The sequence below is a fragment of the Sinohyriopsis cumingii genome, chromosome 9, assembly GCF_028554795.1.
Source record: "Sinohyriopsis cumingii isolate HCF-2022 chromosome 9, ASM2855479v2, whole genome shotgun sequence".
In the NCBI taxonomy this organism is placed as follows: Eukaryota; Metazoa; Mollusca; class Bivalvia; order Unionida; family Unionidae; genus Sinohyriopsis; species Sinohyriopsis cumingii.
In genome coordinates, this window is record NC_142969.1 from 17,685,909 (window position 1) to 17,757,997 (window position 72,089).

Genomic DNA, 72,089 nt, shown 5'->3' on the forward strand with positions numbered 1-72,089 from the left:
CAATTGTGGACCATTTTATTGAGCAGTTGCATCGGTTACCTGCTTCCTAATCCCTCCCTGAAATTCTCCTCGAACGAGAACCCCGGGAACCTTGTGTCCAGTGTCAGTGCCAGTCACCACTTCAACCACAATCAGAACCCCATTTTAGACGGAGACACGCCTCTGACGTCCACTAACCCCTCGGACAGCCACAGAACTCTGGAATTATGAGTCATCAAAGCCAATTTTACTTAACTTTACCCAGTGACAGTTCCATGGAGGTGTTTCCCAAGAACACGTTGTGCTGTTACACGGCCAAATTACCTCAGGCCATCCAGTTAGATCACGAAGCCCATTGGGAAGTGGCTTTAGTAGAAATGATTCACCCGACCCAAGTCCTCAATGTCCTTCCCAATCAAAATTTTTTTGATGTGGAAGTTCATGACGAGCAAATGCAACAGTGGATGGATAGCAATGTCAAATATGACAAGAAAACCCGTACACAAAATCAAAAGTACACCACCTATCACTTGTTCATTCCCCCAGGCTATTATTTTAGTGGTCAACATTTGGTCAGCACCATAGCCTCCAGGTTTAATGTCGTGTTTCTGAAAGCTTTGGAGCATGTCAACAAAAGTGTCACCATGGAGTACCACAAAGCAGCTCGTCGCTTCTTGACGAAATTTGAACGAAGTAAAATCATGTCCATTTTATTTTGTCCTGAATTGTTTGACATGTTGGGCGGAGACATGGACATGAGAAAGACCATGCTCAAGAAAAACGAATTACCCATCGTTTACGACAACGAGTCTTTTAACAAGTTATTTCGTGCCCCGGTAGAACTGAACCAAGGACTGAATTTGATGTTCGTGTACTCCGATGTGGTGGAGTACAACGTGGTGGGACACACCTCCGTACCGTTACTGCGTGTCATTCCTTTCAAAGTGGATTCTGCCACGAACACTGACGAGGAAGGTGGAAACACTTACCACGTCCACCGCGAATTTGTCCATCCTCACTATTTGCCTGTCAGTAAGTCGTATTTGGACACGGTCAACATTGCTATAAAAGGAGATTTGGGACAAAATATTCCATTCACCAAAGGAAAAGTCACGGTGAAACTCCATTTTCGAAAACGGTTCTCTCACGACTCGTAAGTAAGTCATGTATCCAGTGTACCGAGGGGTTGCTCGACAGCGAGGACACGGCTTAGGAGATATGTTAAAATCGGCCTTTCGTTCGGTGGCCCCGGTGTTGAAACCGATGGTGACACGCGGATTGCACGCTTGAAAGATGCGGCACTGACGCAAGGCAAAGAATTTCTCCAAAATGTCATCATCGACAAACAAAACCCTAAAGAAGCCTTCATGAGGGCAGGCAAAAATGTCTTGCTGCAAACGGGCAAAGGCCAACGGGAAACACCTATAAATGCCCTACACGCTACCGAGTCAGGCATTCAGCAAGGACAAGGCAGAAAGAGACGACGAAGAAAACACCCTTTCACCAGACTTCAAGCGAGAAAGGCCAAGAAAAGAAGAACCGTTCGAGACTTAGACGTTTTCGATTATTGAGAAAAGAGACAAAAAAATGATGCACCGAGAATCTTGCGCTTGTTCCAAGACGGAACTGGATCTGTTTGCCATGCCCCCCACGATGATGACGATGCAAGAATCCCAGTGGGTGGAATTTCACCCCGTCTCCTCACTGACCGATTCCGCTCCCATCGAGTTTGAAATCAAAGGACAGCCCGAAGATTACATCGATCTGAATAGCAGTTACTTGTACCTGAAAGTCAAAATTCTAGATAAGACTGGAGGTGCTATAGACGATGAAGCAGTAGCTCCCGTCAACAATTTCATGCATTCCTTGTTCAGTGGAGTGGACTTGTACTTGAATAACAAACTGGTCAGTAGCAGCATGGATACTTACCCTTATCGTGCCTACCTGGATGCCAAGAACACTCATCTCAATGCCTGTGTGGTATGGGAAGCTGACGAACCTACCAAGTTTGAAATATTGGAAACTGATGAAAAGAAAGACAACAATGATGGATTTGTAGAACGAAGAAAGAGAATCACGGGAGCCGACACAAGTTTAGAACTGATGGATCTTTTGCATTTGGACATGTGGTTGCAAGAAAAGTATTTGCTGAACGGGGTGGATGTCCGCCTGAGACTGAATCGTAGCAGTGCCGCTTTCCATTTGATGGCTGATAGTGACGGTTACAAAACCAAAATCCTAGAAGCCAGACTCTACGTACGCCGTGTGGAAGTGTTACCTAAAGTGGGAAACGACATCAGTCAGACGTTGAGCAGAACGACCGCCAAGTATCCCATACGACGCGTGGAAGTGAAAACCTTCACCATTCCCAAGGGACAGCGATCCATGATCGAAGATCATCTGTTCCAAGGACAGTTACCCAAACGTTTGATCGTTGGTATCGTCGAGAATACAGCCTTCAACGGAGCTGCCGAAAAAAATCCTTTCTACTTTCAACACTTTGGCGTGTCCAAAATCGAAGTCAGTCGCGATGGCAAAACCTTGTGTACCCGACCTTTCGAACCTGACTTTACCAAGAAGAATTACTTGAGATCGTACTTGTCCCTGTACGAAGCCACCGGACAGTTAGGAACCAATACCAGTCAAGGTATTACGTACGAGGATTATTCAGGAGGCTACGCTTTGTGGGCTTTCGATTTCACTCCAGACCAAGGCAGCGACGAGGGACATTTCCACCCTATAAAATCCAGCCAGATTCGTGTGGAAATTCAGTTTAAAGACCGAGAACCTGATGAAACGGTGAACGTCATCCTGTATGCAGAATTCGATAATACCATAGAAATCAACAGTTTGAGAGAAATCATCCTAGATTACTAGAAACCATGGAAGACTGTTATCCCTCTTTACCTAGTGGAGAAACTTTTAGTGTTGGATTATTGTTAAAAAATGTTAGAGTTGTTGTTGTTTAGTGTTAAGTGATTTTTGAATAAAAAATGTTGTGTTTTGAAAAAATTGTTTGATGTTATATTGTTGGATTATTGTTAAAAATGTTAGAGTTGTTGTTTAGTGTTAAGTGATTTTTGAATAAAAAATGTTGTGTTTTGAAAAAAATGCCTTTGTCTTTTGTTTAGCTATAAGAATGTTGGATTGATGCTCTTTCATTTCTTACTATCCCTCTCATGACACTCATTGAACGTTGCGACTCGAAAACCGTGGGGATGTTTTCCTTCACGTCCGCGCTTTGACTTTAAGAACTGGAGTTGTTTCCAGTCTAACCATCCATTGTCGACTCATCCTCCTACGAAGATGTGCTCCAAACTAGCTAAGCTCAACGAAGCCTACGTGAATTTGCATAGGGTCAGACACAGTCTGATACCGAAGCCAGAAGAAATAGAGAATGTGAGAATGTTAAAAATCACTGAAGACCTGATAGAAGAACTCTTCAGAGAAGAAATGAACAGGGAAAAAGAAGAATGGACAGAGAAGTACAGACTTCAGAGACAGCAGCAACAACAACAACAAGAGCAGCAGCAGCAACCTGAAGCTGACAGAGGCTTTGTCGATTGTCGTATCGACACCAAAGAGTTCTTCTTCTCTTTCCGAAGAAGCAGACCTATCGCCAGAAAGTCTATCCTCAGAGGACATCGCATTCTTAGAAACTAAAAAGAATGCCATAGCAAACAAAAAAAAACCAGCCCTTTTCAGGGCTACCCAATACTCTAGAAAAGAAATAACAATCGATTTGCCAATGTGTGTAGGTAGAGTAGTGTGAAAATAAACACTAACTCTTTTTTAAAAAATGTGAGGGTATGTGTTTGTGTGTTTGTGTTTGTAAGTGGTTAAGTAAGTTGGTATGGATAGTAGATTAAAATGATGTCTTTTTTGGTGTTTGAGGTGTAAATTTGGGGTTAGATTGGATTGCTTTGCGTATGTGGATAGTCTATTGAAGTGATTTATAAAAAAAAATTTAAAATAGTGATGGGTAGCATAAAAAGTGAGTGAGTGTTTCTTTTAGGTCCGCGCGTTGTTGTTTTTTGGTCATGATGTAGGTAAGATCAATTTTATGTTTTTAGGGGATGTTTTCGTTCACGTCCGCGCTTTCACTATAAATTGAAACTCGTTCGGCAGTCCAGCTACCCTTGTTGATTGATCAACACCAAAAATGAACACGAGACTGGAGAAACTGTTGGAACTTCATGTGCATCTGGAATATGCCAGGCGCATATTAAATGAACTGGCCGCGGAAGCCATTGTGGAGGAGGGAAGGATAAGAGAGGAGGAGGAAAGAAGAAACAAAGAAGAGGAGGAGAGAAGATATAAAGAAGAAGAGGAAAGAAGATACAAAGAGGAGGAGAGAAGATACAAAGAAGAGGAGGAGGAGGAAAAGGAGAGAAGAAGAAGAAATTTCAGAATCCCAGAGAGCGAAAATTGGGATTCTGAAGCGACATATCCTGCCTCTGCTCTCTCCCCCAAAAAGGTAAAAAGTAACTGGGGGACAAGATGTGTATGTGGCGCCAGGCCTGGAAGGTGCCACCATTAACCAGGTGTCCATGAAGTTCCAAAAAAAACAGCCCTTTTCAGGGCTACCCAATGCTCTAGAAAAGAAATAACGATCGATTTGCCAATGTGTGTAAGTAGAGTAGTGTGATTATAAACACTAACTCTTTTTTAAGGTAGTGTGAGGGTATGTGTTTGTGTGTTGGTGCTTGTAAGAGCTAAGGTATGTTTGTGGGAATAGTAGATTATGGGTTTCTTTATTGTTTCTTAGCGTAGGTGAAGACTATAGTTAGAGTTCTGTAAGCGCTCACGTACGATTGTGTGGATAGTAGATTATGGATTTTGTTAATTGTTTCTTAGCGTATGTGGAGAGTATAGTTTGGGTTTTTATTATATGAAATGAGAAAGTATAGTTTGGGTTTTATTATATGAAATGAAAAAGTAGGGGGATGTTTTCCTTCACGTCCGCGCTTTTTCTTATGAGAACCCACAGTATTCGTCGTTCAAACCATTCTGCAAAGAATAAAAAAAGAAGATGGCTTCTAACCAAATGGACAAAATGGAAAAATTGCAAAACGTCCTCGACAATTTAGGAATGATAGAGCAAATGTTGGTTAACCTAAACGAGGATCACTATTCTTATAGTCCCCATCGAGTGAAGATGGAGATAAACAATTTACGAAAAATGAAGGTAATCATCAGTGATCTGTTGAAAGAAATAAAGGAGGAGAAGGAGGATGAAGAGGAAAGGATAAGGATGAGAGCATGGAATGAAAAAATTGAAAAAGAAGAAGAAAATGAAAAGAGGAAGAAAGAAGAGGAGGAAGAGAAGAAGAAAGAAGAGCAGGAGAAAAAAAGAAAGAAAAGAAGAGAAAGAGTGTTGGAGATAAAATAAGAACTTGGTGGAGAAAAAGAAGAAACTAGAAGCAGAAGAAGAAGAAGAAAACCCAAAGGCCCTTTTCAGGGCCAGCCATATTTCTCGAAAAGAGATAGCCTTTCCATTGCCTACCCCTTTTTTTAAATTTAAATTTAAATTTAAATTTAAAAAAATTTAAAAAAAAAAAAAATCCCAAAAGCCCAAACTCTATTCCCCATGTTAATTTCCCTTGTCCCTAGACAGACCCAAACTCTATGTTAAATTCCCATTGTCCCTAAAGTGACCCACGATTTCTCTCCATGTTAAATTTCCATTGTCCCTAATCTGACCCAGGGGTCTTTTTAATGCTAAGTCCCATTGTCCCTAATGTGCCCCACTTTACTACTAACAACTTTAGTTGAAAACGTGACATTGCAAATATTCTTGCTGACAGTTTCTCGAAAAATTCCTCATCATCTAATTATTCAGAAGCCTTCCGAAAACTTAAAACTCAAAAAGAAAAGTCACGTTTAAAATTCACATCCAATAATTCGGAAAGTTATAATCAATTGTTCTCACTATCGGAGCTTAGGGAGGCTTTAGATAAGGCCCATGATACTTCCGCTGGGCCTGACGAAATACATTACCAGTTTTTGAAACACCTTCCAGAATCATCTTTAACATATCTTTTGAAACTCTTCAATGATTTATGGATTACTAGTAATGTACCAAAAATCTGGAAAGAAGCAACTGTAATACCAGTCCCCAAACCCGGTAAAGATAGCCAAGACCCCAACAGCTATCGACCAATTGCACTCACAAGCTGTGTGTGCAAAACAATGGAACGAATGATCAATTCTCGGCTTATCTGGTATTTGGAAACTAACAATTTAATATCTCCTTTCCAAAGTGGCTTTCGATATGGCCGGAGCACCAATGATCATCTGGTTAGACTGGAAACATTTATTCGCGATGCATTTATTAAGAAAGAACATTTAGTAGCGGTTTTCTTTGATTTAGAAAAGGCCTATGACACGACATGGAAGTACGGGATACTAAATGACCTGAACGATCTAGGTCTAAAAGGCCGTCTGCCCTCTTTCGTATCCAGTTTACTCTCCGACAGAGAATTCAAAGTACGAGTGGGCTCTACCCTCTCAGATCTGTACGAGCAAGAGATGGGTGTGCCCCAGGGCAGTATTTTATCTGTGACGCTCTTTAACATCAAAATTAATAGCATCACCAAGTGTTTGACTCCTGGTGTGGATTGTTCGTTATACGTTGATGATTTTCTAATATGTTATCGGTCAAAGCACATGCATACATTTGAAAGACAACTGCAGCAAAATATAAACAAAATTCAAAATTGGGCCAATGCAAACGGTTTCAAATTCTCGAAATCATAAACGGTATGCATGCATTTCTGTCAGCTACGAAAACATCACGATGAACCGAACCTCACGCTGGATGGAACACCTATTCCAGTTGTTGAGGAAACCAAATTTTTAGGTATAATCTTTTACAGAAAACTGACCTTTATTCCACACCTAAAGAACTTAAAAGCTAAATGCTTAAAAGCACTTAACCTACTTAAAGTAGTAGCGCACACTGACTGGGGTGCTGATAGAAAAGTCATCCTAAATTTATACAGAACGTTTATTCGCTCCAAACTGGACTATGGTTGCGTTGTGTATGGTTCAGCCAGAAAATCGTATCTTAAAATGCTTGATCCAATTCATCATCAGGGAATAAGACTGGCTCTGGGAGCATTTAAAACATCCCCGTGTGAAAGCCTTCTAGCTGAGGCGAATGAACCACCGTTATCGCATCGTAGAGAAATGCTTTCCGCACAGTATGCTCTCAAATTAAAATCAAACCCTCTGAATCCTGCTTTTTCGGCTGTTTTTCAACCCAAATACAAAACTTTATACGAAAATAAACCAAACGCCATACCTTCCTTTGGCATTAGAATATCATCCAGCCTTGACCCTACAAATATAGATCTTTCTAAAATTCAGAAAACATCCATCTCCGAAACACCACCCTGGCTAATTAAACAACTAAAAGTACGTTTTACGCTACACGATGGAAAAAAATCCGAAACAAACCCTTCTATCTTCCACAACTCTTACCATGAACTCCTCACCGAATTTAAAAACTACACCAGAATTTACACTGATGGATCAAAGGATGAGGAAAAGGCTGTTGCAGCCTTTGTTTGTGGAAATCACACAACGCAAGTTCGCTTACCAAATGGAGCATCAATTTTTACAGCCGAAATCAGAGCAATAGACCTTGCTCTGCAACATATAGAAAAGAACCGTATTTTAAACTGTATCATCTTCTCCGACTCGCTATCAGTACTCCAGTCACTACACAATAGAAAACTGGAGAACCCATTATTGAAAAATATACTCGTAAAAGATACCGAGCTGAGTGTCTCCCACAATATAATATACTGTTGGTTACCTAGCCACATTGGTATTAAAGGTAACGAAAAAGCAGATCGCGCTGCTAAAATGGCCCTTTCTCAAGAACCATCTGCTTTTAAAATACCATATACTGATTTTAAACCTTGTATCAGAAAGTTCTTACGTCAGAAGTGGCAGGCATCATGGAATGATGCTGTAAATAACAAACTTCATGCAATCAAACCAACTCTAGGAGAATGGACTCCTTCCTACAGAACCATTCGTAGGGAGGAGGTAGTCATTGCAAGAATCCGAATTGGTCATACTTATATCGCCCACACCCACATACTAAAAGGTGAAGACCCACCAGAGTGCGTTTCTTGCAATGAACCATTCACTGTCAAGCACTTTATGATAGAGTGCTTTGACCTACAACCTACGCGCGATCGTTATTACATTGTGCATGACATGAAAGAACTTTTTGATAATATAAACATCACTCGTATTATAGAGTTCTTGAAAGCTGTAAATATTTACTCTAAACTCTGACTTTTATGCTATCACCTTGTGCAGTTTTATGCAATATATATACCGTCCCATTTTAATACCTATTCATCTTTTTTACATCTCCCGTTGATCGGGAAGCTTTATTTTGCACCGTTACCATCTTACCGTTTTTAATTTCAACCATTTGTTCTTTTATATCGCTGGTCGATATAGGACCTTTTATAAGTTTTAAAAGATTATACAAATAACACTTTGATTGGCGCTAAATAGCCTAAAAGTGCTGATGCGCCGTTAAAAAAACAATCAATCAATCAATCAATCAAGTGAAAACCTCTTGACAATAACAAGACGGTCGTGATGGCCACTATAGGTGGTGTCAGATCGGAACTAATTTTATTTAGGACAAACTTGACCTTAAATGCCTTTATCAAAAGCCCGTTGGATTTATGACCTGATATAAATGTTCTCTCGCACACACAACAAAGAATCTTATACTTCTATTTAACGATGATATAAACAGATAAGAATGATGAAGGTTTTTTCTAAGAATTATTTCACGTAATTCTAAAATCAATATGAACCCCATTCAAAATTACTTTCTCCAAGTTCTATTTTAGTCAAACAATGCACAACTGAGGGATCGCATACTGCAAATTTAAAGCCTTGTGACTTTCAAAAGTAGGTGTATGTGTATTTGTGGGGTTTCATCGCATAGAACTGCTGTGTTAATGGCGCACACTCCCATTTCTTTGTACCCTTTTTCCAGACTTTAAAACAAAATGAATCAAGGATCTCAAAAGGCACAAAACTTAGCTGTTTCATTTATCAATTCATAATTTTGAACGTGAATGTCGCCAGGTCGTTCAAAACGGTCTACTTAAAGGTGTTTCAAATTAAACGGAGGCTGTCGATATGAACAAGCAGACGGACTGTTCACTATTCTTTTATAATTTTTATAACAGTCTATTGCAGTCTGTGTCCAATATTTGCAATATCTGGCTGCTATATTTGTAAATAAACTGATTAGATAATTTTTTTAACCTCTTTTGGAACACTTACATCCGTCCGACTCTAACCCACATGACTGGGCTTCTTGTGTGAAAAATTAAAATTGCTATCATGCACAGGTCACATATGGGATATGTCATGAGTGGTAGAGGCGAGGAAGAATGCCAAGGGCACAAATGGAATGAAATAAAGCAAAACCTCTAGTTTCGTACTTCCGCAAATGTTTAGAAGAACCACAAATTCATCAGAAATACAAACGAAGACTATAATTTTGTTAGGATCCATTCTTTTTCACAAAGACACATCATATAAAAGGTATAAAGGCTTTCTTGAACATGTTGTCACGTAACTACGTAACGGGACTCAGAAGCTGAAGAAGTAGAGCTTCGAATTTCCGAAAACATGGAATTTGGCACTGGCGAGGAGAAAGTGATCACAAGAGCTTGGAGCATAGAGTGTGCATTGCCCTTGCTCAAACACGTCTTTCCAAGGACAACGCGCTATCTAAGCAACCAAAATATAATATCACGTATAACTTGCAAAACAAAGTTGTGGTGGCAAAAGAAAGAACTTGAGTGTATTATGAAAACACTATTTAGCACTAGCAGCATTACATATGCAGAAACAACAATTTATTTTGAAAGTTCTGCAGTTAACGTGGATACCAGTGTAAAGGAAAAGTATTCTGTCTTTGCTGAGTATTTGCAGAATAATCTAAAACAGTGACTCAAAATATATGCATTTCACTAAAAATAAGTGTAAAGAGGTCACGTCGTAGACTACATTAGGTGGGGGTGTGTGTGCTTCCGGTATTATCTTTAATTATTACAGAAGACCCACCCTGGCTTGTATTTTGTTAGAAATTGAAATAGTGATAGAGATACAAAGCTCCGAGCCGCAGTCAGCGATGTCGACAGTTAAATTACTGAATACACAAATTCAAATAAACAACAAATTTAATGCCATTCAATTACAGATAGTCCTTCCTCAAATAAAATTCAATATTTAAAACCCTATTACTCGTCTTTCACTCGACCAAGTTACGGCATATTTCATCATCTGACAGTGTGATAGATTTCCCTCCTGTCCTGTGTTTCTACTCATCTGTAGTATTTCTTGACTGGTACCCAGTACCCATTCAGTACAACAACCACGTCCTTCACCTTTCCACCTCCCCGAATTCCGTTCTCTCCTTTTCTTGTCTCCTAGAGACTTGGGACCAACTGTACCAGGGTATTTCCCTTGTCTTGTCTCCTACAGCTCCTCCGGTCCCTAAAACGTCCTGTCCGAACACACACAAGGACATTAATATATTCCTCTAGCTATCTAGTCTCACACTAACCAACAATCTATTATCACATAAGCCATTACCTTCTTTGGTCACGCATTTGTGCACATCGAAATACCCATACTTTCTGGTATGGTATACACAGTATCAACTGCTTATCATGCATATATCAATAGATTTCATCACATTGGTATATAAAGATTCTCAATCTTATTATACAGAACAATATCACATAATCAGACGCATTTCTGTACATTGCACTTCTACAAGGTGTACACAGATAGTCAAATACCCCTATTAACTAATGTTGCACACTGCAACCATTATACAAAGTTATAATTCAGTTCAACATTTGCAGAGCTAGAATATCACATGAATAAATGCACGAGGTTACTACGAATTAACCAAATAGAGAATTACAATATTAATTCTTTACATAAACATTGCTTATATATCAAAATATGCATGTAGATCAAACACTACAAAAGAATCAAACCCTACAAATGGCAATTCTACGTACTAACGATACTAGTAATGAAGTATACATACTGCACATAATTAAAGTACAATTATCTTGCCATAATAGATTGCTTCAATCGAGCAAATAAGTCACTGACATTTCCGAAGCTCCTTTGTAATTCCCAGAATAACAATGTTTCCTGCCAATTTCGAATGACGTCGGAGTAGCTTATAACTTCCTTATGTAATTCCCGCAGGATGGTTTAGCGACTACAGACGTTTAGTTTCAAGACACTAGATTTAAACTTGCGATTCCAATGGTGGTCACACCTTGCTCAATTCGGAGTGGATGTCGATTCACCCGTGGTCTACATAATTAGCAGACATTGCCCCCTTCCCGGCAGTCTGTCAAGGGTGGATTTACGACTCCCACTTGGTATTCCTTTGAGCAAACACCGGCAATTCATGCCACTTATCTGTGAATCGCACGCAGCAGAATAAGGCGCCAATAACAAGTTCATATGGCCATGTTTTATACAGCTGGCTTCCCACCCGTCTTTTTGATGTCGGCTTACACTCGCGACATTTATGAAGCGAATAATTAGCCTCGGGGTCTAGCATATACATGTTGCAATCTGGCTATTGTTCCTTACTTATAACATGACAATAACTAATAATTCGAATAAACTCTAGACCAATAATAACACAGATTCAGTGAATAATATACTTAAACCTTCCATTAATTGACAGCCAAAACTCACACTTGAGCTTATTCAGAAATTGCACAGCGTAACTAAACCACACTTTATTGACTTGTGTAATGCTCTACACGAAATTGTAAATTATTCGCTGGTCACACATGAACAAAAGATTTAGTTACGGATGTAGTGTAGACGTGCAAGTCAGAGGAAGACTAGATCAAGTCATTTAAAACTTTTGTCAAATAATGATGAGAAGCTCTGGATTCCACGTATTTACAAACCTAGCTCTCTTTCTGCATGTCAGAGCAGAGAGATACGTGTCTTCTTAGATGCCTTTGTGAAAGCCATAGCACATGTGGCTTACTTTAAAGCTGCACCACCATCTGAACAAACAAGTTAGATGAAATGGATTTAAAACCCAATTACATCATTTTTTTTTTGCACAGCAAGGTACTTTTGAGGTACGTACACAACAAAACCAAAATATTTAACATTTACGTCAGCAACAGGGTGGAACGTATCAGGACCATGATATTAGATCGGTTCCTGCAGCTTATTTGATGTACATGATATCAGGACCAACATTCCTTCTGTATGACAACAATTTTCCACCAGCTGAGGCAGAGACTTGAAAACATGTAGGCCCTGGATCAGACATAAATTCCACTTGCTACTAGTTATATATCTCAAAACCAACTTGGCTCACACAGTTTCAACTACCTTTCAAACATCTCATATAAGCTGTAGCACGCTTTATCCACAGTAAGCATTCTTATGTTCGGGCATCTAATGATGGATCATGCAGTTGCCGTAGTTGGTACCACTGTGCAAGACCAGGCACCATTGATGAACTCTTCCGGGCGGAGGAAATCATTTATACAGTGTACAAAAAATGAATCATATGTAGAGGTGATTATGTGAATCAAAAAGAAAGAAGATATTCCTAAGGTATCCTTATAGTTACTGGCGGTTGTCTAAACAAGGACATGACTGATCGAAATCCTCTCATTACTCCAGGTAGTCATCGTATCGCCATTCTAGAGGTGGATCACTATCATGAACAGGTAACAAATCAATGTCCTCCCTTTACAGAGGGAGCAGTAAGAATGGAAGGCATTTGGATCATTTTTAGAAAGCGATGCATTACCAGTGTAATTCACGTGTGGATGAAATGATGTAGACTACGAGGCAGAACAAACGAGCTAACAATTTCAGACCATGCAGGCGACCGCCTTTAGCAAAAAGTCTCTTTAACCTATGTTGGACGTTGGATGATAACCTTACTTTCAACAGTGGGCGGTGGTGTTCACATTCATAAGTATATAATCAAACCCTAAAGTTGATGGACCCTTCAAGCTTCATAAATTCCCTTTGGATGTTCTTCTCTATTAGATGACCAGCTAAACTACTGCGTCATTTTCTTTGAAGGTTGTAAGGAACTAAAGATCATTATGACTGACGTTTATCGCAGCAGTGTTGAGAAATACTTACGTGACTCAGGCTGCGTACGAATTACCAACCCACTGCACTCTTCACACATGGGTGGAACCTGGGAATGTATCATCGGGGTAACTAGTCACAGCTAACTGTCAAATAAAGGGCCCATCCTGACTAGGTTCTCACACGAAGTTTTCAAAACTCTAACAGCCAAATTTCCTGATCATTAACGAACGACCTTTTGTTCCCATGTCTACTGACCAGAGTCGGCACGCATCCATATTGCAGCTACGTTGCTAAGCTTCCCTCTTATACAGTTTAGAAGGTTGGCACGCCTTTGATGCCACCTGGGAAGTTTGACAATATAGATCTGTACAAGTGCCAATGGAGAGAGATGCAAGGCCTTGCAAACACCTTTTGGGACTGAGGGAGTTGCGCGCATCTAACAACACATCTGAGTCATCGCAGTAAATGGCAGCCTAACAGACTGGACATCCAATTAGGCGATCTTGTGTTGCTGATAAATTAACAAGTTGGGAGGAACATGTGGCCAATAGTACTTATCGTCATAAAAAGTCCTTAACCAGACCCATTTCCAAGATAGTGTTTATTTCTCAAGGATATATAAACAAATGAATAAAGTTAACATTTATTCGCGTGTGAATTGTTGCAGTGCATGTTGTGATGGAACTGTGTTTATCTGTTTAGTCGCACAGTGTCACACATATGAGGTTAATAGATGGTATCCTTACTAGTACACAACATCCAGGTAAACATTTGAAAAGATCGTGATGCCAGCAAAATAATGACAGAAGGCGCAGATATTCATTATGAAGACTATGAGCATGCTAACAGCATCTGGAATGAGTTCAGTATAAAATATTTAGGTGAGTACATGTATCATGCTCTGGTTTTAAAATCAGACGTACTGCCGCATGACGTGTTTGGTATTCTTGTCATGGGATGCCGCACTCAAGATTACAAAAATTCGGCTAGAGTTCCTCAATGATTGTGACGTGTACTTGTGTCATTAAAGGAGTCTTAAGGCGGACTTTTTGTCATAATAAAGCAACATGTTGTAACCAAGAACAAACATCAGCCAGGATATAACAAAAATCCAAGAAACCATTATCATTAATATTAAGATCTATCAAAGGACATACCGTGGGCAATATTCTTTAAGGCCACCTAAGATGTGAAGAGAATATTTTTATACAGTAATGATGATACAGGTTACTTTCTTGAAGTGACTCGCGTGTCTTATTGAGCTACATAAAGTGCACAATGGCTACCCTCTGGCACCAGAAAGGATGATGGTTGATGATATGCTAACTCCGTATTCTGCAGCGCATAAGAAAGAAACTAATTGTGGGCAATATTACGATGCTTCAGATATCAAAGCAAATCTTTCTTGCTTCTTTTCTTTCCAAATGTATTGCTTCCAATGACCTAGTTGTCTTCTAATGCTTGTCTGTGCCACCTTCTTCACAATTTTCGTTTTGCGTGACAGCTTTGAGGTTTTCCAAAACTAATTCACTAGTTCAAAGTTACCTATTTTTTATATGAATTTAGTAATAGTTATCATGTTTTATGGTAGATCTGTTTCATCAAAATTGAAAGATTTCATTCCAGGATGCTTTATATCAAATTTAGTTAAATTTATTGAGAGGTTTCCGAGAACTTTATTAAAGGATGTCTATTTTCAACAAAGCCACGTTTGAAGGAGAATATGCCTAATCTGAACAAGGCTGAAGAACTTTTGGGCAAAAATGCATTCTTGCAATGTAGTCAAACTGCATTCAGCGATTTCTGAGAGTAGGTACTTTGAAGTTTTTTCTATTCAACAGTGGCCAAAACTGATAGTGGATTAATAAAACAAATTTGAAAACGGCTTCATGTTATGACGATTTTGTCAAACTTAATCAATTATTGAGCATTTTTTGAAGGCTGTACACAGCAATTGTGAACAGACAATAAACAAGTAACGAATAACCTTACTATGAGCTCAAATATTCTTACAGGCAGGTTGCCGAAAAAAAAAAACAAACGCAAATAGCATAATCATATATCCTGATGTACCTTTATTAAATGAAACATCAATATATGCCATTTATAAGCCAACAGTGAATGTAAAGTTTACTAAGTGTATACAATGAGTAGTATTTTTAGTCCCATGAAAAGCATAATGTTCACTATGTGTATTGTTTAATTTAGGTGCAATTATATTGGCAAAGAGAATTATATTAACATTTACTTGGAAATTGTTTCAAAGAAAATAGCAAGTATATTCACAGACACGTCATTCATGATTAGTACAGTCTTGCGATTAATAAATTGCTGCATCAAGAGTGCTGTAGTTTTAGAGAAGATATCACAATGATTTAAAAATCTGCTGTCACATTATATCATTGATTATTCTTGCTGTGTGTATTTCTCATCTTCAGATGAAACTGCATTAACATGCAACACATTGTGTAAACTCTTCTTTGTCACAGAATGCACATGGATGTAACTGATTTAAACAAATATTCCATCTTCAGTCTCTTTTATAAGGCAAGTGTCTTCATGATGTAGATTAATCTTACTTATCTGTTGTTTATATTTGAGTTAATGTACCAACACTCAGGTTTAACAAATATGTATATTTTCATATGATGTACAATTGTATATTGTCAGCTATAATACAATATTCATACAAATATTTTATAAATCTGTGCAAAAAATAAACATTTGTTGGTAAGGTAAACTAAAAGAAAACAAAATAATTATAAAGTATACAAACACTGGTTGAACATGAAAAGTTGTTGTTGTTTTGGAGTTAATGCCATTTTTCAGCACATGATAGGCTATACATGGCGGCCAGTATTAATGGTGGCGGAAAACCCCGGAAAGAACCACCGACCCACGAGAAGCTACTGTCAAGCTTTCTCACATACCCACATTGGCTGAACATGAAAAGTAAATCCACACATAAATATACAAAAGGAATTTTACAATACGTATATACATATGCATCAACACTAAAGCTTAACCCATGTTCACAAGACCTGAAATTATAGCAGTTCACTTATTGTACACTATTTCTTGAACAAACTGGAGTACGTTACAATTTTTACTTCTCTAACTGGTGCACATAGTATACATTGTGTATCTGGTGTAAACTAAATGGCTAAGGAACCATCCCATAATAAGAAATATAGGATATGGAAGGCTTTAAGTCTTAAAAAATCAGTTATCATAATGAAGGATCTGTTCATTTTCTTGTGCTTATATCACATATAATAATACACCCCCCTGCAATGAACTACATAGAAACGGTACAAATGAGTGTACTTAATATTATTCCTGTTTTTTATGTGTTTAACTGTTTTAATGGAAACAATGCACCATCGTTTTTGGATGACAATATTTTATGTTACCAGGCTCTTCAGACAGTTCCGATATTGATTCCATACTTTTAGCTGCAATTAACTTCTGTACATCATACATGTGAGCTTCCTGGAATGGAGGGTTTTCCTCCTGATATGTGGGGTGTCTCCCGTCCCGCACTAAAATCTCTTTAGGCAAAATTATTATTGAAAAATATGTATTGCTTACATTTTATTTCAAATCTTACTTCTAATATAGTGGTTAGAGCGTCTGCCTCGGATGCGGGAGGTTGTGGGTTCGATCCCCGGCCGAGTCATACCAAAGACTTACAAAAACGGTACTAACAGCTGACTCGCTTGGCGCTCAGCATTAAGAGGTTAGTGTTACGACTGGTCGGCCTGGTGTCAGGATAATGTGAATGGGTGGGACATCATGCTTCATGTCTGCGGCATGATGCCCCAGTGCAAGACATGTCTATAAACTGTCACAATGCAGAGATCATAGCCATATGACTGAAAAATTGTTAAAGCTACGTTAAAAATCCAAATCACACACACACTTCTAATATAGTACATTTACATAGTCACACGATGTGAAATGGCTTAAGCTGGTAAGGTGATTAAGTTTTTAATTTCAAGCAACATAAAACAATTAACCCCCTCTGTGTTATGTTGGTTGGACTCGGTGGTAGAGTTTGTCAGCATAAGATTATACTTTGTATATTCAGAAGTAATTCCAAAAGGATTATAGTGATTAACTGATTATGATTGGATTACTAAAGAGCTCAATCGTCATAAAACAGGTTCATTTAGCTTCAGTTTTAAAGTTTGTAAAGATATCTAAGTGTTATGACAGTTTTTGATAGTTTCTTAGAAAATTACACTTAATAAAGAAACGTCTGTATTTAATTGTTACAGCATGAGCGACATATCTGCTTTGCAGAGAACTATTTAGACCATATTCTCAATCATACTCGTCATCTTAAACCTAACAGATTTTAAATCACATTTGAAACATTCACATCTTGAAATGTACAATGTAAACATATACATGTATATATAGTGCATTAACACTAAACATGTACTACATACCTAAATTATATCTGATGCAGGTACTGTCTGTAATAATGCACAAATGCAATAAAATTGCTGCCAAATTTAGACTTGTAGATAGATGATATATACTCTTACAAATAGCTATTTCTTTTTCAACTACAGTACAGCATGTCACACCCTCATTTTGTTAAAGATACACCTTTATTAACTCCTGAATAGGCCATATTTATCTGAACACTTGGATATTACAACCAAGCAATATTAAAATGACTTCAGACTAGGATTTGTTAATCAGAAGGTTATACTAGCCGTCTTATCCATTAAAGAGCGAGACATATATTTGCATAGACCTTTTTGATTATCAAATATACAACGTTAACATGGGTTTATTATCCTGATCATATATTGCCTGTCTTTCAGAAATATTTATATATAGCAAAAACGTTCACATCAGATGTGGTTTTAGATTTTACTATGCCGAATTATCTTAAATATATGTATATTCATAGTGCAGTTTTCTCGAACAATTTTTCACACCTCATAAACAAGGTTCTATTGAAAAATACAAACCTTTTATTGAAAAAAAAAACATTATATGAGCAAACAACCTGGCTCATGACATACCAGTGTTAGATAATTCCTTGCATCTGCTTAATAGTCTATGCAAGATCCGTTGGGAAAGAACTCTCCGTTAGTGGCATGTTCTATGCTTAATTTCTTTCAGTATTGCTGATTGCATACATTATGAAAATCAAAATTGTTTCAAGGTTTCTCTAATGCTTGTATCTTCAAACTTACTGTATGGCCCACAAGCATCACTGGTATCATACTGAAAGGCCCCAATGACTGGATTCTTTGTGTAAATGTTGTTTTACCTTTGGTAACATCAGCTATATTTAATGTCGGAACATAAGTATTTATATATCTGAAAGGCAATCAAGCTACGACATTTTCTGCCAAATTTTATCAAAGTCCAATTATTAGAAGAAGTTTTTAAAGTGTTTTCTTTATTGAGGTACAACAGCCATAATTTATGGCTGATTGGCATCATTTATATTTACACAGCAGAAGTCTTTGCTGATGGAATACTTCCTGAATAGTTTGGCTAATTTGTGCATAGTTACTTTAGCAGACAGTCTTTGAAGTAGTTTTAACTTTTATTATTGGTGGCCTTATTTTTATATCATTGGTAAAGCCCTGAAAATCAGATTTTCTGTTAATTATAGTGACCTTGAGTTAAACACATCTTACGGAAATGACTTAACATTTGTGCTGTCTTTAGTAATGGTGGCCATAATTGAATCTGTGTGAATTTGAAAGGCTTTTATGTCATTATTGCTTCTGTAATGCTGGGACACATTCTGTTTAAAAACAGTTCTTTTACAAGACATTTAGATATATGTTTTGTCTATTTGAGCAGAGATGCATATATTTTATATCAGATTACCATTATGCGTTTTAAAAGAAGTTACTGAAATTCTGCTGATTGTTTTGACAAGGCTATATATTCTTGTCACTTTTAGTATCCATTTCATAGTGTATCAGCAATAGCGCTACAAAGGTCAAAGCTGATTTATCTAATAATTTTAATTGTGCTGAACAGTGTTTTAGAAGAAGTCCTTCAAATACCTTGTTTTAGCAATGGTGACCATATTAGAGGGCTTATTATCAAGGGGAATAACCTTGAAAATATAAACCCATCACCAACTGGAAATCCTTTAGTTGCAACCTATATTCCACAGAATACAAATATATCGATGCTACAATTATGTGAACAATTACACAAATATATTGATAAAATGAAAAAGGTCCTGAAAAATAAAAGGAAAATTACTAGTATTAAGAGATAACACAAGAATTTGAAACAAATTCTTACCAGATCTAAATTTGACTTCATTGAAAGAAAGACCCTAGTGACCAAATATGGCATGAGTAGGTGCAAAACTTGTTTAAATATAACAGAAAGAAACTCAATAAAATGTTAAAATGGTAAGCTATTTAAAGTTAAACTTGACTTGAATTCAAGATATGTGACTTATGCATTGATATGTGTGAGACGTAAAGCCTTGTATATAGTTCAGCAAAAAAATGAACTAAGAAAGAGAATGATTACATAGACAGCAAACAAAAACAGAGGAACTCGGGTTATGAAAAGCCAATAAACATTACATAACTGTTCAGGAGGAAACTTCACAGTTTTTCCCTTATATAAAGTATTAGCTAATAAATCAATCTTTAAATGGAGAAAAGGAACTGTATTTCACAAGTACTCTTCATCCAGGCCTTAATAACTCAATCAAATTCTTTATAAAAAATAAAACATGATTATTGGTACGTTGTATCAACACAGTAATACATTTTCAAATCATGATGCCGATACAATGTTTTAATTACTCTAATTTGTATGGATCAAATTTTACACTATCACTTCATATATGTACCTTTATGACATTGCAACACTATAAATTTAATTTTGTGTACAGTTGTGTTATAAAGATATAAGGAAGTTGTTAACATCTCACTGGAAAAATAATGACATAATTAACATAACAAAGATGTCAAATTGGTTATTTACAAAATACTGAAAAAGAATTATGTATTTACCTGAAGAGCATTCATAAAGATGATACAAAATCATGGATATTTTCCTGATCTTCTGTTAAACTAATTTTTATATTTATGTATTATACAGCACATGGACAAATTCATGTTTACACACACACACATGTATATATATATATATATATATATATATATATATATATATATATATATATATATATATATATATAAAGAAAATCTTTTTAAGTTTACAAACATTTTGGTTTATTTCCTTTATCAGGATTATCTTTATAATGCTTTGTTGATTTATATACAAAGTTCTGTATCAAGTTTTACAAAATAAGAATGTTTGGTAAAGTTTTCAACATTTAAAACTCTTGCCATAATAAGTGTATTACGTTCACATCCAGTTTTACATATCTGTACTTACTGAGTTTTAATAAACAAAATCTTTTTAAGTTTCTAATAATCTTGACTACTTTGCTTTCACAAATACACACACATTTAACGCAAATGTATATATACACATGTACGGTAGAATCAATATTGACATCGTAATATGATTACTTATTTTCCATAAACTTTGAATGCATTTCGGTCAGCATTTTAATCACACTTTCCATTCCTTGCTTCAATTCAGTGGTCTCTGTGATTGTTTTGTCCATTTTTTTCTCCAGGTTTACTAAAGTTTCAGTTTTTATTGCTTCTAAATTGTCATTTAGATTTGTAAGTGCATTCTTTTGTTTCTGTACTTGTTTTTCAAGTTTATTGTGTGACTCTTTCAAAAGACTGATTTCAAGACTTTGCCTTGAATGGACAATCTGATCTGTATGAACCATGTCTGGAAAACACTTAAAATTCCTAGTTGTTCCAAGTTGTTCAAAGACAGCCTTAATTGGTGTAACTACATTTATGCATCCTAAATCCTTGTGAGTACTTCCACCAACAATTAGTCCTATAGCCTCCAAATCTCCAATTTTTCCATGATTACAGTGGAATACCAATGCTCCTGAATCTCCGTATGTCGAGAATGGTATTCTTTCATCACATGATTTTATGACCAACTGTTTGAAATATGTTGGATAGTTCGTGTAACAATTTACTTTCCATCTCCTCCACGATGTACATTTATCATTTAACATCCGAACGGATGCTCCGTTCCACATCAGAGAACCAACCGTAATGCCTGTAGAACTTCCATACTTCACCACATTGCATGCACTATCCATAGGATTCAAATCCTCTCGAATCTTCCCACTAGTATACATCATTGGCCGTTCTTTTGTAAAACCTGTAAGAAAAACAAACAAAAATTGGATCTCAATCTAAATTTTAGATGAGACAGTATTATGTATCAACATATGAATACTGTAATTAACATCAGATTCCTCAGAAAATGCAGAATTTTTGCAAATGTAAGAAAGAACAAAAGAAATATCTCACTTTAGGTTTAAGCACAGGTGAACATGAACATCCTTTTGTAACTTTTCATTCTTCAGAAGCAAATTAGGATAAAATGCATTTTGAATTTGTCAGGCCTGGCTTATCAATTTCATGAAAAGTAGATTTTTAAAATGAAACACAATGACAGAAAGTCCACACTTCTAAGAGTGCTCATTCTATGACATGTTACCAATACCACATCCTTCGTATAATGTTTTTTGTATTCCTTTGGCATGACACGGAACTAAATAGCTGAGATTTCCTAAAAGCAAAATCTATACATAATTTTAGCATTTTACATATATATTTTGTTGTATCAGTTCATACATTTATCAGTAAGAGGTTCTAGTGGGCCTAATAGATCTTTCACCCTTTTGACACCGGTTAAATAGCAAAATTCAAGGGATATTGGTAACATTATATTACTGCATCTCTATGGGAAAATATGAATGAATTTTTTTCCGAGCAATACTTCATGACCTTGAGAGTGCAGTATTAGTCCCAAAAACCAAGTTCATATTTTCCCATACAAGAAGCAGTAACCTTTTTATTATATGCTCATTTCACTTTCCTACCTAAGGCCTAATAATAAATGAATATATAATAAGAAACAAAGTAATTAAAGCTGTATTTGAAAATAAATCACAACCATAGATTTATCAATACACAGTAACAATATTAATGCGCACATATCACTGCCCAGTAACCTTTGAACTTATTCACCTGCTGGTCATTAGGTTAAGAAAAGTTCTCAATTTGGTCTACTTAAAATTGAAATGTAGAACCAAATTTGGAACTAATACACATTGAAAACACTTTGTTTGTTTGGAATGGATGGATTTTATTTTTTTGTTTATCCAACTCATTTCTGCATTTCTGTTTAAGATGGACTGGATTTATTGGGCCAGTTCAGTTCATTAAAGAAAATGTGGTTTCAGTTGGAAATGTAGTCAAAGTTACAGTGCAATTTCGGTGTGAATCATGTTTTCCATGACATGGGTCTTATCAATCAGATTTGCACAACTAAAAAGGACATTTTGAGGAAATTCAAGATGTATAAATGTAAGTATATTTATTAAAATTCTTTTTATCACTTTAATAAATTAGTCATATGTGCATGCCATGTCACTTGCATGCTTGCTGTTCAAGGAACCAAACTATGACCTGCATCATACAGTTTATCTCTTCTTTCGCTAGCCTAACACTGTATCAAAATATTTTAATGTGGAAAACTGCAAAGCAGCTGTTGCATGAAATTACATTTGGCCAACGGAAATAATACTTTTTCCAGTTGCCTTATTCTCTCTGAAGCTCTTAGTTTCCTTCCAAAACCTTCAGATGCATTTTTTTCTCGAATTTAGTGTTTTGACTGACTTATAAAATGGTACGTCTCTGACAGTTACTTTATAGCCCATGGCCTCCATATACTTTTCTGTGCTATTTTTACAGACCCAAGAGTGTACTGGTCATAGTCTGAACTATTCTGTTCTGAAAAAGTCAAACATTTCTTCTAAATAACTGTTTAAATGACCAGAACAGTATTTTCAATTATCGTGTCTCTCATGTTTGACAGTGACATTTTGCAAATATCTTCATTTGGTTGCTTGTTTCAGTGTTTCGTTTTTGACTGAGTGAACATGTCCACATCATTAACTTTATCAGCTCTACTTTCAAATGGACAAAACTGCTTGTTTAGTTCATCTAACACATTAACCCCTAGCGACGACTTTATGGGGCAGGAGGCAGTAGCCTACTACCGAGCTCTGTAGCGTCATGGTCATGCATGATACATTAAAGTGGGTAGTATTATAGAAAGGTAGACATATGTAGCTCTACAATGATACCAAATAATCTGGAATATCTAGTTGCACTACAAAATACAAATAGAAAAACTTCATTTTTTGGACCCGACTTTTTTAAACCCAAAATTGCACTTTTTGGTCTCAGATCTAAGGCAAACCGGTATGAACTGCAAATAGACAGATGCGCCTTTGCAAAAAGTAGGATAAGATGGGCATTTGGAATAAAGAGTGGTCTCCATGCAAAAATAATGGCTCCGTTTAGCAAAAAAAAAAACAACAAAAGAAACCAAACAACTTTTACCCATCTGCTCATGCGCAAGTCAAATAACCAATGAAAAACGATGTTTCTAACACAACTAGGCAGTATGTTATTGAAAGATGACTGGGGATTTGGTGTTTTCGAGTCTATTCAGAAATAGCTTTCAGATTGTGTTTCCTTCTCGATTTTCAGGCAAAAATGAAAGACACTCCAGGGGTTAATGTGTTACAAACAGATCTAATCAACCAAAAGCTAAAGCATCTATGACATGAGTGCACATTATTTGTTTACGACGTTGCTCCTAATACAATATACTATTTTTAGACACATATGTTGCAGTATCAAGCTGTGTAGTATCAAATATTATTGTATGATTCTGACCATGTAAAGTTATCCATGAAAAAATGAGCACATAATAATGAAATCTAGGTCATTATGATGGTTTTCATATAATTTTTTTCAAAGCTTTATTTGACAATACATCAGCAGAATTTGTTCAATACTGAAATGCCTCTTTACCAGCATGTCAAAGTTGTTAGAATATTATTTCTACATTTAGTAATGAGGCTCTTTTTTTTGGTAATGGACCTGTATCACAAGTACGATTAAAATGGCCTTCAAGCTTGGACACTTTCTGTCAAATTTAGTAAGTAGTCTTTGAGAAAGCAAGTTTGATTTTTAGTAACAACATTCAAATCAGCATCATTTGTATAAACTTAAAAGCCCTTTATGGCATAATGCTTTCTTTCAACTACTGCCAGTGATTTTTGAGAAAATGTGTAACGTATTTATTATTTAGTACGTGCAAAGTTTTGATGCGTACTTGGCATAAGTTCCACAAATGTGAAACTGGGTAATGCAAAAACGTTTTTCAAAAATTTTACTCGGCTATTTTCTGAAAAGAAGCCATTTACAGATTATTTATTTTAGTAATGGCAGTCATTTATGTGTTATATTAGCATCATTTTAACCAATCTGAAAGGGCCTTTATGTGACTAAGCTGTCAAATACATTTTTGACAAGAAATGCCATTAAAGGCTTATCAATTTGAAGTAATATTGGTCGTATTTATGGTAAATAAACATTATTTATATAAATCTGAACATCAATCATCATGGGGCTTTCTGTCAAATTCAATCAAATTATGTTGAATAATATTAGAAGAGTCATTTAATTTTTTTTACTTTTGGTAAAGGTGGCCATATTGTATGTAGATTGGCATCATCTCTTTGCATAGGTATGACATATTTATATGCCTTACTGCTTTCTGTCATATAAGTAAAATTATGTTCATTGGTTCTTGAGAATAAATAGGTTAAGTTTTCATATTTTTTGGAACAGTGGTTATAATTTATGGCAGATTGGCATCACTTACATAACATTTAAATTCCTCTAAACCAAAATGTCTATAATTAAATTTTGTAAAATTCTATTGACTGGTTGCAATGATGGAGCCATTTTAAAGTTGTTTTTTTCATATTTTTTTAAAAACAGTAACCATACTTGATGGCTAATGTACATGATTTATAAAAGCTTGTAAATCATTCATGGCAGTATGTTTTCTGCTTAATTTGTTTGAAAACTATATTGCTTTTACTTTTCAAATGTTAAATTAGCTAATTCTTACATGATATATATGGTACATGCTGGACACGAGACCATATGGCCCTGTCAGCTCAAAAAAGTTATCCAGAAAATTATTGCCTTGCGAAGTATTTATCAGAGATAACATTTCTTTTGTATTTTCTAAGTAAATACTCCAGTATGTGTTTTACATTACTGGTAAAGCACAGCCTCAAGGAAAACAAGGATTGCAAACGTCTGGTCCTGAATTTTCTCACTTCCACACCAGCACTGTTTTCTCTAATTTTATGACCGCTCCGGTGGTTTAGCGGTCTGAGCGCCCACCTCAGATGTGGGAGGTCGCAGGTTCGAAACCTATCTGAGTCTTACCAAAGACTTATAAAATTAGTACTAACAGCTACCTCACTAGGTGCTCAGCATTAAGAGGTTAGTATTAGGATTGGTCAGCCTGGTGTCAGAATAATGTGACTTGGTGAGACATGATGCCACATGTCTGTGGCATCATGCCCCAGTGCTATACATCACTATAAACTGCCACACTGCGGACATAGTAGCGATATGACTGAAATATTGTTAAAACTACGCTAAAAATTCAAAAATCATACCCACACACGTTCTCCAATTATGTTTAAACAGATGTTTTGAGATTCAATCTCGCATGAGACACATCAGACACATCGGTTTTAATTCAGTGATGATAGCTTAATTAACATATATATGCAATGAAGACGATATCAGTAGCTTTCATTAGATACCCATACACTGGTAAATAGCTTAAACAAATTATTAGATCTTGTAACATGTATCAGGAATTTATTAATATTTAATTTTTAAGTAAGTCATGCAGCACAAAGTAAATTATGTTAGCACTAAACTGAGAACACTGTTGGGATAAAGACTACAGAAATTAACAGTTTTCCTGTACACTGCAAATTCTGTTTTCCCATACCAATATTTGGAGAGTTATCAGATGGAAAATTCCCTGCATCTGGTCTTCTAACATCATCAGTGATTTCAATGAGAGCCACATCAACAGTGGGTGTAGAATCATTGCCCTCCTCATACACTATCTCACAGACCTTTCCAAATGCATCCGAGTCAGGTGAAGGCTGGAATATTTTTTTCAAAATCCGTCCTTTTGCAAGTTGATCATTAAATCTCTTTTGTTCATTCTTAGATTTGCCAAAATTCTGTTTCTCCTTCTCATTCAAGACCACATGAGCAGCTGTGATACAACCAATTTTGTCACCAGGCAGATCAATAAATCCACCAAGAGTCCCAGCATTGTTGTGGTCTGATGAAATACGGCAGCCCATTCGTAAGTTAGGATGCCTCTCTCCTGCTGTGCTTCCTCCATAAAACACAAACTCACCCTCTCTTACATCCGTGGCAATTCCATCAATATCTTTTTGAAACTCCTTCTCACCTACTGGGATGATTCCCTTTACTGGGACATATAGAACTATACATAGAGTTTCTGCCAGTGACAGACTATTGTAACAACCATTAAAGCGACTTGCTTTGACAGAAGATGCAGTGATAATACTAAGATTGCTATGTCCATGCATAAGTCTCTCTGTATTTTTTGCGATAACACCATGAACATATTCAATATCTTCAAAATTTAATATGGTAGTTCCAGTTCCAGCATACCGCTCTGAAATAAACGTTTCCTCGTCATTGGGGGTGTATTCGTACCGATATACAAATTCATAGTCATGAAATGTTTTTGGGAGATTTGACTTCACTGATTTTTGTGTGTGTTTGCGAAGATTAACCACAAACAAGGGAGTATATGGTTTATGCGGTCTATATCCACACCATACGCTTGTTGCATTGGGAATTTTTTTCCTGAGCAAATTAGACATTCCTCCAAGAAGACATTGAACAACCTTGTTGTATCCACATTTTTCTATAGCACACATCATGATATTGATTGCTGGATACCTTCTCTCTCGAAATATCATTCCAATTCTCCAAAGTTTGTCTTCTCTAATGATGTCTATCAATTGTATGACCATATGTTGATCCATGTCTGAAATAGTGAATTATATATATATACAGAAAACCGACTTTTCTTCCACACCTAAAGAACTTGACAGCTAAATGCTTGAAATCCTAGATATACTTAAAGCTGTAGCGCACAATGACTGGGGTGCTGATAGAAAAGTCGTCCTTAATTTATATTGAACGTTAATTAGCTGCAAACTGGACTTTGGTTGCGTTGTTTATGGTTCAGCTAGGAAGTCATATCTGATGATGCTTGACCCAATTCATCATCAAGGAATATGATTCGCTCTAGGAGCATTTAAGACATCAGATGTGAAAGCCTTCTCAGTGAATCAAATCAACCACCTTTATCACATGGGAGAGAAATTCTTTCCGCACAGTATGCTCTCAAATTAAGATCAAAGCTTCTGAACCCTGCTTTTTCGGCTGTTTTTCAACCCAAATACAAAACTTTATGCAAAAATAAACCAAATGCCATACCTTCTTTTGGCATTAGAATATCATCCAGCCTTGGCAGTTTCTAACATTCAGAAAACGTCCATCTCCGAAACACCTACCTGGCTACTTAATCAACCAAAAGTACGATGGAAACAAATCTGAGACAAACCATTTCATCTTCCACAACTCTTATCATGAACTCCTCACCGAATTTAAAAACTACAAAAGAACTTATACTGATGGATGAAAGGATGAGGAAAAGGCTGCCGCAGCCTTCATTAGTTGAAAACACAATACATGTTTGCTTACCAAACAGTACATCATTTTTTTCAGCCGAAATCAGAACATTAGACCTTGCTCTATATCGAAAAAAATGTATTTTAAACAGCATTATCTTCTCTGACTCCCTATCAGTACTTCAATCACTACACAACAGAAAACTTGAAACCCCATTACTAACCAATATTCTCATCAAAAATACTAAACTGAGTACCTCCCCCAATATAGTATACTGTTGGTTATCCAGTCATATTGGTATTAAAGGTTATGCAAAAGCACATCACACTGCTAAAATGGCCTTATTTCTCAAACCATCTGATTTTCAAATACCGTATACTGATTTTAAACCCAGTATCAAAATTTATTTATGTCAGAAGTGGCAGACATCATGGAATGGTGCAGTGAATAATAAACTTCATGCCACCAAGCCAACCCTAGGAGACTGGACTCCTTCCTGCAGAACCATCTGTAAGAAGGAGGTAGTCATTGCAAGAATTAGAATTGGTTATACTTATATAACTCACTACCACATATTAAAAGGCAAAGACCCACCAGAGTGCGTTTCTTGCAATGAACTATTCACTGTTAAGCACTTTATGATCGAGTGTTATGACCTGCAACCTACGTGAATCAGTACTATAATGTGCATGACATGAAGGAACTTTCTGATACAATAAACATTACTTGTATTATAGAATTCATGAGAGAAGTAAACATTTATTCTAAGCTATATCTTTTATGTCATCACCTTGAACATTTGTCATCACCTTGAACCTTTGAGATATTTTGAAACTGATCTTGACTTCTCAAACAACAAAATTAGCTCAACTATAACACAATATTGGTTCAATTTTTCAGACCAGAGGCAAGGTACCTAATGTGATAACAACACAACACAACTGGTGGAATAAAGAATATAATAAGGCAACACATAATAAAAACTAAAATTTATGATGCTTTATATCCTCAAGTGCTAAAGCTGACCTCAAGCCATATACAAAGTGTAAATCAGCGTTTAAATCAATTATTGCAAACAGGAACAGATATACTAGAGAAACCCAAAATGAATACATTAACTCAAATGAAGAAAGTTACTCGACAATTCTAGCATATTTTGAAATAGAAAACACATCATCATCAACATCAGTTGGATCGTACATATCCCCTCAAAAATATAAACTGGCATGAATATTTTCAATTTTCATTCAAGACGCCACTGTAAGAATTTGATGACTATGACAACAGAGGTATCTCCCTTACTGATATCTTGTGCAAGATCTTTGCTGATATATTGAATATGCACATATATACCCATGGGCATAAGATATCTGTATGTGAAGCACAGGCAGAAACAATGGGGCCTCTGAAGAGTGATTCTCCTCCAGAAAAGCAACCTTTCAAACGATTGTATTGTGGTCTAAGCCCAAATTGCTGCATCTGACAAAGCAGTGTTCAAGGACATGACATGCCTCGAAGTCTTGTGACTTGCTCTAGGAGGCACATTATGCTGCACCAGTGTCCAGGAGATGGAGGTGAAAGGGCCAAGCAAGAGAGTGACGAAAACTAAAAATGAATTCTAGCATGCAACCAAATATCCATTTTAAATGAGGAAACGATCATATATTTTCATCTGATTATGTATATCAAAGCTAAAACATTTATTAAACGATGCAGTGGGGATAGAGACTGGATGGGTGATGCAAACAATAGAGAGAGAGAAAGAGATTGAATAATGGTGTACTGCATACTCATTCCTTGAGCATGTAAATCTGACATTTCCTGGACAACGTTTTTTGATTCAGTCTGCTCATGGACGGAAATTCTAGATAAAGCTTCATGTCTCTGAAAAAGTAAAAGAATAGATAAATTCCATTCTACATTTAACGTTGACAAGTTAAATGCAATCGAGGGATGGAAGAGACCAGTTATGAGAAAAACATCATTCCATATATTTTAGACGGAATAAACTGTGCTAAGTGTATATTGTCAACTATTAGATAAAACGCATCAAAGTTATTGGATAAATCTGCATATTTGCATCCTGGGATATATTTTATATATTTGGGTGTTTTAATGCATTTTCTCATGGCAACAAAAATTATAAATGGTCGAAGTTGATCGTATATGTCTTTATCAAATACAGTAACTGATACGCATATCAGTGCCTAAACAGTAGAGCCATCCAATGGAAAATCTAAAGAATCTAAGAGCAATAAATGAAAAACAACATATGATGAAGCACATGATTAGATCACGAACATAACAGCGATAGTCATTACTGATATAGCATGTCTTTATTTATAAGATAACACTAAGCATTATATCAGAAATATACGTGTCCTCGTAAATTTATTTACCCCTTTCTTCATTGGGAATTTATTCTTGTCCTGGCCTTTTCCTGTTGGTACTGGTTTTGTGTTTGACGAGTCCAAAGTTGGATCACATCTTTCAATTTCCGACATGTGATGCTCAATTTGATTATCACGTGACTTACTGGAAAACACAAAATAATTTGTTAACAACATGCACATAATCGGTACGAATATTAATTATTAGACCATTTATTGCAACCATCTATTTCTACAGGGCCAATCAATGTAAATAGATGCAATACTAAAGGTGTTAATTTGACTGTAATGGAAAGTAAAGTAGTGATGTTACAACATGCTTTTGATGGATCACAAAAATATATTCAAAAATGTTTTTGTATAAATTCTTTATAACACCCAGTTAATGTCTGTTAAAAATATAAGATATTTGCACATTATATTTTCTTTGAAAATATTACACAACTTAGACAACCTCACATGACCTATCTCATCAAATGGGAACCAAGTTAGTTATTTCAACCACCCATATGACCTGCCTATTAAGAGGGAAACAAATCCACACTTATAAACTGGTATTAATATTATTAGTATTATATTATTGTTATTGTTGTTATTATTATTATTATTACTATTTCTACTACTACTATCACAAGTAAGTACAAGCTACAATGTTGGAATAGTGGCATTAAAATGATATAAACTAAATGAAACTTACAGTATCTATTAGTGTGAAAATTATATATATATATATATATATATATATATATATATATATATATATATATATATATATATATATATATATATATATATATATATATATACATATATACACACTGTATCAATGATATACGTCGAGATGTTTACATTTTTCATTAAAAGGAAACGAGGCTTGTCGATCATCATACATACTATACGTCAATTTTATTTTTATAACATACTAATACACATATTGCCTTTTGAACAGAGTTAAGACCAACTAAGAACTTTGTATTGACCGAAAAAATGAACTCACATCCCTGCCGAGTGTGTCCTACACAAAAATGTAGTTTTTGTACCAATTCACAATCACTTTTGCACATTGATAAGTTGTTTGTTTTCATTCACCTTCATTAAATCGGTATAATTCACGCTTAGTATATATACATGAAATATAGTTTTAATGAAGAAAGTAGAGCAACACAAATACATAGTTAAGTTCTTGAATACTGAACATTCAGCCATTCATGTACAGGTGCATGGAAATTAGTGTGGAACAGAATCTAAGCGAAATGACAAGCCAACAAGAAGTAACAAAAATATTTCCATGTATTTACAATTGATCTAAGTCATTATTATTTTTAAAGTAACATTACTACTTACCATAACATTCTCTCTATATATGTCTTTCTTGCTTTCTCTGTCTCTCTTCCTTTGGTCAGTTTGACTTAACATTTATTATCATTCTCTTTGGATATTTTAATTTTTAATTAATAATAATCGATTCTTAGTACCTTATAATAGGTTTAAGAAACTAAAACATCAACAACAACAATAAATGAAATACAGTGCATTATATGTGTCGTGAAACCAAGACCTTTCCTTTAGAGTGTCAACCGGCTATTGCGACTTTGCATCATTCATTAATATAAACCCTGTGGATAGATCATAATGGAAGTGTGCACATACAATTGCAACAAACCATATCATTGCAGGTTGCTTGGTGCAAGTTCAGTTTCAATATTTTCATCCAACCCAAATTCCTGTTTTCTCTCATTCAAGATTTTTTACGTACTTTGTCTGTTACATGAGAAGGGAAGGGGAAACGGAAGAAAGAAAGAACTGCGATGAAATTGTGTACCGTGTTAAATTCATTTAGACAATGGATTATTATTACGTTAAATTTTAGCTTTATTTTAATACATCAGTAAGGATTAATGAGTGCAAATTCATCATTGATCTATAGTAATAGAACTGATAGCACACGTATCCAATAATGTTTACATGTGCATATTATTGTGCCATGGACGTATCAGAATTTGATGTATCAATAATATGTCTTTATACATGTACCAACGATTCTAAATAAAGTCCAATTATTAAATTATTATAAACAAATTGAAACTAACTGGGATAAAACTGTATCTCTGTATTCATTCGGCTTCTTCATATGTAACCTATGGTCAATCTAATCGTATACCTTTTCCAAATTTAGTAAGATGCAATTTATCTATCAATATCGTTACTGTCTTCTTGAAATCATTTCCTGTAGACAGAGCACTTTTAATGTTAGTTTCAATTAACAACAAAGACTCAATCGGGTAAGACATGCTGACTTTCTGAACTGGCCGTTTCAACAGTACATTCGACCTCCACAACCGAAATTGATTGGTTGTTTTTTTTTTCTATTTTTGTTTTTTAGCACAGTGCAAATAACCTACAACGTATCATTTCAATAACTCTGTCCAAAGGCCACGAAATGAGATGAACAGCTAAAGCGTATTGTAAAGAGAGTAATTACCAATTTTTAAATGAGGCACACAGATGCATTATCATTATACCGCAGTGGTTAATTACTTGATTATATAGACTCAGATTCATTTAAGTACTTACATTTATTCAAACATGCATCATGGTTACAAACCCAAATCTAACCAAATCTTCAGATGATTGTAACAACTTATATCGATAAAAAAATGTATACTCTCTGCATCTAACGAGAATTGTTAAATAGGGCTTTTCTGAAATAAGGATCAAAGATATGGGGTATCTACCCAGAATAAGATGAACACATGCATAAGAAATGTTGTAGATGATAGGGTTGTGAAATTTTCTTAATTCAGATGCCCTTAATGTAAACCGGAGATATGTTTATTGTGGGAAATCATTAGACATACTGTCCAATTTCTCTACTCAAATATTATTAAATACAAACAGCTTAATCTTTTCATACAACTTCCACAATTTTAGAAAGAGATATTCATAACGGTAGCTCCTATAAAGGTAAAAGGGGCATTCCTACTTAAATCTCTATAGGATCATTTTATATATGGAGGAAATTATCTGATGTTTTCCTTCCATCAGCGAAACAAGAAATAGCAGCGGTCATAATGGATATCCTCTGTGAGTTCATCAATTAAGTTAAAGTATTATTCCTTGTATTTATCATTTGCATATGAAATAAAAGAAGCTCATTTTAAAAGTGCACAAATTATATTTAGAGCATTATCAAATACATGTAACCTTATTATTGAAAAGGGTCGTTATATTTTATATATTGCACATCAAATAATGTCAGAAATTACCTATTGTTGCTGATCTGATAAGGTGTTCAATTTCATTTTAAGACAAGTAAAATCAAATAAAAGTTGGCCATAACATAATATGTACATTTAATTGTATGTGAATTGCATTGAATTATGTTACTTAGTATTACATGTTTGCGTCATGAAGTTACGTTTGCAGATTAATGCTAAATAAAGTGTCCATTACGTTATGCTGATAGTAAATTAATCCACATCTAACTCATGCAACCGAGTGTGCACAACGTCAAATACAAATGCATTATTTTTATCTCATGAGTTCATATGAGCGGGAATGACAGAGAGATCTGTAGGTATGAGCTTACCGTTGTTTACTTTCAGCCAAAATAAACTATATAATACAGGTGAATTGATAAGAAAGATTCATATAAAACTGTTTTGTCAACACAAATAAGAAACAATACCTTTGTGTGCAAAACATATAGCCCAATATCAAACATTGCATAAAGTAAAAGAATAAAGTCACATCAAAACTGTAGAAACAAAATTGGAAAATTGCTATGACTTAAACATCATCCTACAATTAGGAATAATTCATTAATTTATTTCTCCTGACATAATCTTTCTTATTTGCAAGAGAACGAAATGGTGTAAAGACAACATAACAGCAAAATTTTAAGGTAACAGCAGTACTCATAAAAACCAACATGTAATATAAACAACAACAAAAACCTGGAGAACAGCGTTAAAACTTATTAAATTAAAGCGATTATACTTCTTGCTATAATACTGTAGTGATTTATCTAATTTGAAAGACATACTTTCATCCATCTACTGTCATGTGGGGTTATAAACCTCATTTGTGCTTAACCCTCTCATATATACATAGTGCTCTTTGAAAGCATGTGTTTTGAAAACAGAAGAATCGACACATTAAGGTTCTAAATAAAAACAAATATTCTTTTAGTCATCACATTAGTTCCTGGACTTCCATACTTGGTTTCTTACATAAACCAAACGTTTAGTTCAAAACAACGCTAGAGAGGGAGATAAATATACAGACAGACAGACAGACAGACATACATACATACATACATACATACATACATACATACAGACAGACAGACAGACAGACAAAGACAGAGGGAAAGACAGAAAGATAAAGATAGTGGCGACGGAAAACCTAATGGTATAATTGTCAGAAAAGACAACTGCAAAACCACCCGCATTTCCCCTATATTTTCTGGAAAATCTAAAGTCACTAATCCCAGATAAAAGATGAAACATTATTTGACATATCTCAAAGCATGCACTTGATATGTGTCACATATTTCTTTCGCAAAGGGATTCTGAGCTGAATTACAAATAAAACAAATGCATTTTCGCAATGATATATATCGTATGTATATTAATATTCAATATATTTGAGATGACTGTGTTCACAGTTGTCACCATTATTTAATCCATAATAACGGAATCATAATTCGAAAGAAAATTGTCACTATTTTGTGTAAAAGGTTCATTGAAAAATATTTTCAGTTAACGTTATGTCAAGTTTGTGGACAACATAAGTATCACAACACAAACTATATCTGACATGAAGTTTAAAGCGGGAATGGTGTTTTATTTATAGAAAATATCAAAATCATTTCAAGTCCTTGAGCAAGAGTGAGCTGTCTTTACACTTTTTTTATTTTTTGCCTAATACTGTTAGCTCAGAGTAAAACACTTTTGTGGCATATTTATTCTCTGCACGAAACTCACGTCGCTAATACTATAAAATAAGTATTTTGTGTTAACTGGGGAATCAAGTGACATAAAATGTACATTTGTACAAAAAAGTCAACACATACCATATTTCTACATCAAATTGTCCCTCTGCACCATATCTGTAGTAACATTTATATTTATTTGGCCAGCGGACCTGGAATGAAATAGTTTTACTTGTCATCAAACTTAATATATAAGAAAATACATAGTAACTATCTACGGTTTAGGAAATGTATATCTTAAAATTTTCATTCTTCATCCATGCTAGGAGAGTATCAAACCAAAGACATAAATGATTCCGATTAACGACACCAATATTAATGCATTTCGATTGGCTTAACTTTCCTTACAGATAGTTAAATTCTCTTCTCTGCTTAATTATTCTTACACTAAACAAATGAACGGTCCTTTGCTTATAAATATTTTTGGGTGCAGAGACATGATCAAGAATGAACCTGCAAAATAGGATTGTTGAACATACCAAAACCATGCCATCTTCTCTAACATTAAGCACAACTCCTATGGAATCAGGCATGCCATTGTCATTCCCATACATCCAGGATGTTCCTGAAACAATGCATACTTTGTTAAGCTGCATCTTTATTTCAACACATTTAATGCACCAAAAAGAGCTCACATCGATACGTCCCATATAGATATAACTATCAAACACCGATCCCATTACAATAATATAGCAACAAAGAAACTCAGACTCATAATGCAACGTTAAATGCAAGTGTAGCACTGGACATGTGATCTGTAACCCAATAATACATGACCAAAACGGGTACAGGAGATAATTATATATGTAAATGTATTCATATATTCTTTGCAAAATTAAAAGTTGTTAACCCTGACAAAATCTTAAGTAACTTCAATATTAATTTAAATATATATGCTATTAACCTGCTGAAGGGCATAACATCTCTGTCTTATATAACTATCATAACTCCAAACCCATCACATCATACGTTATCACATCAAGCATCGAAGTCTACATTTGATGAAACTTGCATACAATCTCATCATTCAATCTCTGACAGCATCGTGTTCCTCTTTTTTTAAAGCTCCCATTCCATTTTGAAGATCGTTTATATATTTCCTTCTCATTAAATTCATATACAATATCATGTACTAAACCATCATTACCATTTCTTGTCAGATTCATTGTTGGCATCTTGAATGTTTTATCTGATTAATCTTTAAGAGTTATTTAAAAGTGATAACTTGAATCTTTAATCTTATCGTTCACGTTTTGTTTGGAACGATTGTTATTGATCTGGTGGGTATATAAGTGCAGTATATTTGAAGTGACATTTTTAAATCTGCATTGTAAAATAAGTTATTATATCATTCAACCATCGCTTTAAGTCATCAACGAACGTTTTAAGCTCTTCATCATTCAAATCCTTCTGCAACTGTTTGAGTTGGAATAGTAACTATTGCAAGTATCCAGATAATGATTGACTTCCCGATTAACTTCGTCTTTCCTTAGAAGGACTATCTTATTTTGATGCATTCCTTTGGTGGATTCAAGTTTGTTTCTTTACCATATGTTATGAATTGTAACGGTTTGACGCAGGCTATTATGGCAACAAATCTCTAGTTAACTATATCATGAAATTGTTCAATTTTCATTCTTTTCAAATCTTATATTTTCCGGTTCTAAGAGTTTAGTAACTCTACATATACAATGGCTTATTTGCCATTATTCTGTTCTATCTATGTCTGAATATGTTTCAAATCATTTTCTTCCAACGTCTTACAAATCTGACCACGAATAAGTCTTTGTACAAATATTGGATCCCCCCGCATTGTTTGTACAATTTAGATTTCAAGCTCGCAAGATATATTTACAACATCTATATATAATGTTCGTATTTCTTCTCAACGATGTCTTAGACTTATTTCATTCGTGTATAATGTGAAAATCAATGGAATTAGTATGCCATGAAAGAAATATCACTTTCCGATCCTCACTGGTAATGATCATAACAAATTAGTGTCATACCTGTGTGCAATAGTTTGTATCATTACATTATATGAAATCACAGTAAAATACGTTAGGCGAACCATTGATTTATCGCGGTTTCAGGTGCGTATATGGTGCCACATGAAGCATTCGTAGCATGGATTATGATTATGTAGCATGAAACTATTAAATCATGATGTAAGTACGCCATGTATGATACATCATGTATGTCTGCCAAAGTATATGGAAAATGTTGTATGAGGTAAGTTGATATGATACGGTGGTGCAATATAAAGTTATTACATTGCCAGAAACAACAATTTCACTGGATTGAACTTGATCGTCGAGGTTGAAACCATTAGGTCCACTCAAACGTGTATACCACATGAGCAAAGACTATTTGCATTCCAAAATTAAAACTAACAATTTCAGCTCATGAATTGGTATATACTAATTACACCAGTTACTTTAAAATACCTTATTTATAGACTTGTTTTTATTTACTAGAAATTAGCTTAAAGACTTAACAGAATCAGATGGAACTATCGATTGCTAAAAATTGCAGTAATTTTATAAAACTTGCAACTATTTTGCAACATTTTTGCACACCTTATGCTGCCTTATTAATGCCCTGTGTTACAGCCATCGATTAGGGAGTTGAAGAGACTTGGGATAATTTTGCAAACTTCAAGCGAAAATAACTGTAAGAATACATAGGATACTTGTGTGTTTAGAAAAACATAATAAAACAATTATATTATGTTTATTCTGGTGAACCATTAGGAGTATAGGAGCCTTTTATGACATTTAGTTGCACCCTTTCAAATGGTATTACAGCTGATTATACTAATAATGTAAAAATTAGATTGTGTGCAAATTGGTCAATGGATTTGCCAGCAATAGTAAAAACGAGAATGAACTGAGAAGTAAGGTATTATTTGACATCTAATGGTGACATTCCGATATTTAATGAATATTTACATTAACATGTTATTTTTATATTATAGTGTAGTCAATTCGCATTCAATTCAATTTTTTGTTTTTGTACATGTAATGTACATTTTTATTGGAAAAGTTATGTTGGGAAATATAATAATTAATATTCCGTTAGTAAATCTGAACTCATCAGTGCTTATTAGTCTACGTATACAAATAAGGTACTACATAGTTACACATGTTTTGGTTAATTAAGGTCCTGCGACTCAAGAGGAAAGTAGTATCGAAACATTCAAAATGGACAAACAACTCTATGCAGTTGGATGCGCACTAAACATAAATGTATAAAGAGACAAAGAAAAGATGCAGAGAACAGACGAGGAGTGACATAACTGACTGTCTGACTGAGTTCACCGATAGGTTAAAATGATTACACATGCTTTTAAAACTGCGGCATGTAATAAAATCTGAGGAGGTTCTCCCAAAAAAAAATAGGATTAGGTTTTTCTATTGATTGATCTGCTCTGCTCATATCACTATCGAAAATATGTGTAATAGATATTTGACTTACCAAACGGTATCTATTGATTTACCGAGTTGCCCAGTGATCTTATTCGCTCTCTGTTACGGATCACTGCCATCTCACCTCTGTCTGCATGGGTTCGAGTCTCGGATTCAGCCAATGAGAGTATGTGAGAAAGCTTGCCAGTAGCTTCTCGTGGGTCGGTGGTTCTTTCTGGGGATTTTCCCGGGTTCTTCCTCTACCATTAATACTGGCCGCCATGTATAGCCTATCGTGTGCTAAAATATGGCGTTAAACCCTACAGTAACAACAACAACAACAACAAATGTTGGAGACATATGGTGGTTACAATCAACATACTATGTAAATATATTAATTTATATAACAAGAGTCATAACTCTATGAAAAACTGAGCTGAATTAAACCAATCCAATTAAAGGCACATCTAGGACAATGAGATCGTCTACACCATAAATTGTTATAAAATCTGTTGAATGGCTTCTGATATATGCTGTAGTGTAGTCATGGTATTGATGTAAAATATTACAGATCTCCATCAAAAGTTACTCTAAAAGACCAATTAGCCTTAAAGGGTCATCTATATATAACAGGAAATTCACCTGCCAAATGGTTTTGAATCATATGTAAGGGTTGCAGAGCTATGCCGTTTGAAAGCGGCAACCAAAGGAAAAAATATTATGTCAGTTGTCAATGCCTATTATTGTTTCGAGGATCGATTAAACGTCATAATGCCCATATACTAATCAAGTTCTTTGAGACGATGTGCAAATTAAGTGAACTGGAATATACTGAATGCTCTCTGCGATATGATGCTTATAATATTATGATGTCCTGCAAATGTAATATTGATGAAAAATGGGCAATAGTCCTATTAAAACTGGGCACATGTAAGCAAATATTTTAAAGGGCATATCCACCAATAATAGACTCACTGCATCCACATTTGCGTAAGGGTTGAAGAGCTATGTTAGAAGAAATGTGAATGAAAGAACAGACAAGTGGACTGAAAATGCAATTAATACACAGTTACATCATCTCAACGCAAGACTTTAATCAGCCCTAACTGAGTACTTGTATCCAGTGAAATTCCATCTGCTGATATAAACGTAGTACTCGTGTGCATTTGAACGCTTATTGCCATTAAATCTGGAACATATCTGTTCTTTTGTTCCTTGAAGAATCATATATTTCACGTTTGCATTTTAATTATATCACATATATGATGGTTGGTTTCCCTGGTCATTTTGTCAATGATTTAGTATAAAATGCATTTATCAGTATAAAAGGACATACCGCGCTTCACGTGGCAACCAGTGACAATAAGCTCGCATGGCTGCAGTACTCTGGGTTCATCCACGACAACAACCTCACAGTTTTCCATATCTTTAAAGTAATAGTAGTGACGTTGTCCATTCCCGTCCCATTCGACATAAACCTCTACAAATAAGAATGCTTGTATTTAGAATCATGCTTGAACTTTGCAGTGGTCGAAGCACAAAAACTAATATACTGTCCAGGCTGTACCCCCAATTAGCCACACCCCACTGAGATACTGACCAGGCCCCATTAAGAGACTACGCAGCACCGGCGACTAAATCTCGCACTATCAAGCGGACGAACTTATCAAATATCACCGAAATGAAAACCTACCACAATCCAGACTCTCCTTTTTCAAAATGGATCTTTTGAGTCCCACAAATATGATGGATGTGATAAAAAATCAATCTGATTTAAAATTATATGATTTGCATTATATGATTTGAAAAACCAAATCTTCAATGTAATATGTGTTTCTTCGTGAATAATTAGTCAACATTCCTTAGGATAATTACTACTACCTCAAATCCAGCCATCCCAAATAGTACTTTTAGCTAATAGGTGTTAAAACCTGTCTGCCGACCTATGTGGCGGTCGGGATGTGTGATCTCTAAGGTATAATAACTCCTGGCTAAGTCTAAGAAGCTATCAGTTATTACAGGTACACTCTCTTAGAATGTTACTGTGGGGAGCTGGTAGTGTGTATGTATATTATAAGTGGGTATGTGTTCTGTGTGAAAATTATTTCACTCGGTAAAGTCGGTTTATTCCTTAAATAATTTACCCAATCATAATACCTTAGGAGAATACGTAATAGGTGGCAGGAGGTATATCCTCTTACCCCGGAGATACCGGTCTCCTAAGGTATGTGACACAACTTCTAGGTAACCCAACTGGAGGGGTCTCCATCTGTTGGTGCGCAGCTTCCAACAGATAAAAATCCGTTACACCCACACCCGCAAATTCAGCGGTAGCCGTGATGCCACATTTTATGACATCTATTGACCTGGACGAGAGACCTGTTGGGCTGTGGATACAAGATGTAGATCCTACCAGAACGAATTCGTCCCTTTGGAACGACAGATCTCGGAGATTAAATCCAGAGAATGCCGACTCTAATCCATCCCTAAGCCTGAATGATGTCAGTTAGAGAACATATCCGAATGAATGTTAGACTTCTGGCAACTTCTCTAACCTTGTGAATAAAAATGCGTAATAAGTTCATTTGAGATGGGGATATAACTTGATATGACGAGCAAATAATCTGCTTAATCCAGGATGAGACAGTTTTTCTTGAGATATATTTTTGTCATGTCTTGAGAGGTAGAAAGAGGTGTAAAATCCCTCAACGTAACATCACAGCTCGAACTGGGTCTAGTAGGTGAGCCTTATCTAATATTTCAAGCCAAGACATGGTTTTATGACGAAAGTCTGGCTACTCATGGAGAAAAGGCCGTTCTTGGCGATGAAAGAGGATGCGGACACGAATTAAACTAATACGACTTATCAGAACAGCATGTAACATGGGTCTGCTGATATGGCATACATTTTGCTCAGTCTGCCTGCAGTCCCTAACACCATGAAGAAGCAGGTCTGGTATGAAAGGTTTGCCAAAAATGACCTTGAAATTCGTTTAAACGGTGGCTTGTTCAGCCAGGTTAATACCCAAGATTGGTTCAACTTTGGGTGTATACTCAAAATTGGTGACTAGGTCAGATAATTCCTTGTTTGTTGTATATTCTTTCTTCCATGATGATGAGAGGCGTCAGAGATCGTGGAGTAGTAAAATTGTATCATACTCTGTACTAACGTTCTATCTCCGAACAGCCAGAATAACTATCTGCATTATTGGTGCCTGGAGAGGTAGGATATCTTCATTTGTGCACCACATAGGGAAAATGTGTCATTTGAATTTGTATGATTTCAGAATTGAGGCCGGATGTTCTTGAGTGATTCCGCCCACTCTGGGCAGTAATGAAACAACAGCCGTCGTGGTTGTTTGTGTAGATGAGGAAACACCTTAATTTTCCTAGCAGTTTCCGATGCAAGATTCATGAGGTCGTTAATCCACGACTTCTCCCACCTGGGTGGTGCAGTGATGAGAGGACCTACTGTTTATCTTGCCTTCTGTAACATTTTTGTAATCAGAGGTGTTGGAAGGTAGGCATATGTGTCCAAGTCGGTCAAACCTAGCAATAGAGTGTCTACTGTCCAAGCTTGTGGGTCCAGGATGAGAGATAAAGGTTGGAAGTTTGGTATTCCAACTTGTCTCAAACACGTCCCCCAACGGTCAATCTCACTGGGTACATATCCAAGTGATAACCGAGGGATTCTGAGACCATTCCATCTGTATTAGTTAATTGTTCCGATACAAAGAATCGGTTGGCAGGTTTAGGCATTTCGGGATGTATTGAAACAATCCTGACTACCTGTCAGCTTGTATTCTTATAAAGCGCATTTGCACATGAAATTAATTTTGGAGATAATTTATGATCTCCATTTATTTTTTACATTCCCTTCATGTTGGAAAGTAGTACCTCTGTTTCCGATGCAAATAATAGTAACTGTAGTAACAATTTTTGATATATGATGCTTGCACAAAGGAAAAGTAATTTGATACACTGTGTACATCATATAACAATGATTTGTTTCAATATTTATCATCAGAGTAAAGATTTTTTTGAAGCCCAGTGTGTACATGATAGGATTCTAAACTGTTATCACTTACCTTCTATTTTGAGAGAGAAATAAGCAATTGTATCCATTTTCTCCAGGATTAAGGTAATAGTCATGTAAGTTCATAATTTTTCGTCACCACTTTGATAAAACTGTTCATTATCAATGCTGAATCTTTGTAAAATTTATTGTGAATTCATTTCTATTTTTTGTCGTTTGAAATCGGGCGCCATTTTTACTAATATGTGTTGGACGCTCGGCATTCCACTAGGTGGCGCTCAGGTTAATCTTTCCGAATTCTTCCATATTTAGTCATATTCGTGAAAACTTTGTCATGAATTTCCCGAGTGTGTTCCCAAAACCTATAAATAGGGGTAAGGTCCGCCGTTTTGTCAGTTGTGGTTTCACTGGACTCCAGTAAAGGTCTCAAGATCAAGCAAAAAGTCTCTCATCAACTCAACTGATACTTTCAAGCCTTAATAGCAAGGTATACTAGTTACCACCGACACATTAAATTTAGTACTCACAATGACTGCCATAATGTTTCTCTGAAATTGTTTCAACGTTTATTTCCTCGTTATATCAAATAAAAACTCCCATAGAGGGATTTATCTGACGACACTGTGACTGTGTCGTCATAAACATAGCAGTCTGCTATCCATTGGAAATTTAGTATTCCGATTGGCATTATCGAATTTCCTACTCAGTTTCATGTATCATTTTGAAATCACAAACTTCCATCCATTTTGTAGTGGTTGTGTCAATTGGATGTTGAAATAATAAACCCGACACAACGACACACTTTGTTGCTACAAAACGACACTCATTGTCGCATTCAACTCGAGCGACACAATATTAACATCCGGTTCCAGACTGTGTTGCTCAAAACGACACACTGCGTCTCAGCCAACAAACGCGACACACTTAACATCCGGTTCCAGACTGTGCCTCTAACGTATTTACCATTGGGTTCTAAAACACAAATCCGGGTCTGGTTCCGAACTTTGATTGGGTGCACAAAATCATTACCACGTCGGTAGATTTGAGAACTATTAACTTCTTTTTCTGTATAAGGTTAGTTTGGGAATTGGAATTATCTGAGTTAGAGATGATGTGAATTAGGACAAATGGAACATTTATGAGATTTTCACATGCAATTTAACACTGAAATTATTGTTGTCATGTCAACATGCTTTATCAAATATCTGTTCTGAAAATTAGCAATATTATAATTCACTATTTTGAGCACTAGATTTTGTGAGAAAACATATTCAAGCCTGGAAAACTAAACTGTGCTGACTACTTATATTTGTTTTGTTTTGTGCTTTTATGATTTATATAAGAACGTTTGTGGTGGACACACATTCCTTGACACTACAATACACTGGAGAGATCTAGTAACTGAAAAATGCGTGAGCTGTCCATCTATTCCATTTTATTTGACCTTGACCCTTGACACGTTACAGTATGTGGTGAACATGTATGATGATTTGTTCTTGTCAACAACATTAAAGAAAGTCACAGACCATGACACAAAGGTCTAGGCCAGGGACTTGGTTCTTCCTTGTTGCTTGAGATAAGTCACTACTGTTGAGTGGTCGGACAGAATGAGGACTCTCGTGAAATTTAAACATTCTCGGCACCAGGGAAAGGCTTTCACAATGGCTTTAATCTCCAGAAGATCGACATGCATATAGCGTTCCTAGCAAGACCATGCACCGCTGGCTCCCCGAAAGGATGTTCGTAAGTGGACTCTCCAATCTTTCGAACTTTGCTAGGGACACCATACACAGCTGACTTCCCGAAAGGATGGCAGCAAGTGGGCTCTCCAGCTTTTCTAACTTTGCTCGATGCAGACTGTTATCTCTGGCGGTTTTACTTGCAGTATTTTAACTTAACTTATAGCCTCCCACTGGCACAGAATACTCATTTTCATTGGCCATATCAAAAGGCGACCAAGGACAATAAGGCTCGCTACCGCTTTTAATAAGCATAGAAGTCGAAGGAATTCCTATGCGAATAGGATTTTACGCAAAAGTAAACAAGTGACCACAGAGTTGATTAATGATGCCCGATCATGAGGGAGAGGAACAATGTTGCCTGTGTATTGAACTCCATGCCGAGGTGAGCAAATTGTTGACACTTTACTAGTTTGGACTTCTCCTTCTTGACTAGAAGCCCAGGTAGGTAAGCAGTGAAACAAGGGTGGTTATATCCTGCTTAGATATAACTCACCTGATGTTTCTTCAAAATGTAGGGTAGGTAATTTAATGCTGCCTCCGTAGAAATGGTCCAGACATGCGTCATTACGAGCAAAAACCAAGGGGCTGATGTTGAGTCGCAATGGAAATGCCCTGAATTGATATAAAATGTTGTAGGCAAATTTCATGAGCATATTGTAAATTGCGACATAAAGATATGCGTCTTTTAAATCTACATTGATGGCAAAGTCTCCCTCTTGGACTGCATTCCAAAATTGAAAGGGCGCTTAGGTCGATGATTGGAGGCAGAGTGCCGTTGGCCTTAGATCCAAATAAAGTGAGGGATATGACCTCGGAGAAACCCTGGAATGAAAGATAAGATCCTCTTGTTGCTTTATATGCTTTGGCTTGCGAGAACTGTACCAATCGCTGATGGGAGCTTCGATAAGACGGTTTTCAGAGGTTTGTATCCTATATCTTGTCTTTGGGTCCTTTTTTGACTTCCCATACGATCCCTGCAACAAAGCTGTGGTTGCAGGGCTGTAAATTGGTCTCCTTAGTGGTTGTTTGCAGATTTATTCAATCTGCTCATTAAGAGGATTGTTCGAGGATTAAAGCAGTGGACTTAGCTTGGCTTTATGGTGACAATAAAGTGCAGGCAGAGAGCACTGAGTTGCGTTCCAATTGTTCATTTGTTCACAAGAATCAAGTCAAAATCCGATGAGGAGTTCACAATAATGCTGACTTTTGAGGTGGTGATTTGTTTGCCAGAGTTTTAGAGCATGACAATGATCAGCACTTCATGGCGGAAGAGCAAGAGTTGGTTTACCTCTCTTCTCCTGCCAGAAATTCTCACACTGAGGAAAGGTCAGCATGCAGACTGGTTAAGTCTTTGTACTTAGCTGTGCATTCATGCACTTTGCCCATATTTGTAATCTGTACGGCAAATAGAGCAAAACATATTAAACTGTAGCCCCGCATCAGTCCTTAAAACGCAATGTCGGTGCAGAGCTACATCTTAAAAAGTTCACCCAGATATTGATATCAGATAGTCTTACAATGAAGCGCACAGGTAAAATGTAATCAGAATACCTCTTTCAGGGAGGAGAATTATAATCACTGTGTGCCTGTACATGTATTAATTTAATACAGTGTGGGCGCATAGTTATATAAAATGATCGTTACCTGGGAAATAGTGATAGCAGACATTCTCAAGTAGAATCACTGAAGCATGGCATTCCTAGGCTAATGATGCCCTGGTAAAGGAAATTCACACGTATGTACCAGAAATTATAGAATTATACATATATAAGGAGTTTCTAAAAGCATAAAGACAAGCACACACATATCTATTTTATCTCAAATCTATCTTGTGAAGTGGCATAGACTAACAGTGCTAGTGGCGAAGTGGTTTTCAAATATGATGGAATGTTTAATCATATAAGCATGACTCAAGTGTTGCCTATATAAACATGTATGAGCAAGAAGTGTCTAAGTAAACTATGGATACAGAGCTTACCTGAACTTGTCCGACCAGACTGGAAGCAATACAGAAATGTACAAAAGTGGCTACATTACACACAAACAATCCTTCATATAAAAGGGTACTGATGCACCGTTACAGATACTTACAAAGTAGATACGACAATTTATAGTATGAGCTAATGAGCTGTAAGGAAATCAGCCCAGAGGCAGCCTGTAGAAGTAAAATTGTGTTTGTGTTGTTTTTGGTTTCTTATTCTTTTTTTTTTTTTTGGGGGGGGAGGTTAGTTGCTTTTCTTTGTTTTATTTTGCTTTGGATTCATTTTGTGGGCTAGGGGTTTGCACATACATAAAACATTTATACCACGAATTTAATGTGAAGTCGCTTAGGCTTCCATGCAAGTACTTAGGTATATGACGATAACAAAGTGTTTGCAAATTGTAAAAGCAGCACTTTGTTGGCACAGGAAGAGAACAAAGTTGGAAATATAGATGGATTATACTTGACTTAGAAGGGAAAATTTCCTCCAACTTGTAATGATATATCTAGCTTTTTGCATGACCTCTCGTGAGGATAACCTGCTCCTTCGTAAGAGCATAAGTAATAACTGAGGGGCTCTTATACTTTGAAGCCAATTCTTATACCCAAGGGGAAATCACTCTGCCCGATCTCCACCTAGGTCAGAAAACATGTTTTAGATCCCTTTAGCTAAAATTAGTATCTGGGAGGGCTGGATTTACGATGTAGTAATATTTATCATAAGGTATTATGATTGGGTCACATATTCAAAAACCCAATCATTGCGCGTGGCTGTTTTTCGGAAAAAAATACTTTGCAGCAAGCAATGTGTACGTAATTATTGTTCGATGCATGCCGACCGTGTATGTGAGAGTGGAGATGCAACCCGTTATGATGTCTGCAGAATTGGCATCAATTGGAACATTTTGGTATATTCATCACATGCTGATAGTACTCGATTTATAGGGTTCGAGTGGTATAAGAAAAGAAAGTGTTAAAACTATTTACCTTAAGGATTTGGTTGTCCACAACTTGCAAAATCTTGCAAAATCTAGCCCACTAACCCACTACGCTGTAAAACCTATCGATCAACTTTACCTCTTAGCAGACAACCACGATAGGGTTGTTAGAAAACTTCAGTGGTGGCTGTAGCACAGCGCCGTTAAAATAAATACATCACCATGTATGTGGACCATGGAGCTTCACTATGGATCACTAAAAATAAACTGAATGAAATTCCATTCTTAACTGTGTGACACATATTCAGTGTAACTCGATAATTTTTTGAATCTTAGGAAAAATCAGGATTTGTTAGATTTCATTTAGCGGGTCAGACCTGAGTGTCTGGTGTGTAATATAAACCTGAATCTTGTTAAACTTCAGTGAAAGTGCTTACAATATAAATTAAATCAGGTTTATATTGGATTAATAAGAGTTGTATGTTATTGGTTGTCAATGAGTAAGCTACATTTATTTATTATAAACTATCTGCCTATATATAATTAGTGATAGTGGGCAAGATGAAAACGTGGTTATGTTCTAAAAAACCTTTGCTTAATTTCATGTTCATTTCTGCTACGTTTATTGTAACAACATTTGACCTCCCCAAAACATCGCCAATGTATTTAGAGTTATATTGTACCATAATATTTCACTGTCAACCAACTCAATGTTGATTGATAACAATTTTGCAGGAATTAAGTAGTCCATGTTCTTCAGTAAATGGAGGCTTCAGCTGGGAATCTACTGCGACAATGTGATAGTTACAATTTTTCATTCAACGCTCTAGTTGCGGCGTCATAAAATCCAGTGGCATGCCACATAGCATCGTCGTCATCACCATGTCGTGTCAGCACAACTCAATGCTTGGCCTCGAAAATATTCTTTCCAACATTCTTACAAAACCGATAGATATGTGACAGTGGAATTATGTAACTGAATTGACCTCTGCCGTTATATTGATTTCACGTGCTGAAAATCTCAAGCTCATTGTGAGATTAGCATCCTGCAGACTACCAAAGAAAGCAGCTGATCGCATTATAATTCCATCTGGTTGTGGATTAACAGCTGTAGCTTGTATGGCTTGTACTTTGATATATGGTTTAACATTAACATAATCTCTTATATCTTTGGCAAACATCAGTGATGGCCCCAAGCTGCAATCATAATCGTCGGATTAAAGTGTTAAAGAGTCCACGTATTGTTGAGGCACGTCAACAGTATCAAGGCATGAATCGATTTCCTTGACATCTATGATGTATCGAGCGGTGTTAAATAAAGCCATCATACCTTTGTTAACAAAGCCACTACCTTCCTCATCGCGATTACCTTCTGCTTTTGAAATGGATCCTGACACCTCAACAAACGTTTCCACGGGCAAGAAATACCTGCTTCTACCCGAAATTGTAATTTTACTCAACCAGGATTGTTTAGCACCATGGGTCGTATGAATAAAACTAATAATTGTGAACATACGCATGCTTAAGCAATGGTTCATCCATGTCTAAAGTGGGAACAGATGCACTTTTGAAAATGTGTATTAGGGTAACCCGCTACTTCAGTACGCATTCAGTCCATGCGTACCTCCAGCAACAACATAAGAGCATGTGGCTGGATATTCCCTTTTCAAAAAAAACATTGTCGATGCCAGTAAGTAAGCCTGGCTTTGACTTGAACGTTATGGTAACAAACGATGAACCTTTTTACGTTCCTGAAGTAATGAATCCATTTTATCCTTGACAAACCATTCACCTTTCTAACCGAAAGCAATAAACTTTACTCTGATATAATGTCTTTAGTGGGGGGAAAGAATCGCTAAATCAGCTCCTGCATGAGCATCAGTCATTCAGTCATTATAGACCAGTCATTGAGTTGTCTTAAAATACCACATCGAGTAGACATATGTGTTGCGTCATAATGTAATTCATCCTTGGCATAATTAATATGCACATATACCGTTCAAAATTCTTAGGGGTGCGGGGTTGTGAGATATACCATGTAGGACATTTTATCTAGATCAATGACCGCTTAGGTCTCACTGTATAGTTTCTTATTTTGACACCTCCCTAATTTTTAAGGCAGAAGGCATGAACCTAATTATCACAAGCCTAGCATTTATAAATTCACACAAAAGCTAAATATGTAACGTGGCTTAGATTTACTTTGAGTTAGGCGTGGAAATGGATTGGCTTGTTGGTGCTGGCTGTCACAGTTAGACGAGCATTGGAGATCAAACACGTAACTTGGGCTGCAAATAAGCAGCCGACTTTGCTTACATATTTACGTGTGTCTGCTACAGAGGTAAATCTCTACAAATCTACATGGTTAAGGGGTGATGAAATATATGCTAATTTGTTATAGTACTAATGGACTTTATTCATGCATAAGGCACATACTGATTCTTTTAGCTGCCTTGTCACAGGAAAATATTTAAAATAGCTCTTTGCAGTTAAAAATGAACGTAAAATTTAAAGGTTGGTGGCAGTGTTGGTTCAGTATAAAAACCACCAGTTGCATTAGGAATTAACCCGATTGCTGCAGTCAAAATCTCACATGTATGCTTTCTACAAAAATAATTAGTTTGTTTCTATTTCTATCTTCAGTGTAACACTATTCTCATTTTTCTGCAATAGGTCTATGTCGGATGAAAATTCACCAAATAAACTGTCCAGTGAGACCTTAAGAACCTGTGTCATTTTTACAGTTTTGTCAAATGTGATTCACTGTGTCATAAATCATTTCCTTATTACCTCCATGTCTTGAAAATTTCATAGTTAGGTATTCCAAACATACATTTCCTATAGATTTGATAGCATTTAATCATAGTAGAAGAAGCGAGTTAACACTGTCAGAGCTATCAGGTATTCCTTTTGATCCATTCTGCTAATGAACATCACAATCCTGATAAGTTGCATGCAGGTTGATTTAATTGAAGTATTGCACATACTTATTCAGTTTAGCAATATTTTGAGTACATACTTAGTATATTTTCCTTATTTAATGATGAGTGCCTTAATTTAATGCTTTTACATACATATCTACTCATGATGTAATTTACAGTAATGTGGCTTAGATTTACTTTGAGTTAGGATTGGAAATGGGTTGGCTTGTTGGTGACTGCCTGTTACAGTTAGACGAGCATTGGAAATCAAATGCGTAACTTTGGCTGCAAATGAGCAGCTGACTTGGCTTATATAGGTAAATATCTAATGATCTACATGGTTGAGGGGTGATGAATTATATGCTAATTTGTTATAGTACGAGTGGACTTTATTCATGCATAAGGCACATACTGATTCTTTTAGCTGCCTTGTTGCATCAGGAATTAACCTGATTGCCGCAGTCAAAATCTCACATGTATGCTTTCTACAAAAAATCATTAGTTTGTTTTTATTTGTATCTGCAGTGTAAAATTATTCTCATTTTTCTGCAATAGGTCATTGTTGGATGAAACTTCACCAGATAAACTGTCCAGTGAGAACCTTAGCAGTATGGTTTATTAGCTGATATCCGTTATGTTTCCTTTCGGAACTTTTTATCTTTGCCGTACGTTTCAATATCTGATAGCCATTGTATTCTTGCCGATGTAGTGTTTTTTCGACCGGGGCCATTGTGACTTTTTTGTCAGCGTATATATGGGTGAGTGGGGGGGCTCACAAGTTCCATTTTGAAAAACTTGAGTTTGGTTCGTGGTTAGTTTTTCATAGCTGGGCTATTTGGCCAGGCAGCCTCCTTGAGAGTGCGATATGTTGTGGCTGCTGCTGTGTAGCCTCTTAAGGATAATGAGGGGTGTAACCTGGTCAGCATAACGGTGTGGGATGGGGTCCTGACACCGAATGGAAACTCCAAATATAATCAAGAACGTGAAAATGAATGCGTTGTTTAGCTGGCTTCATGCTGCTATATACATTATTATTGATTTTTTAATAGAGAAAAATGCAGTTCTGTTCCTATCTGCCTAAAGCTCATTCGACAAACGTAAATTTGCATTAAATGAATTAGGACAGACTTAAAACACTTCACTGGTAATAAAATGGTCACCATATATTTTGCATAACACACTTCATATAAACAAGAGATTGTTTCGTCAGAATTTATATTTCCTGATCGGTCCAATCCATATTATAATAAAACCACTCTCTTAAGAATCGTCTAGTTCTAGCATCAGTTGTGAATAGCAGATTGGCATCTGGTCACATTATGTTGAGTGCCTGCTGAGAAGAAGAGGCTTAAAAGCTTTTCCATTTTAAGCAAGCTTGGCCATATTTAACGATGACTCGGGCTCTTTCGAATTATGTTTTGGAAAAGAAATATATTTGTATTCTGTGACAATATGGAATGGGTAGATCTGCATCATTTTGAAAATTTGAAAATATGGAAGGACCTAATGCCAGCACACCTAAAGAAATTCCGTAAAGCGGCCTTGAAGAAAGTGCTTTCTAGTTATGACCATATCTGACTGTGATAGGCTTCATGTGCACCAAGCTGAAACATATTTATAAATAGATGCTCTGCACTATGTTGGTTGAAATCGGCATGATGAGTTTTGAAACGAAATTGAAAGTAAATGTAGAAATTACTGAGAGACAGCGTATGCGTTTTTCTATTTTTTTTTTATTTTTTTTTTTGCGGTTGCCACATCTAATAACGGATTTATTGAACAAAGCGCCTTGATGCTAGGATGCTATCTGCCAATATTACATAAATTCAGTTCAAATATTTTTGTGAAATGTTGTGTAAGGTTTCGTTATAAATGCTTAGTAACAGTGGTCATGACTAAGATTTATTAGGGATAAATTTATAAAGATTCCTTAATTTTGGGACTGTCGTTGCCAAATATGGACAAAGCTCGTCTTGTGGAATTTGAGAAGGTGCTTTTTTTAAAAGGAACAAAACAAAACAAAAAAAATCAACCAATAACAACAATTGTTGACGGACACATGATGTACGACGGAGACATGATATCAAAGTTCTAGGTCATTAAAACGCAGTGAAAATCAAACAATTGCTACTTACGTATTCCCCAGCCAATAACAATTTCAGCATTAATTAACTTCAGAGTTTTATTCATGAAGCTATACCTTGCTAATTATATATAGACGTGTTAGATTATAAATTTTCATGAACTTAAGTGTGTTAATGACTCTTTCCCCATCTCTGTCTGTCTCTCTCTCTCTCTCTCTCTCTCTCTCTCTCACTATATATTCGCACTCTTAAGTTCTATGAAATGTGTATGTCATAATGAAGATATCTGAATCAGTTTTAAGATTAGATATGAATTAAAGCACCTTACATATTCATAGCAAGAACATTTCTTTTCCTTTGCGACTGCGAAAAATGTTCAGAATAAGGATAGTTTCACACTGCATATATTCAAAGAATTATTGGATACATATTTATGAACCAATGTTAGTATCACTACAACACATATGTCGCTATTGCCTTGCAAAAGAATTATAAAATAAAACAATCTGCCTCGGTAGTCTTGAGCAGCCATGTCTGGAAAAGCTAATGTATGTTAAATTGATCGTTAACTAGGAAGGGTATAGGATTGTTTGGCCTGTGTTGATTTCAACGGAATATAGGTTGATTGAATCTTCTCTATCTCAGTACAGTCATTGTGATAAACTAGTTCTTTCGCTGAATCATTTAATTGCTTATTGTACATAATGATATTTGCACTGATATTCGCACTGATGTAAATACTGTAACATCAAAAGATTAAGGTATGCGACAAATACTAGCAAATGTTGTATTTCGGAGAAAATGAACTAAAGATATAACCAAATAAGGGCAAGTGATTATCGCTAACTTGCCATATCAATGATTTTTTTATTTGTATTAATGTAGGTACAAGCAAGATTTACAGAATCCAACCTTGTAAGACATCTAAGACAATCAAGTGCACTTAAAGATTCATGATGACCAAGGTTCAGTGGTAACTAAAGTAAAGCGTTGATGACGTCAGTTCATAGGTTCATGAAACAAGCTCCGTTTTACTTGTAAATTAATCAACTTACGACTCTTGTCTTCATTGTGACCAATGATTGTCCCAGGTCCATTGTGATCTTCCTGGCCCTTATTCCAGCCAACACCACGTCGTACCCGCGTTCCAAGGGGAGGCAATCTTAGACATTCAGTGTGGTACTTCTGTATTGAATCATGTTGTGCTTGTGATTCCTGAAATGCAATTTTGTCGATTGAACGCATTGTCTCCCACAACATTAAATGAGTAGATCATTTTTTAGTCTGTATAATTCGATATATTTGTATTTGATTTGTAGAAACAAATTTGACCATCATAATTTGGGCCTATTGAGGGCACGTTTTTGATCCCAGAAATTGAAATATATGATTATTTTCCAAGACATTTTGTATTGTTATTTTTAAAATCACACAATGACCACTCAAGTATTATAAACAACCAACTTGTGCTTAAGAACGAGGGTGTACTCCCAGAAAGGGAGTGATATTTGTTGTAGTGGTCACATCATTGCCTTGGGAATTTCCATGCAAAAACTTGAGTAAGTCGTGTCTTAAGAAAGATCACTACAAAGTTATGCTAACAGTTTTAAAGCCCTTCCAGAGATAATTAAACCCATTAAGTCCTTGCCACTGGTTACTAAGTAATTCAATATGTTGCTGGCTATCCAGGACATAAATAGACTGTACAGCATGGGCATAGAAACAATCCTAGCATATTTTATCAAACTGAACCAGAGATTTAATAACAGAAGAGATGTTGAATGTTGCAATGGTGACGGATGACAAACGACGTAACTGAAGGGAGGCAGAGAACGTGCACGTTTATTATGATTGGGTGACTATTCTCGAAGAAACATGTTACTAAGATAAATTGGATTATTCTTTAAATACATTACTCAATCAAAATACCTTAGGAGAATAGTTAAACATGTGGACGGAGGTACAGCCCCTTACCCTAAATATACTATCTCCGGTCCCTTAAGGTATGCGATACAGTTTCTAGGACGACATACTGATGGAGACTCCATCTGTCTGGGCGAGGCTTCAAATATGAAAACATTCCCTTCCCCTACCCCAGTAAATTCAGCGGAAGACATGAAAGATGAGTCTTAAAAAGCTGCCAATATAAATCCTACTGTACAGATCTCGCAGATAAAAGCTGAAGAATATGGATTCCGATCTACGTCACACAGCCTAGATGATGTAGGTTATTGAAAGTTCTGGCCGAATGCTAGTCTTCTGGCAACTGCTCTAACCACATGAATGGAGATAAGTAATACATTTATTTGAGCTGGGATGATTTCCCTATATGCTGAGAGAATAACCCAATTAATACTTCATGAGGAAGTATGTGTTGATATATCCAACGTAGCATCTTGAGAGCTAGAAAGAAGCGCGATTTACCTCTCGGCTCTGAGCTATTAAGATACCACTTCAAATCCCGAAATGGGTCTTGTGATGTGATGTGATGTGTCCATGCGAGACAGAGAATTCATGACGAAAGTCTGGTTAATCGTGGAAGGAAGGTGGTTCCTGGCATTGATAGAGGATGCCATCATAATTAAGGCTGCCCGATCTTATCAGAACTATATGTAATTTGGGTCTGCTGATAGGGCATGTATTTCGCTCATTCTTCATGCAGTACCTAATACCATGAGGAAGTAGGTATTGTAGCAAAGGTACGCCAGAGATGTACTTTAAAACAAATTGTTTCAAAAGGTGTCTTGTTCGGCCTGGTTAATACCCAAAACTGGTTCCACATTAGGTATCGGGTTACTGTTTACAGCCGCGTATACCCAAAGTTAGCGAATAGATCGGATACGTCATTTTGTCCGATATCCCCTCTTAAATGATGACGAAAGGTGTCAGCGATCGTAGGGCGGTTACCTTGCATCGTATTCGGTATAAACCTTCTTCTAAGACTCAGAGGAGTTTACTTATTTGCGGTATATATGCCTCGAGACGTATGATGTATTCGTTTGTACATCATTGGGTGAAAAAGTACCCCCGTGCCTTCCTATGCTTTCAGAGTATATGGCATACTTGCCAGAGTGATTCTCTCCACGACTAGTTGTAAATATTATTTATTTCTGAGGGCCTGTTTTTATATGATCCTTACATGCAGGTTTCGTCGATCTGAGTAGGAAAGAAATAACTGGCGCCGTGGTTGTTTGAGTAGATGAGGAAAAATCCGAAATATCCGAAGAGTATCTGTTGTGAGATTGATTAGATCGTTCCTTCATGACTTCTAACATATGAGTGGTGCAGTGAGGCGACACTCTGATTCTCTTGTTTTCTGTATCACTTTCAGAACCAGATGTGTTGTAGGGTAGGCGTATGCAGCCAGGCCGTTTCCACTCTATTCATAGAGAGTCGACTGCCCAGGCTTTGAATCACGGTCTGGAGGTAAAAAGATTTTGGATTTGATATTCCAATTGGTCGCAAACAATTCCATCAAAGGTTGATCACATCGGGTATGTATATAAATGATAATGCTCGTTCAGGGACAAAGACTCGGTTAGTAGGTTATGAGTCCTGGGATATGATCAACTTGTATGTGGATTTGTTGTTGACAACACCTTTTTAGAAAGTCCCAAACCAGGACGCAAAGGTCTTGGAATCTAGTTCCTCCTTGACATTTGAGATAAGTCACTATTGTATAGCTTTCGGACAGAATAAGAACTCCCTTGCTATGTAAATTTTCCTGGCACCAGTGAAAGGCTTCCACATTGGGCGTCATCTCTAGAAGTTATTATTATGATGATGTCGTTCCTGAGGAGAGAATGAACCGATATCTTCCCGAAAGGATAGTTGTTGGTGGGTTACTCAGCCTTCTGTACTTGAAATGGCGCAGAATTTCATTTCGGGCAAGTGTACTTGTAGATGTATTTCAGCCGTGAGCCAAGTTAGGTTTCCGAATTATGCAGATGGTACCCCAGCTGTGTGCAGATGGTGAGATAATGGTTCAGTGGGCAAACCTTAGGTCTCCATTTGGGCAGAATAATCATCTGCAGTTGGAGAATAGGAAGGCGACCTAGGACCATGAAGTAGGCGAAAGAATTCCATTGTAGACAGAAGTTTCCTCGAAAGTAAAGTTGCTACCATGATTCAGATTTCAATGCGCGACACAAACGGAGTTTAAATGTTTCCTGTCAATTGAACACCATATCTCCGTGAACAAATTGTTGAGATAGTACCATGTCGGATTTTTTTCTTCTTGACTAGAGGTCCAGCTTGGTAACATGTCTTGTTAGATCTAACTCATTGATGTTTCTGCAGGATGTCTTCCAGGTAAATTGATGCTTCCGCAACAGAAACGGTCCAGTGATGGGTCATTACTCGATTCATCAGATGAATGAAGACCCATGGGTTGATATTGAGCCCCAATCAAAATGCCCTGAAATGGTATACATTGTTGAAGGCGAATCGCAGAAACGGGGACATGAAAGAATGCTCCGTTTAGGTACACGCTGATGGCGAAGTCTATCTCATGGATGGCACTCAGAATGGGCCAGTTTTTCCATTCAGAAACTAGGAGAATGAATGAACTGATTGAGAGCGCTTAGGTCGACGACCGGACACATAACTGTGTTTGCCTTAAGGACCAAGTAAAGTCTGAAATGAATAATAGGACCCTCTCGGGGCTTGGGTATGCGAGAATTGGGTATGCGAGAATTGTGGATTTCGCTGGCTGGATCCTAGATTCGTCGACTTTGAGACGTTCATATCCTATGAGTGGCACTAGGGTCCCTTTGTCGATTTCAAGTACTATCATTGAATCGGCGCTGTGTCTATGGTCAAGTGGAAAATCGGTATCCAGGGTGGCCTGTTTGCGGACTTCAATCTGGCCGTTAAACAGAATGTTAGAGGATTAACTTGTAAATTTGTAGCTGTGGCATTGGCCAAATGTGTTGAGCGGCTCTATTCAGTACTCAAATCATTTGTAAAACAGATTGCCATGCATGCTCTTTGGTATAAGGAGAGAAGAAGATAAGATGAGTTCCGGCTGTTGGAAGTTAGTCACATGGACGAAAATCTAACATCAAAGCCACAGCAACAATATTGTGCACTAACTGCCTAGTTTTATCGAAGTCCATCGGTCCATATGCATGGAGTGTGGCTTAGTCATCTCCCGAGCGGAAATATCACTGTCAACGGATGGATTCCCAGGTGAAGACCGGTGTAAGGCAAAGGTAGACCGGCTGACAAACTGATGATGAAGGAGGTTCAAAATAGATGTATCTCTCCCAGATTGCAGATGTAATTATGTCGGACTCTTTCTTTCCGTAGTAAGATCAACATCTACTGAAGATCTGGTCCAGGTACTGATGGACTAGAAGGAGTTGGACATCACTCTGGAAGTCGAAGGTGGAACACGTTTTCATTGGGAGCTAGAAAGGCTGAATCTTCCCGTGCCATCCAATAGTGTAGAATATATGAGAGCACTAGAGAACAAGCAACATCATCTAGGTTGCACGAGGCGAGGCTAAGGTCCCCTGTAATGTGATGTGATATGATTTGGAATTTTAACGTATCTTTAACACGTTTTCAGTCATACTGCTACGATGTCTGCGACGTGGCAGTTTATAGTGATGTCTAGCACTGGGCCATCATACCGCAGACATGTAGCATGATGTCCCACCCAGTCACATTATTCTGATACCAGGCTGACCAGTCCTCACACTAACCTCTTAATGCTGAGCGCCAAGAGAGGCAGCTGTTAGTATAATTCTTGTAAGTCTTTGGTATGACTTGATCGGGGATCTAACCCATGACCTTCCACATCCGAGGCGGACACTCTAACCATGTAATGGTTGAGACTTAGCTGGCGAAGAGTGATGAAGTCTGTCGCCCACTAAACACGTAGAACACACTGAAACCTCAACATCAAAACATTCACCGAGTAAAGAGTCTCCTCTCGTGGCAGAGTGTACAGAAATTGTGAAGCGCCATCTCTTGTGGCATGAGGAGATATTCATTGCATCGTGCGAATGACTGTCTTGAGGCAGAATGATGGTTAAACTGGTCCCTACACGGGTCTGCCATGGTTGGGTTTTGACGTACCGGAAGCTGGGTTGGTAGTGATACAGCCCGTCATATGGCCTAGGCCAGTCGCAACGGAAATGTTACATCCATGTGGGGAGGATATCATTAGAATCGTCAGTTGGGACAGGGTATGGGATGTTTGATCCATGTAACCTGTCCGAATGTCTGATGAGTGTGAGGGAACTTAGCTGTTTGTTAGCTCTGTCCGTCGGTGTTCCGTACTAGGAATAAATTTGAATCCCGAGGAGGTGAGGTAGACTGAGTTGCCAAAAATGCTGATTCATTTGATGGTGCCCTCGGTGCCGGAGTAGTTTGAGCAAGTTGTAATGGCACAACTTTGATGGGATAGGAAGAGGTTTGTAGCCGCATCCTATCCTGTGAATTCGCATAGACTACGAGTACAAGTGACTAAGTGTCTTCCAAAATGATGGAATGCTTATGCAGATATATATGACTTTAGTGTCTCCTATAGAAACATGCAGAAGAAAGACTTGTCTGAGCAAACATGTATATAAATTCCACCTATGCTATCTGACCAGCAATACATAAATAAACACAAGTGTCTACATTACACACAAAAACTTCACATAAAACTTCATATAAAAGGGACCTGTGGCACCGTTATTGATATGTACAAAGTAAGTGCGACAATATCCATCATGAGTCACATATCTGAAGGACAATAGGCCCAGAGACCGCCTGTACAAGCAAAACACATTGAAATTGGGCATCGGGTGCTATGAATGCCTTGGAACAGGAAGACTCCGATATGAACCCGTTCCTAACTGAACTACATATATGTTAGGAGTTTTTTAAGCGCTAGAGATCTGCACATACAAAATAATTTTAGCCTAAATTTAATATGAAGTCGCTTAGCCTCCACGGACAGCTATCTAAATGGATGACCACGACAAAATGTAAGCAAATGGTAAAGGCAGTACGATGTTGCGATAGAGGGAACAAAGTTGGAAATATAGATGGGGTATACTTTCCCTAGAAGTAATGAAGTCCGCCAACCAATATTATTATATCTTCTGGTTTTGCGAGGTCTCTCGTGACTTTGCTGCGAAGTCTTATGCTTAAGGGGAGAGCAATCCATCCTAGCACCACATAGTCCGGCAGATAGCTCCTTTTAGCTAAGAGGAGTATCTGGAGGGGCTAGATTTGCAAGGTAGTAATTTTCCAAAGGTATTATGGGCAACGTATTTAAAGAACAAAACGAATAGTTCCCAACCTGGAACTTAAGTCTTAATTTAATGCCTGTATATGCCACTATCAATAGAGCGGTGATGCATTACGAGCTGCAATCCATCTTCACTCAAAATCCCACAAAGCCTAATAATGTACTCTGCCTAATTTGTTTGAAAGATATCAAAAGCTGTTCCAGTTACTTGACTTTACTAAATGACTAGTATAGCGCTTACAAATTATATGATCACAAATGGCCTATTTCAATATCGGGGCATTCGGACAGATTCAGACAAAACTTGAAACATTTGAAGTACAATTCTGCATGAATACGACCAGTATTCCCGCACTTCCTGATTTAAACCAGTGCCCCGATGAGTTAACCTCTTGGGTTTAATGGGAAATTGTAACCTTCATTAGTCCTTCCATGTTGCAGAAATGTGTATATTTTAATATGATATCCCACTGATGCATTTTTCTTCTCTATCTTGAATTTAATCTACGTGGTTACATATATTTGATTTAATTCAAACGATAGCCACAGAGGATTTTGCTGGAATGTAGGTAGATTCAGAATGTCGAGTACGGGCCTTAGACCTCAAATTTAGGTTAATGTTTTAGCCCTGCTGAGATAAAGACGATTAGGTCAACGTTGAGCACATACATAAGCTTGACTTCATGATCAGAATGTATATATATATATATATATATATATATATATATATATATATATATATATATATATATATATATATATATATATATAAAACATATATAAACATCAAAGCTTTTTATATTAAATGCCAGTGACAAAATATCTGCAGGATAAGGATGACCCTGGGGCTTGACATCTAGGTTCTTTGGAGTCTGGCATAAGATGAAAAATGAGTCATTGATAACCCAAGCGAATTCACAGATATATATTATTCATATTGTTATTTAAATCTGTTTTATGTGCTCAACTTTTTCCATAATCTTAGACTGTAATTTAAGATAATGGTCATTTAGAAGTAGGATCCTTACAAGCCTATCTTTTATTCATGATTGTAGGTTATTAAATATGTTTTTATGAGTTAGGAATGTTCTAAAATCACATTTGTTTATAATTTAGTTGGATTTTTCAATGAGAATGACTCATATCTAAGTCAAGCGAAAATGTATATATGAAATTGTTGAATAAATAATTTGTGACCAGTCTTTGAGAATCCAAGATGAGAGTTTATAGTCGTGCTAGAAAATAATATATAAGAGAAATTTTTTATTTATTTCACTTATTCATTAGAACTACTATGTGTTCTTTAGCATAACACATTATTTTGCAATCATCGAGAACTCATTCATACAAGGCCATTCTGAATTATATCAGGACACTAAAGGTTATTGGAATTCATTCAGAACTGTCTGTGATTTTAGACTTGTGAAAGGACATTCGTTTTTATTTGGGATTTAGTTTACAATGTACTTAATGTCTTTATAATGTTCACTTTATAACGTAGGGAAATACATCACTCTTTGACATTATTAATCGTGACGATTTCGCTTCTTTATGTTGTATAGTTTATTACCTAGAGTCGTAACAATATAAAATTACCACAGCCCCACGAAATTAACAGTGCACCCAGTGATGAGACGACAAGTCGCAAGTGTGGGCACCATCTATACCCACAGGCTGTAGACGTTACAGGTTTAACGAGACTGGGTCTGGTAGTGTAGTGCGAGTCCAAGAATTTTACACTCTTACATACGTGTCTTAAGGCCCGCATTCTAATATCCGCATGCTTTCCTTAAGTGTGCTATCAAGATTATTTTGGAAGACTTCATATGGAGACAACGTCATTTGTAAGTCATGGATTCACGGTGGATTGATACGAAGGACGTGATATTCAGTAATATTTTTTTCGCATTTCACACAATAAACCCGATCATACTTGTGAAGTTATAATGTTAGAACCAAGGTTTGGAAGATGAGGAATCGGCGTTAATAAATATTGTCAATTATATAATGAACTATCGAAAGTGGGTTAACTAAAGTCTCATCAGGATATGGTTGCGTGTGAAGGCCAGTTACTGTGTTCAAATTTTAGAAATAGTACTTAGCATAAATATTCCATTATATAGTACTTTTTGCTGTCTTAATAATTCTATCATGTTGGATACATATTAAACCTTACAAATATAAGTGCTGGTTAAAAATCTCCATTCTATAGATCATGTTTCAAACTTGCCTGGCTAATAAAAGTGCCCGGTCCTAACGGGTACTCAGGATGATTCGCTATACTTTTTATGCTTTCAGCAGGATTTTCTTCTGGATGACTGTACAAGGAAAGAGAACAATTGTAAGAATATATGCCTGCCAGTGAATACCCGATATTAGTGCTTGCATGACATAATACAAAATGAAAACATTAACTATTTCAATTTCTGAAACTATTACAAAGCAGGAATGGGTAAGATTTTCATCTCACAAAATAAGTTTAGAAAGGAGATGACATTTATGTAATCCAAGTTCGCCATAAGAATTCATTATTTTTGTATGCATTAACTATTGTTTACAATAGGTCATGAAAATCCTCAATACTGTTAAATCAATTTTCCATTTTACTTGTGAAACAAATAACATAGAATTCAATATTGCAATATTAGGTCATAACTTACCATATCTCTAGATCGAAACATCCCAGTGCACCATATCTATAGTAATTCTTAGATTTGTTTGGCCAGCGAACCTGAAATGTACGCCTTAATTTTTCACCAAATATTCTATCTGAAAACTATTTATAGCTACTTCCGTTTCACCTTTAATGTATTCTTTACCGACCTCACCTACTAAAATATAGGTGATTTAGTTTATGTTGTATTATGTTTAAATATTTAACAATTTTGTCTTCCACTGATGCCACGAAAAAACTTAATCATATCGAAATGTGTATGCAATACGCGACTCATGTCCTTGCAAACATTTGTCTCACTTCAAAGATTACTTTGTATTTGCTTAGTAAAGTTGCATGGCAATGCAATGTTTTCTGCAATATAGTGGATCCATTATCAATATTAATTACTGTTATTTTGACTGCTTAGCTGTTGCTAAAAATCGCTTGAACATTTTCCACATTTAATAAATAGCACACAAAACCATTCAACAGAACTTTATTTAGTACTTTGTTCCTTTGATACAGAGGCATATCCAGAAATGGAACAGTAAAATAAGTTTTGTTTAACATACCACAACGATTCCGTCTTCTTAGACCTTGAGCACAACTCCTATTGCACCAGGTGTCCCATCTTGATTGGCATACTTCCAGTCTTTTCCTGAACAAATACACAGTTTGGTAGGCTAAGTTTAAACGTTACTTGCCAGAATGCTGTCAATGCATCTAATTCAGTCAGAAAGGTTCAAGACCAAGATTAAGTACATTTCCCCTCAGGAGGTGATAGTTTTAAAGCAATGTTTGTTTGTAACGCAAGAGTGCATTCACAAATAGGCTTTGTCCTTCAGTGAGATATATATAATAACCGATTTAATGCGACAAAATGATTAATAGTTGTTTTTAATGGTGCAGGTATGTTGGATAATTAATCGCCATAGCAAGGTGATTGAAGCTGTCAAAAGTATTTGGAGTTCCAAGGGAAAAGATTAAAATTAGACGATTAGATTCCCCTGGAAATCTGAGGGTAGTAAAACTGAAACTGTGTTCACATATGAGATGCCCGGACGTTGCCCTTTCAATATTTAAATTCTAGTATGCACTGCTGATTATAGAAAACCATCTAATCCCGTTTATATGGTCAGGCATCTAAATCCCGAATAGACGAAATTAGCTGATCAGTAGATGAAATGTCAGCCAATAAATGGAAATATTCTGAGATTTATCATGAGAAGAAATATGAAAAACTAGTTTAGTCTACAACTATTTCATGGCTTTGTCATGTCCTTGATAGAGAAGCTAACATACCTTTCTCATATTTTGGCAACCTGATGTCCCGCTATCGGGGTGAACAATATTCACCAACTCAGCCATTGGCTTTAGTAATCAAAATAATTATGGGTGGTAATAATAGTCAATCATTATCAAAGTGACACATGAAGGAATGTATAACAATAAAGATGATCAGATTTGTTATCTCTCTATATGGATTAAGGTTACATCATCGGTATGTTGCACTAAATGTAAAGTTTTAAAGAATTTAGAAATCAAAATACTATTCATCAGATTGATACCATAAAACCCATTATATAACAGCTCTCTAATACTAAAACTGTCAATTGTTTGCACGAATTTGCCAGCTGCTGGCTGAGTTAGAGGAGTGACAATCCAAGAGGAATCATTTTTTAACTCAAACTTGTCGGTGCCACCATATTCTGGCCGGATCAAGCACGTGGACTCTATTGACAGGAATCATTGTAACATGAACTAGATAATGACCTAAGACAAAGCCAAGGAGCACTGTGTACACAGATAAAAGCATTCGAATGTGTTTTAGTCTCAGAATAAACAGTGGGCTAGTTATGCTTTTCTGCATATGACTTAGAATATTCAGACATTATTCTAAAAGGTATAATTTACATTAGTTTCATTAGGCATTTTATCCGTAGTTAGGAATGATGTTTGTGCTTGTTCAGACTAAGTTGTCTGATTTATGAGTGCATTATACTGACATATCATTATTAAATCGGACCCACGGAGAAAGTATGCTAATTTTCATACCCTATTCACTTTTTTAAAACTCGTGAACATTTAAATTCATTTATATTTATGATGAAGGCTGATACGATATTATTAATCCTTCAAAGTGTAACTTTTCAAAATATAAATTCTGCCAACATCTGATAAGAACAACGATATACAAATCAGGCAAAGTAAAAAAATAATGTCTTACCTCGTCTCACAAGGCATCCAGTCGCTATCAACTCAGACTGCAAGACTCGAGGCTCATTATCGATAAGTACAACACCATACTGCCCCATGTCGCCGTAACGATAAAAGCCAGAGTGTCTAGTCTTGTCCCATTCTACCTTTACCTCTGGGGAAAAAAAGAAGTCAATCATTTGATGCAACTAAGCACCTAATTATAACATACTGAATGTCACTAGGAAACATTTCCTACAAGTACTCTGCATCTCATTGGAGATTCATTTCACATATTTTTTAACTCAACCAATTATTTTTCTATAATGCAATCAAATTTATACCTATTACTCTCTGATTTCATGCTAGTGACATTAATATAAATAGGTGGAAATTAAACTTATATGTCACTTCAAATCCATGATGAAACTTCTTGATCTGCGTCTACATTGTATTGTTCGTAATTCATCCTACGTATTTCTGTTTTAGAAGCAACATGACAAAATATATTATGTACTGTCTACTGGCACATTAGGAGACTCAGTATGCTCACATGTCACATCGAGAGAACCAGTTTCATTTCCCAAAGACATGTATTCGCTAACCTAATATAATAACATTCTTAACTGCATTATAAAAAATGCACTATATTATGCCAAAATATATCCAATGTTTGCTTCGTTGGCAAAACCAAAGCATTGGTCTTACAAAGATGTTCCTTTTGTTTCAGGACTCAAAAAAGTCCATTAGAGTTCCAATCTGTGATGTAATCAAGATATGGAACAAACAGACACACACACACACACACAGACAAAAACACACATACACAGACACACACACATATGACAAAATACACACATATGTAATAACACTCATTATGCCGGGGAAAAAATAATATTTTAACACAGTTTGCCGAACCATATGAGCATCCATAGCTCATTATATATATATATATATATATATATATATATATATATATATATATATATATATATATATATATATATATATATATATATGGAGCACACGAACATATTTTTATCACACAGTGGATGCAAATATGATTTCACATTCTTACGTTTTTGGTCTTTATGATGACCAACTATTGTTCCTGGTCCATCGTTATCCTGCAAGTCTTTGTCCCAGTCTGGGCCATGTCGGACCCTTGTACCCAGGGATGGTAATGAAACATCTGAGTCATCACGTTCATAATGATCCTTGTCGATGTCAGCATCATTATCATCATCATCTTTAACCTTTGATTCGAGAGCCTCACGGGCGATTTTCAATATCTCCTCCTAAAACGAAAACATTAATGACTGTGTTGCGCTGATTTCATTGACGTCACAGGGCCAATACATCGAGCCAGTATATTTATAAATGATATTTCTTGTATCTTAGTAGGATATAGTATCGTTCTGAATTTCTCGCATTTTAAAGCCAATGAAAACAAGACAAGTGTATGGTTTGCCATGTGATATCTTCATATTATCGTAAAGCAGCAATGTTTCAAAATGAATTAGAGTATGATGCCAACGTTACTATAACATATGATGCAATTCTTGGATAATAATTCATAAACAAAACTATTAATTGTCATTTTCCTGTCTAAGCCAGGCCTAAAAGAAACTAAGTTCTTTTAATACATGTGTGGATAGAAGGTGATGGAGAAGATTTGTATGAATATTTTCATATTAGTTTTAGTAGTAGTAGTAATAGTAGTAGCAGCAGCAACATTAGTATGTTAGCCTATTTAAAACAGACACTTGATTTTGGTGTATCTGTAACGATCATATTCTTGCCAATATAGTATGTCTGAGCAAAGGTTAGATACATCAAGAAACGACAACCCACAGTTTAAATTCAACTTGATGTACGCTTAAGAGTTTCTCATTGTTAAAATATCCAAGTTAGTATTAATAAACAATTATATCTACAAATAGTTTCAACCATATCAAAGCAGCATCCATGTTCATATGCAATATCTTTGTTTTACCAGTTCTTGGTCAGAAGTATTAAGAATGGAGTCAAGTTTATTTTATTCGCAACTCAAGAATATTTTTAGTGAATGGTTCGTGAATCTTCTTCGATTAAATTCTACGGTCACACTTTGGACCACAGTGTGTGTGGATTAACACAAATGTTGTGTGATTTGCAACTACAGTCATTACAAATTGTACACATTTTCAAACTTCTTTGCATCATGCTAGTTGTTAAACAATGCAACCGGTTCGTCAAAAGGCAATAGCATTGCGTCTTAAATAGAATGTTAAATTTGACAGTCAACACATTTAAACATAAAATGGAATCCATAGGGCATAATGTAGCTTCCGATCCCACAAAATTCTGACATTGTCCTGCAGGTCCTCTGGCAGTAATAATTCCTGACAAGCATTACGCTTATAAAATTTTGACCAAACTTGCTCTACGGTGAGACGAAATAACACGAACTTACACAGCCCACAAACAACTTTAAAATGACATTGCACAGCGAGTACTTCCTTAGAAAATAATTATCCTTAATCATAGGTCATCACAGCCCTGGCCTGTTCGACCCATATGCAAGTCAAGGGGATATATTTTCGTCCCATCGCTTGAAATTAGTGTTGAAGTCATTTAAATTATGATAACACATGAGAATGCCCCCAAACGCAAGTTAGATTAATATGCAACTGATTTTGAAAGAGAATTCAAGATTATATTGTAAATTTTTCTTTTTATTTCTAAATGCTATGCATTGGCATGCTTCCTTTCATTTTTACCATAACTGGTAACAATGTTGGAAGCGAATAACATAATCGTCCTGGAGGCCCTGTGAGTAGGGACATGAAAGATATGCGCCGTTTAAGTCCACGCTGCTGTCATTGTGTACTTCATGGATTGCACTTAAAATACGATAAAGTGTTTCCAATAGGAACCAAGAGGCATGAATGAATTGAATGAGGGCGCTTAGGTCTATGACCAGACGTAGAGTGACGTTTGCCTTTAGGACCAAATCTGGAACTAACGATATGACCCTCATTGTGCTATATCCGCTTTGGTATGCGATAAATGTGGTTTTTGCTGGCTGGATCCTTGATTGGTAGATTTTGAGGGGTTCATATCCTATGAGTGCACTAGAGTCCCTTTGTTGATTTCCAGTATTATCCTTGAATCGGCGCTGTGTCTATGGTTACGTGGGAATTGGTCTCCTGGGCTGCTTGTATGCGGACTTCAATCTGGCCATTAAACAGAAGGTTAGAGGATAAAAGTTGTCTTCTTAGCTTTGACTTATGGTGGTCCGTCATGAACATGCAGGAAGACAGCACTGAGGCGCGTTATGCCAATTTTAAATTTCTAGCTCCTGTTACGGCATTGAACAACGTGTGTTCAGAAGTTCTATTCAGTACTCGATACATTCTTGAAACAGACTCCCATGCATGCCCTGATGTGTTTGATGTTGGCGAAGATAACTTATGTTCCGCCTGTTGGAAGATAACCATATACACGCAAGTCCAACAAAAACGCCACGGAAAGGATATTGCGCACTAACTACCGAGTGTCATCAAAGGCCAACAGGTCCATATGAATGCAATGTGGCTTCGTCATCCAAAAAAGTGGCGATTATCACTTGTTGGGTTTTCAAATGAAAGACTGGCGTAGCAAAGGTAGATCAGCAGACGAACAGATAACGAAGACGGGTCAGAATGTCTGTAACTCTTCTCCACTTTGCAAGTAATTCAAATCGGACTCAGTCGTAACATCAACATTTTACGGAGCTCTGTTCCAGGTTGTTTACATGGTAGGAGGAGGAGGGCAACCCTCCGTGCCTCAGAGGGGTAAACATCCTCAATGGGTGCTCTGAAGCCTGAATCTTCCTGTGTCATTGGATACTGTAGAATAGATGACAGCACTGGAGAACAAACAACATCACCTTGGCTGCATGAGCTAAGGTCCCCTGTAATGCTTGAGACTAAACTTGCAAAGAGTGACGGGGTCTGTCTCTCACAAAAGTCATAGAACTCCCTGAATTAAAATCCGTGACATCGAGACAGTAACTGAATAAAGCGTCTCAACGCGTGGCAAAGTGTAGAAAATTTTGAAATGAGGAATTATTCGTGACATAGTGCCGAATGAGTGCCTTGAGGAGCTATGAGGTTTATATGGGTCCCTGTAGATGTCTGCAAACGTAGGGTTCGACGTACTGACAGCTTTGCTGTCAGTGATTGTGCCCATATATTGATGTTTTGGCCCTCCATGGTCCCTGAGCTGGTCGCAATGGAAATAGGTCATATGTGGCTGATGTGTAAGTTGATTTATCTTTCTTTTCACACTGAGAAAAGGTCAGCATGAGGACTGCTGACGTCTTCACCCTAAGTTGTTTGTATATGTTTTGGTGGGTGAGGTTTGTGCTTTGCCCACAGATCAAATCTGTAAGACAAATAGAGCAAAATGTATAAAATCGTGGACCTGTATGTCTTTTAGATCATATTGTCCGTGAAGAGCTAAATCTTAAAAGGTTGACCCAGAAATTTAAAACAGACAGGCTAAAAAGGCAATGAATCATGCAGGCAAAATATAATACAATGCCATCTGAAAGGTCTGTATTGAGGAGACATATACACCTGAGGGAATGCACGAGTGATGATTAAATACAGTGTGGGTGCAGAGCTATAACAAATGATGGTTACTTGGAAAATAGTGATAGAAGACGATCTCGATTACACTGCTACCTGTGGCGAAGGTCAAGGACGGCATGTACAGTGGAATCATTGAAGCAGTTCATTCAAAGGCTAAGGATGCCGTGGTGAAGGAAACGCACATGTATGTACCAGAAATTACGGAAATAGTCATAAATAAGGAATTTCTTAAGGGCATAAAGACATGCACAGTTACGAATATTGCAACCCGAACCTTGTGAAATCGCATTGGCTACCGATGCGAGTGACTAAGCGCTCTTTACATATGATATAATGATTATGCAGATAAACATCACTCAAGTGTCGCCTATAGAAACATCAAAGACCAGGATGCGACTAAGTAAATCGTGTATATAAAGTTGAGCGGAAGCAATGCATAAATGTTCACAAGTGTCTACATTACACACCACAAAGCGTTCACATCAAAGGGACTAGAGGCACAGTTAAAGTAGGTGTAACAATGTCCATCAAGAGGTAATTATCTGTAGGAGAAACGGCCCACAGACCGCCTGTACAAGCAAAATACACTGATGGTGACGCCTTGTTCGTAATGGAATTGCACATAAATTAAGAGGTTTTATAAGCGCTAGAAACTTACACGTACAAAATAATTATACCACCAACTGAATGTGAAGTCCCTTAGGCTCCTGCGTAATAACCTAAGTGTGTGACGACGACACAGTATTAGCAAATTTTAAAGGCAGAACTTTCGGGAACAGGATCCTATAAATTTGGAAATATACATAGAGTATAATTTCATTAGAAGTGCAAAACCGCCTCGAACTTGTAACGGTATATCTTCCATGTACATTCTGACTTATGCGAGGTCTCTCGTGACAAGAATGTGATTCTTGGGACGACCAGAAGTAGTAACCGAAAAGTCCTTAGCCTTTGCGACCAGGTTTAGAAATAAGGTAAAATTCATTGTACAAGGCCCCCACATAGGTCGGCAGACAATGTTTAGTTCCCTTTAGCTAAAAGTAGTGTCTGGGTGGGATGGATTTGTAAAATAGTAGTAGTACTCCTAAGGTATTATTATATGGTGACGTATTTAATGATGAACCTGTAGATGTTCATTAATCGACTGTAGTCTTAAATCAATATAAGTTTGTAATCGCTTCACCATTATATATAACTGCATTAAAGTTTCCGACCTTGTTCAGGCTAGATCATATATTGAAGTTGTGACGTAGACCTGTTCACCATTATCCAGTCGTAATCCATTTAACTCGAAGAATACACCAATTAATACGACTTGAAACAAAATCGCTATATCGAAGCTCTGCTATATGCTGAGGTCAAGCAGAGGCCTTCTCTCCGCAAAATTATCTATAGTGCCCAATCTCCAGGACCAGAGAGCTCCTCCTGCCTATGTGCTTTAACTGACAAATGAGCAGCTCGTCTGAATTGAACTGTTTCCTATTGATCCTCAGGTATATGTGTACGCCCCATACATTTTTCCTCCGAGATACTAACTAAATGGAGGATGGATAGAATATCAGCATACTATAAGGTAAGGGCATTAAGTTCATTCTTCTTTGGCGAGTCTGATAAATGTTTATGGTAACCGAAAACAGTATCTCGAATGTATTTGGTGGCTGAATGTAATTCCCAACATCCTGGTCTGAATAGTGGAAAGATATTTCAAAGGTTAAGCCTGCGTCGCTTGAGGAGTTTTCCCCAACGCCATCTTCCCGCTTCAGTTTCAAACTGTTCAGGACTATTTTCATCATACCACAGACATACCTATCTAAAACTGGTGTTGTTGAGAAACGCCTGCCTGCTTTTCATTATAGTGTTCGCCCCTCCCACATAAACCCACCGCAAAGAGCTCCCAGTGCCTAACAACAACGTTGCTACTCCATGAATCAAAGTGGGCTAAACTGTACACCCATCTGATGTTATACTACCATGATCAATCTCCTCCCACTTCCACCTTTCCATTTAAAGCTCACGTGTCTGGAAAAATCGATACTGCTCCATGAAGAAACAAATGTAATGCAATGTTAGCCAAAGCGGTATTTTATACTTTCTTTCAAATCAGAAACGGAGATTCCATCTCTCAAGACCTTCAGCCATCAAACAAAATAGAACTTATTATATATACACGTCCATCATATATTATCAGATAAGCGGGATATTTGAGCAACCAATGGTTGACACATGCATGAGCAGATGAATTAGAACACTTTCTATAGTTGAGCTTGACTTGTACATGGCATTCAGGATTATATGTGTATGTGTGTGTGTGTGTGTGTGTGTGTGTGTGTGTGTGTGTGTGTGTGTGTGTGTGTGTGTGTGTGAGTGAGTGCGAGTATTCCTATTTATACGGGAAAAGTAAGGCAAAGAGGGATATAATTATCAAGGGAAAAATCATTTCTTTGGAAAAACAAATTAGACAAATTATTATTACAGACTACACCGGAACTGATGTTCGGTAGTATAGTAAGAACCGCATTTATAAGAATAAAGGTCGCTGATTGCATGAAAAAATAGGTATCTGGAAAAATTACGGTATTTGTTTCAGATGGAATATTTGTATGGGTAAATTCTAAGCAACAATAGACTTGAGCCTAAATCCATTTTCATTTTGTGGTTGTCCTGCACTGAAATTGTTGGATGTAAACTGAGATATCTTGACAGGACGGATTTATATAGTCGACATTTAGATGGTTAAATATATCATAAAGGAGGCGAGTTGTATGTTACATCCATCATTTGAAAATGCTATCTTAGGTCAAGTACAAGAAAGTAAGCGTATTATATGCGTCACCCATGAATATTTAGGAATGAGGTCAACATATTAATAGCACTGATTTTGGGAACTGAGTTAGCTGATTGTGCCACCTTTGCTGACCAAAGTGCAAGCTATTTATCAAGCTTGATAAAGGTAGATAGTGTAGATCTCGAGT

General features: G+C 36.5%; 1 protein-coding gene across 1 annotated transcript; it reads right to left on the reverse strand.

Moving 5' to 3' along the window:
* Positions 1-20,692: 20,692 nt before the first annotated feature.
* LOC149791325 (uncharacterized) lies at positions 20,693-53,642 on the reverse strand. The gene is made up of 9 exons (XM_089971337.1): positions 53,453-53,642; positions 40,032-40,175; positions 35,768-35,853; positions 35,370-35,440; positions 30,302-30,437; positions 29,693-29,786; positions 26,167-27,252; positions 23,001-23,060; positions 20,693-21,420 (listed from the first exon to the last, which is right to left on the reverse strand). The coding sequence occupies exons 1-9, from the start codon at positions 53,640-53,642 to the stop codon at positions 20,693-20,695; spliced, it is 2,595 nt and encodes an 864-aa protein (XP_089827463.1).
* Positions 53,643-72,089: the final 18,447 nt, after the last annotated feature.

Coding starts and splice junctions, on each gene's coding strand:
- LOC149791325 (XM_089971337.1), bottom strand. CDS start 53,642: ATGCGTTCAATCGACAAAATTGCATTTCAGGAATCACAAGCACAACAT. Junction 40,176..53,452: donor TCACAATGAAGACAAGAGTC/GTAAGTTGATTA, acceptor TCTTATTTGTAG/AGGTTTATGTCGAATGGGAC. Junction 35,441..35,767: donor GAGAAGATGGCATGGTTTTG/GTATGTTCAACA, acceptor ATTTCATTCCAG/GTCCGCTGGCCAAATAAATA.